Source organism: Erythrolamprus reginae, chromosome 2 (assembly GCF_031021105.1).
Source record: "Erythrolamprus reginae isolate rEryReg1 chromosome 2, rEryReg1.hap1, whole genome shotgun sequence".
NCBI lineage: Eukaryota > Metazoa > Chordata > Lepidosauria > Squamata > Dipsadidae > Erythrolamprus > Erythrolamprus reginae.
This window is the reverse complement of record NC_091951.1, coordinates 173297623-173361891: the sequence shown is the minus strand read 5'-3', so window position 1 is coordinate 173361891 and position 64269 is coordinate 173297623. Positions and strand designations below refer to the sequence as shown.

The 64269-nt window shown below is 43.5% G+C and overlaps 1 protein-coding gene across 7 annotated transcripts; it reads right to left on the bottom strand.

Moving 5' to 3' along the window:
- Positions 1-23309: 23309 nt before the first annotated feature.
- Positions 23310-60130, bottom strand: TRIM25 (tripartite motif containing 25). Of its 7 annotated transcripts, none has more exons than XM_070740463.1 (9): positions 59452-60130; positions 47184-47279; positions 45525-45758; positions 44641-44797; positions 40102-40164; positions 37226-37258; positions 36809-36835; positions 33894-34001; positions 23310-28657 (listed from the first exon to the last, which is right to left on the bottom strand). In XM_070740463.1, the coding sequence occupies exons 1-9, from the start codon at positions 60091-60093 to the stop codon at positions 28122-28124; spliced, it is 1896 nt and encodes a 631-aa protein (XP_070596564.1). In that variant the 5' UTR covers positions 60094-60130; the 3' UTR covers positions 23310-28121. The 7 variants fall into 7 exon arrangements, with proteins under 7 accessions (XP_070596564.1, XP_070596565.1, XP_070596568.1 ...); XM_070740464.1 differs by lacking the exon at positions 59452-60130 and adding an exon at positions 51330-52046; XM_070740467.1 differs by lacking the exon at positions 40102-40164.
- Positions 60131-64269: the final 4139 nt, after the last annotated feature.

The window sequence follows — 64269 nt, the reverse complement described above, 5'->3', positions numbered from 1 at the left end:
GGTAAGCATGCTTAAATTAATGTATACAGGTGCTGCTGTTTTAATGTAGGCACAAACTATCAGGAATTCTCTAGATCCTAACACCTGCACAGAACTAAAATTTCTGTTCATAAGGCACAGTCCTAGTAAATTATGCCACTGATCCAAACACTGATTTTCTTGACCTGTTAGGAAATTTTGCATGTTTGTGTGTGTGTGTGTGTGCCTCTCTCTCTCTTGAAATAACTCTTTTTGCTTGCTAGCCCTTTGGGTAGTATAAATCTATGTGTTTGAAATTATGATATAGCTTAAATTAAGGTCAATTCACTTATTTGATGGTAGGGAAGTATTTAAATGTTTTGATAAATCAGGCACGCTTAAATATTTTTGTGGGACTTACACCAATGCATGTACTGGTATGTTGAATCTGAGGGTCTTGGTTTCTTGTAGCTTAGTGAATGCAAGGGACAGGCATCTGTTAGAGGCAGCAAGAGCATAAGTGTGTTGAACCATTTAGTTAACTGTTGCAATTTTATTTTTTTCAGTTTTCTTGCTGTGTGATGATTATCATAGTATTTATTACAGTATTATGATTACTTTAATAGTTTACATGGACAAGTATATTATTCATAGGATATTTGTGCCCTTGTTTGTACAAGATTTATTTATTAATTCAATTTATATAGCTTCCCCCTCCATCTCACCCAAAGCGTAGTAACAGATATATTGAAAACGCATCTCTAGCACAAGATAATAGTAAAATACAAAGAGTTTATATAAGCAGTGCCACTAGGTGAAATGCCCTCCTGTACTTGAGAGCATTGCTGGTCAGATCAGCTGGTCTGCATTTTTCTTGCATTGCTTGTTCAGAATGCTCCGTCTTCTATAATATCCTCGCTGGGAGTGAGATGAAAAACGCCCTTGTTCCTTCTTATGCTTTATCAAAAGCTGTTATAATTGCCACACCATCCCTGCAGTCCTGTGGCATTTCAGGCAGGTAGTTGACAACTCGTTTGCACTTGCAACAGGTTGCTATGTCTCCTGAGATGGTGTGATTGTCAGCCACGGTGGTTAGAATACAGTACTGCAGGCTGCTTCTGCTGACTGCAATTTGGCACTTCGAATGTCACCAGGCTCAAGGTTGACTCAGCCTTCCAGCCTTCCGAGATCAGTAAAAGGACCCAGATTGCTGGGGGCGATATGCTGACTCTGTACGTCGCTTAGAGAGGGCTTTAAAGCACTGTGAAATGGTATCTAAGTCTAAGTGCTACTGATGTTTGCAATCTTTTCTTCCCAGTTTCCCCAGAAAGCTAGTGCAGAAGCCACCGGGTCTCTGTCACCTGCAAAAGGGATTCCCCTCCTTTCCTGGAGGTGAAGGGGAAATCCTGCATGGGCTGGAGAAACAAAGATCTTTGAGATGTTCTCCAGCGTAGCACGAGAGTCTCCCCTGCCCCCATGCACGCAGAAGGAAACTCCAGCACTGGAGTAGAGAAAAAAAAGCTTGTATTCTGAATATTCGATCATCTTTCGAACCTTTCTACCATTCAGAAACATCATATTTGTAGCTTTCCAAGCAGAAAAAAAAACCATGTTTCTGAAAGTAAAAAGAGGGTCTTTCTTGCCTTCAAAAACCTCACAAGATCTGGTGATTTTTCCCCTCTCACAATTGTTCTAAAAGCTAGTAGAGGCTCTTCTCCCTCATTTATTTATTATTTATTGGATTTGTATGCCGCCCCTCTCCGCAGACTCGGGGCGGCTAACAACAGCAGTAAAACAGTATATAACAAAATCCAATACTAAAAACAGTTAAAAACCCATTATATAAAAACCAATCATACATACAGACATACCATGCATAAAATTGTAAAGGCCTAGGGGAAAAGTGTATCTCAGTTCCCCCATGCTTGGCGGCAGAGGTGGGTTTTAAGCAGCTTACGAAAGGCAAGGAGGGTGGGGGCAATTCTAATCTCTGGGGGGAGTTGGTTCCAGAGGGTCGGGGCCGCCACAGAGAAGGCTCTTCCTCTGTGGATATAGCATCCATTAATGGTGGCTGAGTCTGAGCCTGTGAAAACTGTTCAGGGTCCATCCTTGTTGGTATGCCCGACAGTTTTTTCTCAGTCGCTCAATGTAGATGGTGGTGCCAAACCTTTCTACAGCTCTATTTTTGGTTACTATTCCATCTGAATAGCCTCATTGAGTTATTTCAGAATTAATTCTTGGACTCCAAATTGCATAGAATCTACAAACCGTGAGTTTTTGTTCTGATTAATTGAGGCAGATATTCGCCATTCAGAAACATCGTGTTATTAACTGTTTTTCTATTCCCCCCCCCCCCCCGGCCTTTATAATTATTCAGAACAAATCACATTTACAAGTGCAATGTTTCTGAAGACATTGCCTGACCCACAGTGGAGGAGAGCAGCCTTGCTAAGGGAGAGGAAAAATGCTGGGATCTTTGGGGAACGAAACTTCCTTTCTCTGGGCCAGCATGGTGGGTTCCTTTCACACACAGAGGGAGGTCTGAAGTGGGCTGGAGAAATGGAGCTTGAATCTTTGGAATCTCTGTGCATGACAGGCAACCATCTCAATCCATCCACTTAGACACCTATGCCATATCTGTCAGCATGCAAGCCGTTGCCCTAGCTCAGCTCCAGCAAGCATATGTGTGCCGACCAGCTGATTTTTGGCTCACATGGAGGCTCTGGGAGGGCATTTTCGGTGGAAGGGGAATGGGGGTAGGTGTTTTTGCCCTCCCCAGGCTCCCGGGAAACCTCTGGAGCCTGGGGAGGGTAAAAAAACAGGCCTACTGGGCCCACCAGAAGTTGGGAAATGGGCTGTTTCTGGCCTCCAGAGGGCCTCCAGGGGGGGCAGGGAAGGCAATTTTCACCCTCCCCAGGCATTGAATTATAGGTGTGGGCACTCACAGAGTTGCGATAATGTGCACACACACACCCAGGTTCGCCATCACTGACCTATGCGGTCGCTCAGCCGCTGCACTTAGAGGCCTGGGATTGTGGTATTTGAGCAAGGCAGTCACCTTAATTACTGTAATGACTTAACGACCAAAATTCTGGGCCCAATAGAAGTTGTAAGTCAAGGACGACTACTGTATATGAAAAAATATATGCATATGCACTTTATCAGCAATAGACCAAGAAACAAACTTCGAAGCATCTAGCTAGCTCTTGGATGTGATGCCAGACACCCAGATTTAAACCAATACAGTGGTACCTCTACCTAAGAACGTGTCTACTTACAAACTTTTCTACATAAGAACCGGGTGTTCAATTTTTTTTTGCCTCTTCTCAAGAACCATTTTCCACTTACAAACCTGAGCCTCCGAAACTGTAACTGGAAAAGGCAGGGAGAAGCCTCCTTGGGGCCTCCCTAGGAATCTCCTGGAAGGAAACAGGGCCAGAAAATGCAGGGAGAAGCCTCCGTGGGGCTTCCCTAGGAATCTCCTGGGAGGAAACAGGGCCGGAAAATGCAGGGAGAAGCCTCCTTGGGGCCTCTCTAGGAATCTCCTGGGAGGAAACAGGGCTGGAAAAGGCGGGGAGAAGCCTCCATGGGGCCTCTCTAGGAATCTTCTAGGAGGAAACAGGGCCTCCATCCTCCCTGTGGTTTCCTCAATCACACATATTATTTGCTTTTATATTGATTCCTATGAGAAAAATTCCTTCTTCTTACAAACTTTTCTACTTAAGAACCTGGTCACGGAACAAATTAAGTTCATAAGTAGAGATACCACTGTAGATGGTTTTTCTTTATCTGATTTGTTATATTGTTTTGCAATCATGTTTATTAACCTCTGTATTTTGATGTTGAGTGTCCTGTCATTTAAATGGATTTGAAAATAGGTTGACGGAACTCTGAAAGAGTTTTGTTGAATTACTTCTTGTTCCATTTCTACTTCTGTTACATAGAGTATTTATTTCTTAGAACTGTAAGAATCAACGTGTGTCCATAGCAGACACAATCAATTCCATGTAGTTATCAAGATAACGGACCAAATACAAATAAATTCTATGTAAGCAAATTGTACCACTTTGCTTCATGTTTTCCAGTAAAGAAGAAAAAAAGGCTGGTCATTGTGTCATTTAGAATCTGAAGTATGATCTTTTAAAAATCTGTAAATTGATTAGAGTTAACTAATGCTCTCTTTAGATGTTTTGGGGAAACGTAACAGACACGGAGTGCTTACAATATTTGCTGGATCCTTAAATAAACTTATGTTCTTCCACCAAGACACAGCCACAATAAACAGCTATGTGGATGGGTGTGCAGATTTTGCATTGTAGATTGTGATGGGAGTCTCAAAGACTGACAACAAGCAACTGTTTATCTCTGGTGGAATTGAAAGGGGCTGTGATACACATTCTTCAAGCATCTGGATAGCATGGTAGAAGCAACATCTTTTTCTGGAGCTTATAAGGTGTTGGATAATTCACTCTGTGTGTGAATTTGTTGCTCCGCTGTTGGGTGGTGCTCTTGAACTGTAAATAGAATATCATTTATGGAAAAGGCATTGCTGGGCATATCCTTGCAGAAGGTCTGCACATCGATGCAGACAAACCTTACCAGACTGAAGGTCATGGGCGATCCAGGATCAAGGTGTCAGTTCCCGATTTCCAATTCTTGAAGATATTTTCGCACAGCGAAACTAAGGTCGGAGACAGGATTAGGAACTGAGCCTGCTGTAGATAGTGGATGGTTGGAAGATGCAAGTGGTGGTAGAGGTGGTGGAGAACCTGAGGATGGAAAGGTCAGTGATGGAGGAGCCCGTTTGATGAGTTGGAAATGCTTCTTTGGGTTTCTGACAAGTGACCTGGAAGGTAGGAGCCAGTAGAGGAAAAAGCTCCTTGAGCATCCCAATGTGCCAAACATGGTCAGCATGGGATCCTAGGGCCTCATCATTTTCAAGGGACCAATGCAGGCCCTTAGATGGCAGGGCAGCTACCTGTTTGATGTTGAGTACTACCGGGTGCCAGTGGAACTTGTGCATGCTGAGGTTCTTCTGCGATGGAAACTAGGGCCTACAGTAAGAGTGTCAAACCCGATTTCATTGAGGGACGCATCAGAGTTATGTTTGATCTTGGGGAGGCGGAGTGGGCACAACCAGGGTGGAGGTGGCCAACTCAGTGTCATTCATGTCAGAGGCGCCTGTGATGGTCTGAGCTTTTGTACCAGCAAAAATGGGCTCCTGAGCTCCCATTTTCAGCTACCACAGACTCCTGCAACCCTCTGCCAATGAAAACGGAGCCCGGGAGGTTTCAGGAGGCTGTGGCAGCCGAAAATGGATCTCGGGAGTCCGTTTTTCATTGGCAGAAGTACCGCAAGCCAGGCCTTCACTATTTTCAGGGGGGGGGGGCGCAGACAAGATCTAAGCCCCTGGTGGGCCAGATCTGGCTCCCGGGCCTTGAGTTTGATAACCCTGGCCTACAAGGAACACAGGGACCGGACCTGAAAGTGGTGGGATTGGAAGTGCCTGTACAGTCTTTACTGCTGATGTCTTGGGGTCCAGAAAGACCAATACACTCCTTCGATCTTGTCATAATCAGCAGCTAACCCCTGCAAGTTGGTTAACCGAGCAGGGGAGGGGCCTGGGTCTTGGCTCAAGTACCAGGAATACAAAATCACTCCCGTGTTTTCTACTTTGGTCGCCATGACAAAGTGCCCAAGCCGCACAACTAAATCTTTAAGGGAATCGTAGTTACTCCCCCATGAGCCTTGGTCTCGCAGTCTGCTTTCCCCCATGGCAGTGATCCTTGGTCTTGTAGTCAATTGATTGGGGCAGTACATAAAGGTTGCTCATTATTTAAAGCAGGCATCTTTCTCTAGGTAGCATCTTTCTCTGCCCACAGTGTTAAGCAGAGATATGTTGTTGCACATTTGAACCGAAAGAAGGAATTAAGCCAGCCCTGATGTTCTTGTGCGGCATTCAATGTATTCCTTTCTCTTTTCTTCTATTTTTAACCTATGGAATAGAAATCTATACTGCTGCGGTGCATTCTTTATAATCTGATGTGCGTGACTGGTTTGCATGTTTAGTTTGCATTAAAAAAAATACTGATCATTAGCTTAAAGACAAATATGGACAATCAACCCCAAAACGTATAGATGGAAGTGACTGTAGCATACAAGGAATGACTTGCCCTTGAAGTGCTTCAAAGCCTGTTTTCTATGTGGATTAATTGGGAGCTAAGAGACACTTAGCATTGTCTCTGCGGTCTCTACCGTTCTCAATATCTTTCTTTGTGTGGAATAGGCAGTTGTGTGTCCCATTAGTATTGTGTTTCTAAGTCTAAGGTAGGATGTTGGAATTAGCCAGCATTTTCTAAGGAGGCGTCGCATGTTCTTCATGCTCAGCCATTGTGCTGAAGCAAAAGGAAGGATAGCCATATTGGATATGCAGTAAGGGAATATTTTCCTTGGCTGTGGGTGACTACCTTATTGAACTGCATCCAAAACAAGTGAAGGCAAGCTACTGGTCCCCCCAAAATAGTAACGTACAGTGCCTTGCAGCCCAAACAACAAAGCTCAATGGCAACTGGTGATGAACAGTAGCTAAAAAGACATCCAGGTTTCCCTTCCCAGTCTATGATTGACTTATATTTTGCTGATTTAGAGGAGTTACCTTCCCTTGAGTATTCCAGTGGAAACACAGAAGATAAATCAAATAAAGAAATAAAAGCAAGGAAATAAAAGATGTAGAGAGAACATAAAGCCATACTCCCAGTGGCTTTTTCCAGTTTCATTTCCTTCTATAAGTCCATCCATCAATGATGGCACTTCTGATGTTTTGACAATGAATAGCTTATTGTCCCTATTATGCATGAGACATTATTAGAGATATCTAATAATGGCTTATTTTAGGGGTGATTTCTAAGACTTACACAGCTGCTGCTATAGAAGCAAGGCTGATTGGTTAATTATGACTGTGTTTAAGTTGGTGGAGAAATATTTTTGGTGTCAAGTTTCATGTAGATGACCACCTCTGATTAGATACCTGAATGTCACAGTGGTGATCTTTTTTAAAAAAAAAAAATTTATTTTTTGAGCTGCCATCGTTGTGAAATTAGGGGACGGTTTATAATGAAGGGACCAACAGACCTACACAATTCTACCATTTATAAGTATACCTCACTTTGGTCTAGCCTGTGGATCTTTTTGTTTCTAGTTTACATAGCTTTCCTTTAGTGGAAATCTCTACTACTGTTTCTATCAGGGTTAATCTGCAGTCATCTGCTTTATTAATTTTGTATTTCTATTTAAAATGAAAGAAACCGAAAGCCATTCCAGAATCCTTTTTAAGCCATTTGAAAATATTCTTGCACATATTTCCCTCTAGGTATCTCCATTTGGGGATTCAGCACGTGCGAGAAAAAATATGTTTGATCATTCTGTAGATAAACAAACCGGGGTCCTGAGCTTTCACCCCCCAGCTGCTATTCAGTGATATTATATAACATTTATTCTGTAAGTGAAGTTAACTGAATGTTTGATTTTCCCAATGGATGTACTGTTCAAGTACATTTTTCTTCTCTGATATTGAGAAAATGGCTTTGGTCTGCATTTCCATTTGCTCCAAAGGGGGAATGCTGCCAGTTCAGTTGTGCCTGTCAATCATCGGAGAATAGAAGACTGACGGCAGAAACGAATTGGGCACAAAGGCAGTTCGAGGCTTCGCCCACCCACCTGGATGCCAGCATTTGGGTTCTTTTATCCTTTGAATATGCACAGAGTGTAAAATAATCCAAATGATGGCATCCTGGCATCCCTTTGAGTCTGGCTCTCTGATGACCAGCAGGCCCAACCAAATCGGGAGCATTTTGCTCTAACTTCATATGTTTGAATACTGACACAAGAACTGCTTTTAACAAAACCCTCCAGAACACCTGAGAGTACTTGCACAAACCCTTGACTCTCTTGTTGTCACGTCAGGGAAACTTTTACATTTTTTTCCAAATAATTTTATATTGCTTTTCAGTATTAAAAGCAGCTACTTCTAAAAAAGCTAACTTTTTTTTTTAATTACAAATAAGCTATGATTAGGAATACCTGTAGGATAGTTTTCCCAGCTATTTGTATTTATCTGCCCTGGTTCTGGTATATGTTTGGCAGCTGTAGAAGTGAAGAAACAAAACTTAAATGTAGAGAGAATTACTTTGCGCATAGGTTCCGTTGCAAACAAGACTATATTTTGCTTTTGTCATTACATGGCATTTCTCCCCCTATTTTATTTCCATCATAGAATAGTGAAAACATGGTAGCACTTATTTTAAAGGTGTGTCTTCAAGAACATCTGCTTCCTACTTTCTAAACACTGTTTTTAAGAAATACTATTTTCATACCTTTGAGGCATCCACAAATGTTCCCTGATATGTCTGTCAATAAATCATGTATTTCTCTATGTAAATTTAAACTGAAGAAAATCTGTGTGTGTTTCTGAAGCCATGTTCTACTCTTTCACATGCCATTTTGAATGCCTATTTCCATGAGCTATAATAAAGTAACTTTGGCACCTAATTTTTGTATCCCTTTATTTTTAGTTAACATGCCAGTAACTGACACAACACTTCGTTAAAGCAGCCTGCGGCAATGTTCTTTGGACTGGGTATAATGAAATTGTGGTACAAGTCAGCAAGGGGTCATCAGGCTGAAGAAGGCTGATTTATTGGGTAAACAATTAAAATGAAGAAAGACGAAACAGAAACACAAAATATTTTCAATGGAGCAATAGAGAGAATTGTTTAAAAAGAAAGTTATTATTTGAAATCAGACATACGTCCAGTTTTTTATATTTAAAAGCAGAAATAGAAAAATATTCCAGGGAAGGATGTAGGAATATATTAAGGAATGTATTAAGGATAAAGGGAAGGGAAGGGAAAGGATTTTAAGAATTAAGATTTAATTGGATTTGTATGCCGCCCCTCTCCGAGGACTCGGGACGGCTCACAGCATGTACAGAAAAACAAGAAACAGTAATAACAATCCAATTAATACATTAAAAAACAATCTTTAAAATTCTAATTAAAAAACTAACAATACTATTCATTCAACAATCAAACTAAAACATTCATTGGTCGGGAGGGAAGATCTGAGGAACACTAGGCCTGTGCGGCAAAGATGAGTTTTTAAACTCTTTTGGAATGCGAGGAGGGTGGAGGCAGTACTAATCTCTGGGGGCAGCTGATTCCAGAGGACCAGAGCCCCCACAGAGAAGGCTCTTCCCCTAGGATCTGCCAGCCGACATTGTTTGGTTGACAGGACCCTAAGGAAACCAACTCTGTGGGACCTCACCGATCGCTGGGATTCGTGCAGCAGAAGGCGGTCTCGGAGATAGTCTGGTCCTATGCCATGTAGGGCTTTATAGGTCATAACCAACACTTTGAATTGTGTCTGGAAACAGTATCAGTAGCCAATGCAGTCCACAGAGTGGTCACAAGATATGGGCATGTCTTGGAAGGCCCCAAACTGCTTGCACGGCTGCACTTTGGACAATTTGAAGTTTCCAAACACTCTTTAAAGTTAGTCCCATGTAGAGAGCATTGCAGTAGTCGAACCTCGAGGTGATAAGGGCATGAGTGACCGTGAGCAAAGACTCTCTGTCCAAGTAGGGCCGCAACTGGTGCACCAGGCGGGCCCGGGCAAACACCCCCCTCGCCACAGCCAAAAGATGGTGTTCTAATGTTAGCTGTGGGTCGAGGAGGACGCCCAAGTTGCGAACCCTCTCTGAGAGGGTCAATAATTCCCCCCCCCGGGTGATGGACGGACAGATGGACACGTCCTTGGGAGGCAGTACCCACAGCCACCCCGTCTTGTCTGGATTGAGTCTGAGCCTGTTGACACCCATCCAGACCCTGACAGCCTCCAGACACCGGCACATTTCTTCCACTGGCAGGAAGGGAAAGGGAAGGGAAAAGATGGCAAACTCTGTAGAAAGACATTTCAAAGTAATATCTTATGCACAATGCTTTTTAAATATAGGCAGACTCTAATTTGAATGGTGAGTCGTTGGCTACTTAGGGCAGGCTTACTGAGAATTAACTGCCTGGATTTAATGGTGCGTGTTCTGAAGATATGCACATGGGCTTGAAATATGTTGTACTTTTGAAGGAAAGGGTTTCCGATGCTCCTTGCCAACTTGTGAAGGCATGCAGCCCTCCTTCAGTGGGTCGCCCTCTAGGGAGGCACAGCATGCCATGATTGCCACATCAGAATGAAGTGACAGAGAAAGTTTTCTCGATGAGGCGACCTCGAATGAATCAAGATCTCTCCTTTTTATTGTGTTTCACTTCTCTGACACGTGGTACAGAATAACCAATTCGCAAACGCCACATACATTAAGCCATCCTCCAACTACTATTCACTCTTGCACCATATAAGGCAAGTTTCTCCTGACTTCCCTATAGATAATTAACAGAAGCTACATTCTTTGTCTTTTCCCTGGATTGTGTGTTTGCAAAGGAATGACAGTAATGCATACCGTATATTTCCTTATATGGAAGTCAGCTATAGGTTTTCTTCATATTGCATACCAAGTTAAATGACATGGTCACAGATTCTGCAGCTTGCTTACTCAGCCTGGACTTTGCTGCCTTTCCATAGAGGAAGAATTAAGGTTTTATTCAGCACACAATTGGGCCTAAAACATCACTCTACAGTAATATTTTATTCCCAAATTTCAGTGCCTATAAACCTATGATTACAACAAACTTGCCACAAGGAAATCTGTTTAAGTAAATACATACCGTATCCCTGAAACTATGACCCGACATGGGACAAGTTAGTTGGTATGTTTGAAACCTCACCTGAAGATTGGCTTAGACTTGTTCTTTAAGAAATGGAGGGATGGCTAGGCAGGGCTTCTCTGCGGTAACCCCGAACTTTGGATCATACGGTCTCTAGGAGATATATTGGCCATTTTCTCTCCTTCCATCTTGCAAGGCAATTGTATGTCTTAAATTGTCAATCTGTTCACTTTCAAATGAAGTCAGGCGGTCACGCTTTGATGTTCTACGGGCTTGATTTTGAAAAATATCCCTCTAGGCGTGTTCTCCTTGACCACCTTCTGGAACAGAGTGAAAGGACAAAGGGAACTGTGGATGTAAAGAAGGCCAGAGATCAAGTGCCTCGATACTTTCAGATAGCAGCTGATGGGCTGGTTTCAGCATCGTAGTATCAACTTCCTCCTAATCCTTTCCTTCCGGTTTCCCTGGCTTTGTACAAAAGAGTTGCTGGAAGATTTCATCTCTCAATGTTGTGTTTATAATCAGAAAGTTAGACTATATATATGTATATATGTATATATGTATATATGTACAGTGTTCCCTCGATTTTCGCGGGAGATGCGTTCCGAGGCCGCCCGCGAAAGTCGAATTTCCGCGAAGTAGAGATGCGGAAGTAAATACACTATTTTTGGCTATGAACAGTATCACAAGCCTTCCCTTAACACTTTAAACCCCTAAATTGCAATTTCCCATTCCCTTAGCAACCATTTAGATTATTACTCACCATGTTTCTTTATTAAAGTTTATTAAAAAAATATTTATTAAAGGTGGACGAAAGTTTGGTGATGACATATGACGTCATCGGGCGGGAAAAACCGTGGTATAGGGGGGGAAACCGCAAAGTATTTTTTAATTAATATTTTTGAGAAACCGTGGTATTGACTTTTCGCGAAGTTCGAACCCGCGAAAATCGAGGGAACACTGTATATATGTATGTATGTATGTATGTATGTATGTATGTATGTATGTATTTATTTATTTATTTATTTATTTATTTATTTATTGGATTTGTATGCCGCCCCTCTCCGCAGACTCGGGGCGGCTAACAGCAGTAATAAAACAGCATATAATAATAATCCAATACTAAAAACAGTTAAAAACCCATTATTATAAAAACCAAACATACATACAGATATTCCATGCATAAAATTGTAAAGGCCTAGGGGGAAAGAGTATCTCAGTTCCCCCATGCCTGGCGGCAGAGGTGGGTTTTAAGCAGCTTACGAAAGGCAAGGAGGGTGGGGGCAATTCTAATCTCTGGGGGGAGTTGGTTCCAGAGGGCCAGGGCCGCCACAGAAAAGGCTCTTCCCCTGAGTCCCGCCAAGCGACATTGTTTAGTTGACGGGACCCGGAGAAGACCCATTTTGTGGGACCTAACTGGTCGCTGGGATTCATGCAGCAGAAGGCGGTCCCTGAGATATAGCTTTCGCTTGCCTAGTGAAGCTGGGCCAAATACATTCAGACAATGTTTGGCTTATAGAGGTGTCAGAAATGTCTCACCCCAACTGTGGAGATCATTAAGCTGCCAAAATTAACACAAGAACTTCTGAGAGTTGCCCCCTTTTTAGCAAAGCAACTGCAGAATTATTTTCAGCAACTAGGTACAATTTCTATCCTAGAGAAGCACGGTTTTGATCCCTTTGCTCTGGGCATTGCATTGTGTTTGGCTGTACAAAAGAGCAATGTTATTTCTTGTCCATCCTTACGAGCTGTGATGGCGTACTGGTTAGAAGGCAGTATTGCAGGCTAATTCTGCTGACTGCCGACCACTAGCAGTTCAGCAGTTCGAGGCTCACCAGCTCAAGGTTGACTCCACCTTCCGTCTTTCCAAGGTTGGTAAAATGATGAACCGTATTGTTGGGGGCAATAGGCTGACTCTGTAAACCTCTTAGAGAGGACTGTAAAGCACTGCGAAGTGGAATATAACTCTAAGTGCAATTGCTTTTGCTTTGTGGATGGCATATATAAACAGCTTCATTTAGATGCAATTAATCAAAGGAAAGCATTAAAACTACATTAAAGCAATAGTACTGTTATATAACAAGTTAATAGAAGTTTGAGGTCAATCAGTACATGCAAAAGCATTTAACATTCAGCATGTAGTAATTACACTTTGCCTCTGATTTATTTTGATGATATGATATGATGACTCACCTTAAAGAACAGCATATTAAATGTTGGGGGGTTTTTACAGCCAAAATGAACTGAAACAAGGCAAGTTTAAAATCCAGCAGAGAACATTTTCACTCAAAGTGAATTTTGTGTAGCCTGGATCTAGTTCCTACTTTTACACCTGACCTTATGGTCGCATATTATAAGCAATATGTGCCCTAAAAGCAAAATAACCCCACCCCCCAATATTCAGATTTGGAAAGGAAGTTATCCCTACCAAAACGGATTAACTGCTTTGGAAGGCATTGCTCACATAAGGCTGGTAAATGTTCAGGGACTTGAGAAAACAAAACTTGCAGCCTTCTGCCAAGCATTGAGTTTACAAATGTTTTCCATGCATGCATCTTTCAGGAGTTAGTGTATTTGTGTTGTCGTTCAAGGCAATTTTTGTTTTTCTATACACTTCCTGCATCTGTTATAAAAGAAGTTAAAACATCTGCTCCCACATCACCCCCATGGGGATTTCTGCACTGACTGTTGTTTTGTTTTGCACTACATTTGCTCTTCATTCTTAGGCTGAAATCACATGGGGATTTTGCTGAAAAATTTGATTTTCCGATCCTCCAGAAACATTCCTGAAACATTTAAGCTCAGGGGTTTTAGAAAAGAGTTTTCTGATGGAAATAAAAGGTGCAGGAGCTCAAAAGCACTCAGAAGCACTTCTTTGTAGTTTTGTTTCAAGGCCCTACATCACAACCTGAGAATGTATGACTTGCCACTATTTCAGAATACAGTGGTACCTCATCTTACAAACGCCTCTTCTAACAAACTTTTCAAGATACGAACCCGGTGTTTAAGATTTTTTTGCCTCTTCTTCCAAACTATTTTCACCTTACGAACCCAAGCAGCTGCTGCTGGGATGAAGGGGTTTCTTTTTTCCCCCTTTTTTGAAGAAAGAAAAGGGAGGGGCAGCTTGGAGGAGTAAAGATTTTGCATGCTTGCAAAGGCACTGAAACGGTGTCTTTTTAAGAAAGAAAAGGGAGAGGCAGCTTGGAGGAGTAAAGATTTTGCATGCTTGCAAAGGCACTGAAACGATGTCTTTTTAAGAAAGAAAAGGGAGGGGCAACTTGGAGGAGTAAAGATTTTGCATGCTTGCAAAGGCACTGAAACGGTGTCTTTTGAAGAAAGAAAAGGGAGGGGCAGCTTGGAGGAGTAAAGATTTTGCATGCTTGCAAAGGCACTGAAACTGTCTTTTGAAGAAAGAAAAGGGAGGGGCAGCTTGGAGGAGTAAAGATTTTGCATGCTTGCAAAGGCACTGAAACGGTGTCTTTTGAAGAAAGAAAAGGGAGGGGCGCCCCCCTTGCCTTTCTTCCTTCCCACTCACCCTTTAGCCTAGCCTTGCTTCTTCCACCCGCCCCCTTTAGCTGCTCCTCCCTGCCCTCTGTTCACCTCCCTTCTAAAGTTTGGGATTTTCCTGAAGGATTTGCACACATTATTTGCTTTTTACATTGATTCCTATGGGAAACATTGTTTCATCTTACGAACTTTGCACCTTACGAACCTCCTCCTGGAACCAATTAAGTTCGTATGATGAGGTACCACTGCATAATTCCAAGCAAAGTCATGGAATGTCCAAGATTTTTTCCCCCTCAGATTGCTAAGGTATGTTTATTTTCCTCTTTCTTATTTTCTATTTGTTTTGTTTTCAATTTCAATTGCCTCAAGCAAATTGTCCAATAACCAGCAAGTCTGTAGTCCAATGTAATCTTATATTTGAAGACCGTTATTTTGTAATAGGATATTTTTTAAAAATAAACTTTGATTTGTATTATTTCACATGGTGGATCTTGAGTACAACCCCATTTAATGGAAAAAGCATTGACAGCAGACAGCCAAAGGACTTCCTAGGAGTTGAAGAGTTTCCTTTTGAGCAGCCCCTGCTACCACTCAGTGCAGCCATGGAAAAGGCGAGAACCTTCTATTGGACACAAAGTCCCAGATGGCCTTGAAGCCTGCTGCCCCAGAGCCTTGTGTGGTGAATGGTAACACAAGAGTTGAGCATGTGCCACCCACCAATGCATAAAGTTGCTGTTGGCCCCCATGTGCAAAATCCTGGTTACTGGAATTGGGCATGTCTAGTCTTATGAAAAGAAGGACTAGGGATGACATGATAGCAGTGTTCCAATATCTCAGGTAAGAAGGAAGTGCCACAAGGAAAACGGAGTCAAACTATTCTCCAAAACACCTGAGGGCAGGATAAAAAGTAATGGATGGAAACTTGTTCTGTCGGGCTCTCTGGTAGACTCCTCCCAAAAATTCACAGGGACAAATTTCAGACACACACACGTTTGAAAATTCAAAACAATGTTCTTTATAATGAAAATTCACTTAAACTAAGCTCTCTTTTGGTATAGCAAAGAGCACTGGTCTCCAACCAAACTGGTAATTTGTACAAGTCCCTTATCAGTTCTGTGATACTTATCTTGCAGCTGTGAGGCAATTCACAGTCCTTCTTCTTTCACAAAGTGAAACACACTTTGCTCTGGTTTAGTTTCAAAGCAGGGAAAAATCAGCACACAAAAAGTCAAAGTCAGTAAAGCAGTCACGAAACACAATGATCAGATAATCCTCCACAATGGCCAAACCCACAGGCTGCTATTTACAGCAGCCTCACTAATTACCACAGACCCACCCAACCACAGGTGGCCTCATTTTCTTTGATAATAATCTCTCAGTTGTTGTTGCCTATGCATCGCTCTCCGCATGCGTGGCTGTATCATTAACTCTTGTTCTGAATCCAAGGAGGAGCTAGATAATTGATCTCCTTCTGAGCTGTCTGCCACACTCTCCTCCTCCCTGTCACTCATGTCTTCTTGGTCAGAGGAGCCTTCATCAGCAGATTCCACCGGGGGCAAAACAAGCCTGCAGCATGTGGATGTCTCCCCCACATCCACAGTCCTTGGGGCAGGAGCTGGGCCAGAGCTAACCACAACAGAAACTAATCAAGGAGAGAAGCAACCTAGATTTAATGAGAAATTTCCTGACAGAACAATTAATCAGTTGCCTCCAGAAGTTGTGGGTGCTCCAACACTGGAAGTTTTTAAGAAGAGATTGGACAACAATTTGTCTGAAATGATGTAGGGTTTCCTGCCTGAGCAGGAAGTTGGATTAGAAGACCTCTGTTCTGCCCAGCCAGGTCAATTGTCAGTAATTAATCCCAAATTAAACCTCACATAAGCAACCCTAAAAAAAGTCTCTTTATAAAGTAACATGCCATAAAACACATGAGTTCATAGGAATGCGAGGCTGGCTGCCAATTCAGCTGCTATCGGCAAAGTCCGAGATGCCAGCCAAGATAGGATCATAAATTCTCAGTCATTATGTCTTGGCTTTGACAATTTATTCACTCAGGTCAGATATAGGTTTTTCTAGCTCCCGTCAAAAGCAGGTCTCAGAATCCAGGAAGATTAGGAGAGGCTTTCAGCTTCTAGTCTTTGTTCTCCATTTTTTGGAATGTTGTCTTTCCATGCCCCCTTTCCCACCAGCCTCTGTTTATATACTGCTAAGGAGTGATCAAATGACCCATAGAGATATTCAATGCCTAGACCCTCGTCTATGTTCTGCCGGGGTGTCTCAACCGCCTGTAATTACAGGGTAATTAGTCCAGGAAGACACACACCATACGATAAAAGGAAAACCCACAAAAAATTATAAACAGAAAAACAGAAACAGCTCCCTTTTTAAATGTCAAAGGCAGTTTCTGGTACACACAAGGCACAGGTTAAATGGAGTCCAATTGCTCACCCAATAACTGGGAAATTGAGTCCAATTCTAAAGTCCAGAGAGTCCACACACACAATCCTGAACAGCAAAAACCACGATCTTGACGAAACAATGAATCTGATAAACTGCCATGAGGCTAAAACACCAGGCTGCACTTTTATCTGCAGCACTAATTACAGCAGCCCCACCCAACCAGAGGTGGCCTCATTTTCTCTTGTAATAATCCTTCAGCTGTTGTCTCCTATGCATCACTCTGCGCATGCGTGGATGTGTCATTAATTCTTGTTCAGAATCCAGGGATGATACAGATGATTAATCTCCTCCTGGGCTGTCTGCCAAACTCCCCTCTTCCCTGTCACTCACGCTTCTTTGGTCAGAGGAGACTTCGTCGGCAGATTCTACTGGGAGCAAAACAGGCCTGCGGCATGTGGATGTCTCCCCCACCTCCACCTCCACATTCCTTGGGGCAGGAGCTGGGCCAGAGCTAACCACAACAGTCTATAGAGATCCTCAACATCCTCCATCGTCATCTGATTCCGACACTACCATAGCTGGAGGTTCTACAGTCTCTGGTGGTACCCTAGTTTCTCCAGGTTCTAACTCCCCCTCACTCTCAGACTTAGCTGGCAAGAATAGTGACCTAGGATACCCAGACGGACCCAGCTCATCCTCCTCAAATTCCATGAACAGCTGAGCCGCATGTGGCCCACTCACAACAACCTCCAAGGTCCCTTCTAATTCTGTTTATTCCATTCTTATTCCTATTCCTATCCTATATTCCACAGAGTTGAGCCTGTGTCACCCCCAATGCATAAAGTTGCTGTTGGCCTCCGGGTGCAAAATCCTGATTCCACACTCCCACAAGGTCCCAAAGGAGCCTTGCTCCTTCAGACCAATCCCTTATATCCTTCATTGAAGCTGAGGTGTACAAATGTACAGGTAAATTAACAGTTAAACAAGATAAATGCCATAAAACTTAGTAGCAATGATTCTGGCCAGTATGCAAAGTTAAAAACAAACGATTTGAGCGATCTAGGAGGTTGTCCTGAAGTGTACATATGTTCCATGTGCCAATGGTGAGCGGTGTCACCTTAGGTTTTCTTTTAGGTTTTGTTATTCGGCTGCATGAAATGGGATCCCTTCCAACCGCTGCAAGCTGGACAGGGCTCTATAAAGCAACAATGTTTAGGGCACCCTTTCTAGCCCCTTCCTCTTACCATGTGTTGTGGTTGGCTCTGGCCCAGCTCCTGCCCCAAGGAATGTGGAGGTGGATGCAGGGGAAACATCATCATGTCATAGGCCTGTTTTATTTATTTATTTATTTATTTTTTATTATTTAGATTTGTATGCCGCCCCTCTCCGCAGACTCTGTTTTATTGCCGACAGAGGCAGGTAGTGCAGTTTCCTCGGATGAAGAAGAAGGTGGGGGTGACCTGGAAGAGGGAGGCTTGGCACACAGCCCAGGAAGCCAATCTCCATTATCTTTGGTTGATTCGGATGTGGAAGTCTTGGACCCACACAGGCGCAGAGTTATGCATAGAAGAGACCAATTGAGGACATGTTACAGGAGATAAGAGAGTCCACCTGTGTTTGGCTGGGGCTCTAGTAATTAAATAGCAATGTGTTGGTTTGGCCATTGTGGAAGATTATCTGATCACAGTTCTTCAGGACCGTGCTTTGCTGTTTTCCGGACTTTGTTGATTTTTCACACCTTTGAAACCAAAGCAGAGCAAAGTGTGTGTGTTTCACTTCATGAAAGAAGAAGGGCTGCTAGCTAAGTACTTAAGGACTGATTAAGGGAATTGTACAGCCTACAAGGTTGTTTTGGGAGGAGTGCTCTTTGCAATACAAAAAGGGTGCTTTGTTTCTTTTGAATTTTGTGATAAAGAACATTGTTTTTGAATTTTCAAACGTGTGTCTGAAATTTGTACCCTTGAATTTTCGGGAGGCTCATACCAGAGAGCCCGGCAGAACACTATGGGGGTAAGCAACGGGGTCGAGAGGGCTTCTCAGTCACTCAGGTAGACGCTGAATTCAGCTGTTGCTTTGTCAGCAGGAACACGACCATTAGACCTGAGTCGTCTGTATGCAGGTCTGCAGCTACAGCTCCCAGTGTTTCCACACTTGCTGATTTGTCACTCACCCATCACCACAGGACTTTTCATGGGAATTGGGGGGGGATGTCAAGACTTGCCCGTGAATTGAATTAAAATGAGGGAGAGATGCGCATAGTCAACCTTACTTTGTCTTCTCAGATTCCATCTTGCTCCAATAGTAGGACAAGAGTCAGGGCAGTTGGAGATGAGCTGGGTGCAGTGGTTGACCAGGGCATCTTTCATGTTTTGCTGTGCTCTTAGTGTATCACATCGCTTGCAGAGACCACCTTCATGACGGTTGTCCTATACTAGTAAGTTTCATCCATTCAGTCCGCCCTAATCTGTCTTCACATGCTCAGGATAAGCAAGTTCCTATCTCACTGAAGGTCAATGACCCAATGGCTATTCTCAACCTGGTTTGGCCAGCCTGTCGAAGCTGTTGCCCAGGGTGTGGCCGCTGCCTATGCTACAGCTACTGGGAGCCACAGGTGAGAGCTGAGTGACAGGTGAAAACCAAAGGTGAATAAGCTACTTTAAAAGCTGCTCTAAATGAGCTGCCGTAAAAGGACACGACATGCCCCTACATCAGAGGTGCTATCCCTCCCTGAACACCCGATACATCCCATACACCCCATCCATAATGGTCTCTTCACCCTATTCCAGTGGTTCTCAACCTAGGGGTCGGGACTCTTTTGGGGGTCAAATGACCGTTTCACAGGGGTCGCCTAAGACCAAGGGAAAATACAAATTTCCCATGGTGTTAGGAACTAAAGCTTCTATTCTGGCAGCTTGGAATATATTTTTTCCCAAGCTTTTGAAAATAATATCTTTATTAAATATATGCGTTAAAAATGAAACAGAGATAAATATAATACAAGACATTTCTACTTTCTTCCACAGTGCTTGACACATTATATACAGTGGGATATTTATTAAATGACTTATTTATTAAATACATCTTACATTTTCTTTTTTTTAAAATACACCCCAAAAGGGGAAAAGCATGCTCATCTCAATTGTCAGAAATTATTAATTCAAGGAATTGGAGACCAACAACTCCCAGGGAGTATCAGGTTGGGCAGGTTAAGCTAGGACTGTAACCATCTTTATTCTTAGACTAAAGACACTAGAACAGTGGTTCTCAACTTGGGGCTCAGGACTCCTCCTTTGGGAGGGTCAAATGACCATTTCACAGGGGTTACCCAAGACCATGGGAAAAAATAAATTTCCCATGGAGTTAGGAACTAAAGCTTCTATTCTGGCGCCTTGGAACGTATTTTTACAATCCGACTAATCAGGCATTTACAGTGGGTGGATCGCTCTAACCTTCCTGCCAATCAGCTTAAAGCTCTGTTGGGAGAATTGGCACTAGACTTATGGTTGGGGGTCACCACAACATGAGGAACTGTATTAAGGGGTTGTGGCATTAGAAAGGTTGAGAACCACTGCCTTATTTCTTAAGAAATGGGGAGGAAATTCTGCTTTACACTCAGAAGAGAGTTGTTCCTCAACAGAATATTCTAACTTGCTTTGTTACACTTTTCTGAACGCAAGATATTCTGATCGCCAGTACACTGACATTTCTCTGCTAAAGTTGCTTGATCATTTCCTTTCTTCTCTTGCTTTCCTGCAGAGGTCATCATGTTTTTTGGTGGGGACTGAAATGAGGGTAAATTTAACTGCTGCAACTGCTGATAGTGGGAAGCATGTGATTTATGAGAAGTCAATATTTGCTCCAAGAAATGAAAGTATCTGTGTACTAGAACTTGCTTCTGTTCATTTTATTACATGCAATTAAGAATGGAAATACTGTACATAGAAAAGCAACCAAGATAATAAGGGATCTGGAAGCTAAATCACACGAGGACTGGTTGAAAGAATTATGTATGTCTAGCCTAGCAAAAATAAGATTAGGGGTGACATGATAGTGTAGAAAGCTAGCAGCCACCCCTCTCCTAGAAGAAATATTTTGAGAAATATTAAACTGGAAAAATGTCTCTGGATGAGAAATGGAGGAACATGCTCTTGGAAAGCAGCCCCCATCTATCTATCTATCTATCTATCTATCTATCTATCTATCTATCTATCTATCTATCTATCTATCTATCTATCTATCTATCTATCTATCTATCTATCTAACTAACTAACTAACTAATTTCCTCCCTCCCTCCCTTTTGTATATGCTTTATTTACAGTTTTTCTTTAACAACCAACATTTTCTAGTGCAGTGTTTTTCAACCAGTGTGCCGCGGCACACTAGTGTGCCGCGAGACATGATCAGGTGTGCCGCGAAGCTCAGAGAGAGAAAGAAAGAGAGAAAGAAAGAAAGAGAGAAAGAAAGAGAGAGAGAAAGAAAGAGAGAAAGAAAGAGAGAAAGAAAGAAAGAGAGCAAGAGAGAGAAAGAAATCAAGAGAGAGAAAGAAAAAGAGAGGGAGGGAAGGAGAGAGAGAGAAAGACGTAGAGGGAGGTAGGGAGGGAGAGAGAAAGAGCAAAAGAATGGAAGGAAGGAAGAGAAAGAAAGAGGGATGGAGAGAGAGAGAAAGAAAGATGAAGGGAGAGAAAGAGGGAGGGAGAGAGAGAGAAATAGAGCAAAAGGGAGGAAGAGAGAGAGAGATAATTTTTTTGTCTAAACTTTTTTTAGCCGCCCCTCCTGCTCAATGTGCCCCAGGGTTTCGTAAATGTAAAAAATGTGCCGCGGCTCAAGAAAGGTTGAAAATCACTGTTCTAGTGGACAGTGTAATGACTGAGTTGACATATTTTTCACACAATGCTTACAGTATTAATGCAATTATGTATACAGAATTTGTGCCTTTTTGACTTCCGTGTTCGTTTTGAGAAAACTTTCAGTGACTCTACTTTGTTTTGTTTTGTTTGGCTTGGATTTTTCAAGGATTAATTTCTAGGAACTTTGCAAATTCTTGGAGGCTCAGTAAGATACTGTAACCAGACTTCTTTGTTCTTCCTTATCTTTGTTCGCTTTGAACTATTTGTAAATTAAAGTGTCCCTTTTGTTTTATGCTCCTAAGAAGCTATTAGGAGACTCTACATTTAATTTGTACGTTTGTGTATTGCGTAATTATTTGGGGCTTCAGTGCTGGGACAGAAAAATACACTTGGACTTTGGTCTGACCTAATCTGATTTTGTCTTCCTGAATCCTCGCTCCAGGACTAAGCGGATTATGCCATCCCAGGCCCTACAATGCTAGATCTCTCCCTCTGTAATGCAAATGTTCCCACCAAACTTTTAAAAAGACAATCCATGGCAGGAACTCAGGGTTTAAAAAGAACAAAAACCTAGCTGGGATTACTAGATTAACATTTTAGAAATGTACGGTTATCTGCTTAAATAGCATGCATCCCCTGACCCCTTTGTGCCGTTTGTCTATCGTATTCAAAGATGACCTAGACATCTTCAGGGGAATTGGGGGAGATGTCAAGGCTTGCGCATGAATTGGATTCAAGTGAGGGAGAGGTGCACATAGTCAGCCTCACTCTCTTCTCAGATTCCATCTTGCTCCAATAGCAGGACAAGTCAAGACAGTTGGGGGCAGTGGTTGACCAGGGCATCTTTAAAACCAAAAAAATCACAAAAAATCACCAAAATCTTGCGTGCATGCGTGTCCTCTTGTGAGATTTGGCTTCTTGCGAAGCCAAATCTCACTCCATGTGCGCCTACCCACCAGTCACCCATAACTGCACACGCAGCTCCATTTTCACTACCAGTGCGGTGTCCTCCCACCACCCGTTCTGGTAGGATGCCGACATCCCAATTCTTTGAAAAGGAACAGCTACTCCGGTGAACTCAGAACAGAGGTGGGTTCCTCCTGATTCGGACCAGTGCCCTCAAAACGGTAGCAACCATTAGAAACCAGGTAGATCAGGGGTATCAAATACAAAGCCCATGGGCCAGATCCAGCCTGCGATGTGGTCAAATCAGGCCAGTGTGGCTTCGAACTAGTGTACCCAATGTGAAGAGGAAACATGCCAGCAGTTTGGGGAGTGGCGTTAAGCTGGCTATGCCCACTCAGTTTGTCACGCCCAATGACTGGTGCTAAGATGGCCACACCCACCCAACTGGCCACACACCCCAACACACACACACACCCTAAAGTCAACTGCAGTCCCGATTCGGTCCTCAATGAAATTGAGTTTGACGCCCTTGTGCTAGATGATTTTGAAAGACCAAGATGGTTTCCAAATAGGCAGAAAAGATTGGGAATCTGTTTTTGAAGAGTTTAAACATCTTTGAACAATTCAATGTAGGTTGGATGGAGATTTTTGCTTCCAAGTCGTGTTTTTGCTTCTGTGTTTTACTTGAATCCTACAAAAGTTTGTCTGTGGGAAACTACCAGTTTTGGAAGTGTTTCCTTGCTTGGAATGAAAGCTTTAGCTCCTATATTGCTGCGACATGTTTATTTTCATCTGCACTTTACTGGTTTCAATTCCTTTCAACTTCACAAATACATTTTGGAATGTCTGCTTCGTTCGTGGAATCCTTTCTATGCAGATGCAAGAGGTTAGAGTTTAGCCCAAAGACCACTCCATGATAAACCATGATAAACTTTATTAATGTCAATTTAACAAGTACTGATTCATTAAAAGACCAGGCAATGAGGTTCATCACATTATCTTTTTACAATTAGAAATAGCAATATCATTTAGACTTATACCGCTTCACAATGATTTACAGCGCTCTCTAAGCGGTTTACAGAGTAAGCATATTGCCCCCAACAATCTGGGCCCAAATTTTACTGACCTCAGAAGGATGGAAGGCTGAGTCAACTTTGAGCCTACTGAGATTCGATCTGCCAACCTACTGGTAGCCGGTGATCAGCAGAAGTAGCTTGCAGTACTGCACTCTAACCACTGCACCATAGGCTCTCATTAGGGAGTTAGGGGGAGTCTTCAGCAGAAATCATAACAGCTTCACTATCTTGAGATTCTGAGGCCAATTTGTTAATGCAAACAAGAATTTTTTTTCCTTACACTTCAAAATAAAAACACAAACGGCCTCACAAATCTGTATGTTATTGTCAAGATAACACACCATAATATAGCAAGCTGAACAACTTTTCTGCAAAGGTCCCATAGAGTTTCCCCAAAATTTTATTATTGCCAAAATTGCTTGTGATGCATCTTCTGTATCTCCAAAAAGCTTAGCAAAAAATATTAAGCCACAGGCTACATATTGAGAGTCAATGATGTAATAATATAAATACGGCCACTGGAGATACAGAATCAAAAAGCACACAATATCAAAGCAAAAGCATGAGATTCAGTTGCCTTCTGTTAAAAAACATGGGGAAAATAATATGCTTCACTATGCTTCGATCCTACCCACTGACATTATCTCAAGAGCTGACTTGCCATAAGATAAAACATTATTTGGGGCTGATCTGAAAGAAGCCTGGTATCGTAATACTGTATAAGAAAAACAAAGGCTAAGAATTAACTTTTAGCCAAAGGACAATATAATGCCAGGATAAATATTTTAAACGAAAAAAATGAACTATGTAAAGATTCTTATAGAGTCCCAGAGATAGTTCAAGATGATTAGATAATTATTAAGACCTCAATATTAATTAGATATTAATATTAATCACCTACTGTAACCCCGACCTAAAGGCATTTAGATACCAGCAAAGATAAAACAGTGAATGCTATCCATTCGGAATTTGGATATCAAGAGGCTGGATATACACTGCCTTAGGGTTTATGGATTTTTTAAAAAATTACAAGCACATGACTAACTCATGTTGATTTGCTAAAATAATGCTTCATTGATACTTCCTATGGGAGCACACATGCTCTCAAGAACAACACAAAAGGCAGGAAGCTCATTTTCCTGAAGGGAAACATGCAACTATGCAAGACTGAGGGACAAACTTAATGCACACACCCCTTCAAGAAATGTGTTACACTGCAGAAGAAACCACAGGTTGTCACCCCAATTTTGTTCATCTTCTTACAGTCATCTCAATTATCTTCTGTTCTTATTTTTTACTTCAAACCTTGTATCACAACTTAGCCTTTCCCCCCCCCCCCATATAACCTTAAGGAATGGATAATATTCATCCATTTTATTCTTTTCAGTTGTCCATTCCACTTCAGTAACTTCCAAAGCACCTTAATGCCTCTGTAATTTAACTTTTAAAACGTTTCTCAAAATCAAGTAATATGGCATAAAAGACATATTGGGTCCTTTACTCCCATCATAAACCTACAGCTGAATCAGAATGCTAGTCAGACTGCCCTTTTATCTCAAATTATGTCCTGCAGAAATCTATATTTGCCAAAACTGTAGTTTATTTACATATGGATACTTCCTTTTACTTTTTTAGCAGAAATACTTCTAAAAGCTGACAGCTCCATAAGCCACTACATTTGTGTTACAGATTCTTCTAATGCCAGTTAAAATAGCTCTAATGAAAGAGGAAGCTTACCAAAGTGCTCAATGTCTTAGATATGCAATTCTCATAACCATGAGCCACCAGGTGCCTCCCCTGCCCCAAGGTGAACATTATCAGAAGTCTTAAGACTGCGTTTCCTAAACCATTCACTCCCAATTTCTGTGGATCTTCCCAGCCTACCTGTTCACTTTTTAAAAAGGAAACAGAAGATATGCTGAATTTGAAATGCCAGCTGGGAAGCGTGCAGAAATTAAAGATGGCACCCTGAATGGTTTTGCATACTTCAACTGTCCTTTAAATGATCTTCAACCCTTGGTTCCACTGCCAAATGTGATCAAAGGCTATGCTCAGTGAATAGCATGTAGGAAATTAGAGTAATCCAATTACCTCAAGCAGTGGAAAGTGGAATAAAATCTAAAAGATTAGATATAGACATTATACCTAATCTTCCACTAGAACATCATTGTGAAGGTAACATAATTGTGAAGGTATGTAGCCCTTCGAGGAACAGAAACAGGAATCTAATCATCTTAATCAACCTTAATCAAAGAACTATATTCAACATGGATAGATGGTTTAAGAAGATGATGATCTTTTCAAACCACTTCCTTTCAGCAAGCATGGCCAAGGATATTCATGGCCTAACTTGCCCGAAGAACACTGTTCAAAGCTATTGGACAACTATTGGGAAACATGTAATTAAGTAGGTAGCTTAAGTACATACAATTCTGAAGAACTAAGCTGAGCAAATAGGGATTTATCAGATGGCACAAAATGGCCTTTCCGACATATTCAGAGCACCTGAAGAGAAGGTACGGAGGAAAAGACATATCCATGGAACAGGGTCTTAAAAAGGAGCTCCAGGAATGAAAATACTGTCTTTGTATTATCACTTTTCCTCCAAACAACACTAGCAAAGTACCATTTTCCCTTCTCTCTATGGTGTTTGGTAGAAGAATGAAAAAGACTCATCATCTCACAACACAACCTTGTTTTCAGTCATCTGAAAAACAAGACTTTTAGAGCTCACTGTTCATACAGCCAAATGTAGTGGCAAATTCTATGCAGGTTAAGGGAACAACCCCATGGAAAGCAAGGAGTGCTCACCCCAGAGAGAAGCTAATCAAAGCTGTGAACAGTGCAGCCCCCGCAGAAGTTGACAAATGGGTCACTGAAAATGCATAAGTTTTATTTTCTGCATTTCTTATTCTATAGCAGGAGCAGAAGACAAAATGAAGGAAGCTTCTGTTCCAAGAAGACCTTTATACATATCCCATATGGTTTAGACCAGCGTTTCCCAACAGGTGTGCCGCGGCACACTACAGGTGTGCCGCAAAGCTCCCCGCCCGATCTGCCCCCTCTCCTCCGCCGCCGCCTGCCTTGGGGCGCGACTTCTCTCGTGGCGGCTGCAGCGGGACAAAAGCGCTCCCAGCCCTCTCTCGCAGCCCCCTGGCTGGGAGCGCTTTCACTGCGAGAGAGGGCTTTCTCCATCCGTTTCGGGAATGCCCGCCCCGCCCCTCTCTCGCGCGCACCGCTCCCCTTTTCTCTCAGCCCTCCCTGGCTTCGCTTCTCAATCCCTCCCTCCTTCCGTCTTTCCTTCCCCTCAGCCGTTCTGTCTGGGGGTCTCCCGCGCTTCCCTTCCCCGCCTCCCAGGCTTTGCCTTTGCCACCCCCACCCTTTTTTGGTTGACAAGGAGTCCTTTGCCGCATCCCGCAGTTCGCACTCGGCTCGAGGCCGCTTTCCCTGGCTGCGCTCGAAACCGACAGGGCGCTGCTCTTTCTCTCTCTCTCCCGTGAGGCGGGGGAAGGGGAAAAAAAGCAAAAAAAAACTTCTTGCAGCGTGCCCGCGCTTCTCCCTTCAGCAGTGAGGGAGGGAAGTCAGAGGGCGAGGGAGCGAGCGAGCGCTCTTGTCCTTGGTGCCCTCTGCAGCCTGCCTTCCTTCTTCTTTGCCGCCGCTGAGGGATGGAGAGAAAGATAGAAAGGAAAGAGGGAAGGAGAGATAGAAAGGAAAGTGGGAGGGAGGAAAGAGGGAGGGAGAGATAGAAAGAAAAGAGATAGAAAGGAAAGAGGGAGTGAGGAAAGAGGGAGGGATAGAAAGGAAAGAGGGAGGGAGGAAAGAGGGAGGGAGAGATAGAAAGAAAAGAGATAGAAAGGAAAGAGGGAGGGAGGGAGGAAAGAGGGAGGGAGGAAAGAGGGGGGGAGAGATAGAAAGGAAAGAGGGAGGAAGGGAGGAAAGAGGGAGGGAGGAAAGAGGGGGGGAGAGATAGAAAGGAAAGAGGGAGGGAGACAGAGAGAGAGAGAGAGACATAGCAAGAGAGAAAAAAGAAAAAGATAGCAAGAGAGAGAGAAAAAGATAGCAAGAGAGAGAGAGAGACAAAGAGATAGCAAGAGAGACAGAGAGAGACAGAGAGAGACAGAGAATGAAAGAGAGATAGCAAGAGAGGCAGAGAGAGAGCAAGGGACAGAGAAAGACATAGAGGGAGGGAAGGAGGGAGAGAGAAAGAGAGCAAAAAGAGAGGAAGAAAGAAAGAGGGAGGGAGAGAGAGAAAGAAGGGAAGGAAGGAAGAGAGAGAAAGAGGGAGGGAGAAATAGAGTGAAATGGAGGAAGAGATATTTTTTTTGTCCAAACTTTTCTTTAGCCCCCCCCCCCGCGCGCCCCGCGCGCCCCCCCCGTTCAGTGTTCCCCAGGATTTTGAAAATATGAATAATGTGCCGCGGCTCAAAAAAGGTTGGGAAACACTGCTCTAGGCAAGTTTTCCTAATGAGTTTGCCAAGGATCTCTGTTAGTGGACAGAAATATTGATCAAATAACCCCAGAATTTCCCCCCAAAACAAGCACAGAGTTTAAAATTGAAACATTTTTCATTCAAGAGGAAAACCTGTGGAAAGGCAACATCATAGCTTATGGGTGCATGTCTTCATGAGGGCACCAAAGCCACTCTGCACAGCCTGTTATGACTTCAGCTGGCAGGCTGAAATGGTGGCTCCATTAGAAAACACCCAGAATGCAGAATAGATAGCTTCCGTGAATTCTATTTTGAATTTATAGAGTGGGAAGCTTTTTTTCTCGGTAACACCAAAGAAAATAACAAAACCCCCATCATAATTCAGAAGAACACCAATCTTTGTTGCTTTGTTGCTGGGCAGAGATGTGTCTTTACCATTGTGCCAAGCTGAGACCTTATTGTTGACCCATTCAATGCACCAGGAGCTATTATTGCGTCCTAAGCGGCTTTCCGGGCCCCGTCTTGGGATGCTACCATAACAGATGCCGACAGCACAGAAGTTGTTGTTCGACAGGTCGACTTCCCAGTAATGGATTCCCTTCTTGAAACACTGGAAAGAAAGCACTTGGGAGAAGCTTAAGAAGCGGTGAGGGTGTTGTTGGTAATCCTGTACCATTTCCGTGACAGAAATCTTGGTAAATTTCTCCAGTAATAGGATATTCTTATGAGCACTGTGGTGATCCAGAGTAAATTGTGAAGCAACTAGGAATAAAAACAATCAGAAGAGAAATCAGAAAACAGTAAGAAACCTGGAAAAGAGTGGTAGTCATGAACACATCACCAAAGGAATTGCATAGCTCCTGTTAACATTTCAATTGCGCTGTTTGTACCACTTTTTCTGTTCTACAAAACCCAGGTCCAGTAGCAGAAGAGCAAGAGGGGAACATCCCTTAACTATACTAAGGTATATAAATTTAAAAAACAAATAACCTTCCCCACAAACATGAGACCCTATCTTATATTTCTTGAACCCTGAAATAAGCACTTGGCCTTATTGCTATGCAGTCAGAAGCCCAATTAGGCTTAAATTATACCCTCCCTTGTTTTAGGCTGTGCATAACGAATTTAATATAATCACATCTTATCCTAATTAAAAATATATATATGAAAAACATAGAATCCTTTCAAGACACTTTTCCCTCCTGATGTTAATACTATCAAATCCATATTATCAAGTAGATTACATATCCAGTTTTTTCCCTATATATAAGCCTGTTAATAAATTCAATAATTTTAATATAGTTAAACATTTAAGAATATAATGTCTCTTATCAAGTAATACAGTGGAACCCCGACATACGAGCAGCTCTACTTACGAGCTACTCGAGATACGAGCTGGGAGAGTAGAGAAATTTTTGTTCGACTCACGAGCTTCCATTCGGGATACGAGCCGAGAAGAGCCGGCCTGGCTTGCTTTGCTTCCGAGCTGATGCAGAGCCGAATAAAGCGTCACGCCCCTCTGATGCTTTCGGCGGCTTCCGAAGCGATGCTGAGCTCTTTTGCCGTCAAAAGCGTCAGGGGGGCGTGACGCTTTATTCGGCTCTGCATCAGCTCGGAAGCAAAGCAAGCCAGGCCGGCTCTTCTCAGTATCCAGCTCTTGGTGAGTCCTTGGCTTCTGCTGGGGGTGCAGAAGCGGGCGGGGGGGGGGCAAAAAAAAACGCCCGGACAAGCACTTGCTGCGAGAGGCGGGCGGGGGGGGGGGCGGCAAAAAAAAACACCCGGACAAGCACTTGCTGCGAGGCGGGCGGGGGGGGGGCAAAAAAAACCGCCCGGACAAGCACTTGCTGCGAGGCGGGTGGGGGGGGGTGGTGGCAAAAAAAACGCCCGGACAAGCACTTGCTGCGAGAGGTGGGGGGGGGGCGGCAAAAAAAACCGGGGCACTTTCGCTGCGAGTGGCGGGAAAAAATAAGCAAGAAAAAATAAGCGGCTTTTCCGCTGCCTCCTAAAGCGGGGAAGTTCGCCAGGAGGCAGCAGAAAAGCCGCGCGTGTCTTTTAAAACATCGGAGCCGGCATGGGGAGGCTCTCAATCAACCCCCGAGTCCAGGTTCGGGGCTCGGAGGCTGATTAAAAGCCTCCCCATGCCGGCTCCGATGTTTTAAAACACACGCGCGGCTTTTCCGCTGCCTCCTAAAGCGGGGAAGTTCGCCAGGAGGCAGCAGAAAAGCCACGCGTGTCTTTTAAAACATCGGAGCCGGCATGGGGAGGCTCTCAATCAACCCCCGAGTCCGGGTTCGGGGCTCGGAGGCTGATTAAAAGCCTCCCCATGCCGGCTCCGATGTTTTAAAACACACGTGCGGCTTTTCTGCTGCCTCCTGGCGAACTTCCCCGCTTCAGCCGACGTCTTTTCCCCTCAGCCCTCGGGCTTGCACGCATTAATCGGTTTTACATTGTTTCCTATGGGAAACAATGTTTCGACATACGAGCTGTTCGACGTGCGAGCCTCCTTCCGGAACCAATTAAACTCGTAAGTCGGGGTTCCACTGTAATAAGACTTTAAGAGAAACCCTTCCACCTCTCACAATACTAGACAACACAGTGTCAACAATAGAGATCTTCAAATTTCTAGGTTCTATCATATCTCAAGACCTAAAATGGTCACCTAACATCAAAAACATCATCAAAAAAGCACAACAAAGAATGTTCTTTCTGCGCCAGCTCAGGAAGCTCAAACTGCCCAAGGAGCTGCTGATTCAGTTCTACAGAGGAATCATTGAGTCTGTCATCTGCACCTCTATAACTGTCTGGTTTGGTGCTGCAACTCAACAGGACCGACACAGACTTCAGAGGATAATCAGAATTGCAGAAAAAAACAATTGCTGCCAATCTGCCTTCCATTGAGGACCTGTATACTGCACGAGTCAAAAAGAGGGCGGGTAAAATATTTACTGACTGCTCACATCCTGGACACAAATTGTTTCAACTCCTACCCTCAAAAAGTTGCTACAGAGCACTGCACACCAAGACAACTAGACACAAGAACAGTTTTTCCCCGAACGCCATCACTCTACTAAACAAATAATTCCCTCAACACTGTCAGACTTTCTACTAAATCTGCACTTCTATTCTACTAGTTTTTCTCATCATTCCTTTCACCCATTTCCTCCCATGTTGACTGTATGACTGTAACTTGTTGCTTATATCCTAAGATTTTTATTAATATTGCTTCTTCATTGCTTATTTGACCCCTATGACAATCATTAAGTGTTGTACCACATGATTCTTCACAAATGTATATTTTATTTTATGTACATTGAGAGCATATGCACCAAGACAAATTCCTTGTGTGTCCAATCACACTTGGCCAATAAAAAAAAATCTATTCTATTCTATTATCAAGTAATATGTCCATGATTCTAACAGCTATAACGATGACTAGAACAGATTCCTTTCTTCTAAAAATACCATATTTTCTTCTTCTTTGCTTAAGATGATACTGTAGAAATTAAATTTAATGTAAAATGTCCGTGTCCTGCTCCAGATCTTCTCCGTGCGTATCTCAAAACTATATGTTAACTTATTCTGTTAGAAAAGCTAGAAAAGTTAGAAAATGTTCTTGCTCAGTTGCTCTGCAGATCTTTCCCATTCCTCTCCGTGATGATGTTATTCAAATCTTCCCATTGTTATTCAAATCTTATTCAAATCTTCTCATTGCATTTACTTCCCGAATCCAAAATCACAATTCCAAGATGGAAAATCAGCTCCCAAAGCCACACGACAGCCACACAACAGCCCCAAGATGACACGTCATTTCCTCAAAGGCAAAAGGGACAAAACACCAAATCTGATCTGATCCAAACTCCATCTTTAACAGCCTTTAAAGCTCTTCAAAAGAACGTCAATTAGGCACTTTTGCTCATCCATGCTCCCGCTGTATGCCCCTATTCACGAGCAGCCGCTGTGATCTATTTCCGGCTTCTCTAGTCATGATCATAACTGATTTTCGAACAGATCCAATTAGCTTCCTTAGCACTCCAAACTCACCAGCACACCGCTTAGTTTCTTCACCATGCCAATGCTTGCTTTTTATTCCCTTTTCAGATGTTACTGGTCTTCTTCAATCGCCTGCATTGCGTTGTCTCCCGTGGCTGGTGCCAGCACAGACATGGCTGCCTGGCCGGCCTTGCACCACCGCTGGCATGAGACCAGGCCGGTTCACCTGGCAGGGGTTTGCCAACCGCCTACCAGGCCCCCAATAGCATCCCCTATGTCACCTCCCCTCCAGGGAGGATCAGAACCGAGACCCCCGGACGGTGGGGATTCGGAGCTACCCTCTAGAGCAGTGTTTCCCAACCTTTTTTGAGCCGCGGCACATTATTCATATTTTCAAAATCCTGGGGAACACTGAACGGGGTGGGGGGGTGGAGGGGGCTAAAGAAAAGTTTGGACAAAAAAATATCTCTTCCTCCATTTCGCTCTATTTCTCCCTCCCTCTTTCTCTCTCTTCCTTCCTTCCCTTCTTTCTCTCCATCCCTTTCTTTCTTCCTCTCTTTTTTGCTCTTTCTCTCTCCCTCCTTCCCTCCCTCTGTCTTTCTCTCTCCCTTGCTCTCTCTACCTCTCTTGCTATCTCTCTTTCATTCTCTTTCTCTTTCTGTCTCTCTTGCTATTTCTTTCTTTCTCTCTCTGTCTCTCTTTCTCTGTCTCTCTTTTTCTCTCTCTTGCTATCTCTCTCTCTCTTTCTCTGTCTCTCTTGCTATGTCTCTCTTGCTTTCTCTCTCTGCCTCTCTTGCTATGTCTCTCTTTCTCTGTCTTTCTCTCCCTGTCTCTCTTGCTGTCTCTTTCTCTCCCCCCCTCTCTCCCTCTCTCTTTCTCTCTCTCCCTCTCTTGCTATCTCTCTCCCTCTTTGTCTCCCTCTCTTGCTATCTCTTTCTCTCCCCCCTCTCTCCCTCTCTCTTTCTCTCTCTGTCTCTCTTGCTATGTCTCTCTTTCTCTCTGTCTCTCTTGCTTTGTCTCTCTTGCTTTCTCTCTCTGCCTCTCTTGCTATGTCTCTTTCTCTGCCTTTCTCTCTGTCTCTCTTGCTGTCTTTCTCTCCCCCCTCTCTCCCTCTCTTTTTCTCTCTCCCTCTCTTGCTATCTCTTTCTCTCTCTTTCTCTCCCTCTCTTGCTATCTCTTTCTCTCCCCCCCTCTCCCTCTCTCTCTCAGCAGCCGCAGCGGGTAGTAGCCCCCCTCTCCCCCCCCCTCTCTCTTTCTCGCCGCAGCGGGTAGTAGCCCCCCTCTCCCCCCTCTCTCCCTCTCTCTTTCTCGCCGCAGCGGGTAGTAGCCGTGGGGCAGCGGCAAGGTCATCAGCTGTGAGGTGGAGCTCTGGAACGGAGGCACAGATGGCGTCTAGCCGCCGTCAGTGCCTCTGTTCCGGAGCTCCGCCTCACAGCTGACCACTCTGCCGCTGCCCCACGGCTACTACCCGCTGCGGCGAGAAAGAGAGGGAGAGAGGGGGGCTACTACCCGCTGCGGCTGCCGCTGCTGCCGCCATCACCCTCCTGCTGCGCGCCACCCTTCCACTGCCGCTACCCTCCCACCAGGCCCCAAAGCTCACCTGCTGCAGCCACCAGGGAAGCTCCAGCCGGGCGGGGCGCTGCAGTTGCCGGAAAACCTGGAAGGCGCTAAGAAGGAAGTTCAGCTTCCGTTCTCACAACTTTTTGCTCTTCGCAAAAAGTTTCGAGACCAGAAGCTGAGCTGCTTTCTTCGCGGCACACCTGACCATGTCTCGCAGCACACCAGTGTGCCGCGGCACACCGGTTGGGAAACACTGCTCTAGAGACTGGGGGCAGCTCCGTGTTGCCGTGGCCATTGACCCTGCTCCTCTCCTAGATCATTTTATATGCTCTATTTTAAGCTGGGTAGTTTTGTTTTAGTAGCATTTTCTCAGAACGTATCTTAATCATAATTATTAATATTACTGTTCCATCATTTCCAAAATTTACATCACACTATAGTTACTTACATTTCAGAAGTTCCTCCCTTGGTTTTGTTAAAAAGCTATCTAAAGTTGTTGTTTCATTCTTTGTCTCAGCTTTGCTGCAGCTTTGCACTCTTCGCTTGGGACTTTCCGCTATAGTTACCAAACAAGATAAAAAGATATACCTTTACAAACTCATTAAATCTTATTATGCATATTACATTGAAAAGAGAAGACTGTCAAGTTTTATACTATAAAACAGGCAAAAATTCGTACTATCTAGACAGGGTATAAACTCCACTTTGTTCCCTAGTTTGCAAAAAAAAACAACCACGGTCAAAGAGCACCAAGGCCCCCATGGTTCAGAACGAGCTGTCCTCCATTTGGTCCTCTATTGCCATGTAAACTGGTGGAATAGTTTCTAATTCAAGCACCAAGGATCCCACGGTTTAATCCTGAGCTACAAATATCCTCCTCTGTTGGTATTCAGAACCAGTCGCTGAATATAATCTACACTCCAGCTCCTTTCAGATCTGGTGGTCAATAGCATTTCAGGAATGGAAGTATGCTCCCTTCTGCTTCCATTTACTCTGCATGTTATCATGCCCACAAAGTTGTGGTAAGAGATTTTGCATTTACCCATCAGACAATCCAAGATTTCCAAGAGCTGGCAGTAGAGGACAGCATTAGTATTGTGAGATGTACAAGACTCTAGCTTTCTAAAGCTCAGAACTCTAAATTATAGATTTCTAGAGCTTAGAACTGTGATGGCGAACCTATGACATGCATGCCGCAGATGGCACAAGGAGCCATATCGGAGGGCACGCAAGGAATTGCTGAATGTCAGATCCAGCGTGTGCTAGCTGATTTTCAGCCTTGGGGAAGGCCATTTTGCCCTCTGGAGGCTTCAGGAAGCTTCCCTGAAGGCTCTGAAGTGCAAAAAACTGCACAATGGGCAAAACGGAAGCCTGTTTTTCCAAACTTCTGGTTTGCCCTTTTGCCCGTTTTCTCACCGTCCCAGGATATAGGGAGGCTTGTGCGCATGCGCAGAGATGGGAGACAGGAGGTTGTGCGCATGTGCAGGGCAGCACAGGGTGTGTGAGTATGCATGGGAGGGGAGGGGATGTGGGCACATGCGTACGTGCTCGCACCCGCAAACACACCCTTTTGGCACACAAAGCAAAAAGGTTCGCCATCACTGGCCTAGGAGAATCCTGTTTAAAGGAAGGCAGAGGTAGAGCTGCAACAATCATTATTACAAGCCAGAACTATAGTGTATGAAAATTTCCTACTGAAAAGTAGCAAATATACACAATGGTCCTAACTGAAGTCACTTTTGCCTATTGTTCGTGATAACACCGCTAATCTGCCTTTCCAATAAGAATGCTTTTCTAAAAGACTTCTTTTTAAAAGACTTTTTCTGATGAGCTCAACAATTCCATCTAACATCAATTCAACTAAGTCTGTGAACATAAGCTTTGTTGGCTTTAACATTCTCCTGGGAAGCTTACAAGTAAGCATGTACCATTATTATGAGTAACTATTCAGCATTAATCTCACTAGAACTCATTAGCCACTGTGGTGATACAGTGGTTAGAATGCAGTATATTGCAGGCTAATTCTGCTGACTGCCAGCAGTTCGATCCTGACTGGCTCAAGGTTATAAAAGTCAGTGCTTCTCAACCTGGGGATTGGGACCCCTTTGGGAGGTCGAATGACCATTCACAGGGGTCACCTAAGACCATAGGAAAAGAAAAATCCCCCTGTTGTTAGGAACTAAAGCTTCTATTCTGGCGCCTTGGAACATATTTTTACAATCCGACCAATCAGGCGTTTATACCGGGGATGTCCCCCTGACCTTCCTGCCAATCAGCTTAAAGCTCTGTTGAGAATTGGCGCTAGACTTATGGTTGAGGGTCACAACATGAGGAACTGTATTAAGGCGTCACAGCATTAGAAAGGTTGAGAACCGCTGTTATAAGTCAAAGTGCTACTGTTGGATCTTTTGTCCTGCGGAATGAAAGAGATTGAGGGGGAGTACAAAAATATAGCATTTTCTCTAGAAATTGGGATAACCTTTACAAAAAAAGCAATAACTTGAAGAACAGGTGGTGAGATAAATATTCATTGGCGGTCTTTACACCAAGGCCACTAATAAATATTTGTGATTTTAAGAAGGTGTACATAACCATTACTCCCTTAAACAGTTAAAATGCTGTTTTGAGATGTGCTACATTTCTAAAAGCTGAGAATCCAAATGTATCAGACTAAAACTTGCTACTGAAAATATGTGGAGTACATTAAATTGATAGACACAACTGAAAGTGTAGAGGCAGCAAACAACCATTATCTAATTGTAGAAAGAAAAAGTATCTGCATACGATTCAAGCCACAGGTGCAATTTTCTCATGACCAGATCACAGCACAATTACAGTGTTCCCTCGACTTTTGCGGGGGATGTGTTCTGAAACCGTCCGCGAAAATTGAATTTCCGCAAAGTAGAGATGGGGAAGTAAATACACTATTTTTGGCTATGAACAGTATCACAAGCCTTCCCTTAACACTTTAAACCCCTAAATTACAATTTCCCATTCCCTTAGCAACCATTTAAATTATTACTCACCATGTTTATTTATTAAAGTTTATTAAAAAAAATATTTATTAAAGGCGGACAAAAGTTTGGCGATGACATATGACGTCATCAGGCGGGAAAAACCATGGTACAGGGGGAAAAACCGCAAAGTATTTTTTAATTAATATTTTTGAAAAACCATGGTATAGACTTTTCGCAAAATTCGAACCCACGAAAATCGAGGGAACACTGTACTGCTACTCCATGCCAACAAATGCCCTATTGAACTTTCTGAAATTTCAGCAAAGGCAGCTATTCCTCAAATTTTAATCAGTGGAGTTCATTGGCAGGTGGAAAATCACAGGAGTGGTTAAAAGACTGAACTTACCACGCTTGGCAGGCCGACCTCTCTGCCCTGAAAAGAAAAAAGATGTGTCCAATTTAGTTATTTTTGAATAAGACAAACAACTCTCTCATATGGGAGAGAGCAAGAGATCCTCTGGATAGCTATTAGAATTAGTTGAAGTTTTTAAAAGCGTTACTAATTTGACTTGATTATCCCAATAATTTCTTTTAGCTCTGTGGAAATTACCGCTACCACACCAGTAAATTTACATAAATTTAAACATGATTACTAAAACAAAAAAAATCAAATGCTGTATAAACAAATTGATTATTTGGAATGCGTAGATAGTAGAAAGCTAGGATCCAATAATATGCTAGGACTTTTGGAAAAATAGAAGCCAGAATCAAGTCAAAAGTCAGTCCAAGAGATTTTGCAAGCAAGGCGGGAAAAAGTAATTACCTTCAGTTATACCAGTGGCATCTACATTGTTCCCTTGGGAAAGAAGAATGCCAGTCAATTTTGGCACATTTGCCACAAGTGCAAGTTTTAATCCAACATAATTTTTAGTTTTCCATGCAACTAGGATTTCTACTGTAATCTTGAGACTTGTGAGCTAACACAATTATTACCAGCATCCCAAAGACTTGATAAGAAATGAATTACAATATATTACAGAGTGCAGAGTGGTGTTAACAGAAAATATTGTATGAAAAAAAAATTAGGTGAAGAAATCTTCGAGATCAGACAAATTGCATATTAGGGAACACTAGCTGCAAATCATGGAGAAGAACAGAGAAAACAAAACAAAATTGTTAAATATTTGTATGAATTAAGAGGAAGAAATGTAAGTAAAATGAATGGAATGTATTATTGGGATATAAATTGATATAACTAATTAAGTTTAAAATTAGTAAATATTTACATGATATTAGAAGAAAGATTGACTACAACTAAAGTAAATGCTACAGGGTTACAAATGTATGTAATTTAAATGATAATTTATTGGATTTGGATTAAATTTAGAATGAGTGAAAAATAAAGGGGACACTCAAATAACACATCCTAGATCTGAATGAAATATTCTCATTGAATACTTTGTTCTGTATAAAGTTGAATGTGCTGACAACATGTGAAATTGATTGTCAATCAGTGTTGCTTCCTAAGCAGACAGTTTGAGTTCACAGAAGTTTGATTTACTTGCAGCTATATTGTGTTGTTTAAGTGTTCCCTTTACAGTGATCTCTCGGTTAGCGCGGGGGTTACGTTCCAAGACCTCCCGCGCTAACCGATTTCCGCGTTATATTGGATGCGGAAGTAAAACCACCATCTGCGCATGTGCGCCATTTTTTTCATGGCCGCACATGCGCAGATGGTGGAGTTTGCGTGTGGGCGGCGGGGAAGACCAAGGGAAGATTCCTTCAGCCGCCCAACAGCTGATCTGCTCCGCAGCGCGGAAGCAGCGAGGAGCCGAAGATGGGGTAAAGGCAAAGGGGAAACCCCATCTTCGGCTCCTCACTGCTGCCGCGCTGCGGAGTGGATCAGGTGTTGGGCGGCTGAAGGAACCTTCCCTTGGTCTTCCCGCTTGCCGCTTGCCAGTCCACACATGCCCCCCTGGATGAGCCGGCCACAGGGGCGAGGGGTGGGGATGAAGGGGCAGGACTTCCCGGGCGGAAGGCGTGCTCGGCTCTGCCGCTCCAGCCCCTTTCGGCAGAGCCTCCCCGGCCAAGCGGCAGCCTTCCACCGGGAGGATCAGCATTCCGTCAGTCGTAGCGCTGGCTGTCAACTTTTCTTTTTAGCACTGGGGAGGCAAGTCAGCTCCTGCCCAGTTTTAAAAAGAAAAGTTGACAGCCAGCGATTGTTCTGCTGCCGCCAGCATGGCCTGGCTGGCAGCGGAAGATGTAACGGAGCCCACGGGGGATTCGCCTTCCTCCCACCCGCAGCCGAGACTGATTGTGGGCTCCTTCGCAACCTCGGAGAGCTTCCGGGGCATGAAAGCTCACGAAAACCAGGAAGCTCTCCGAGGTTGCGAGGGAGCCCACGATCAGTCGGCTGCCGGCGGGAGGAAAGCGAATGCCACGGGGCTGGGCTCGGCTCCCCCCCTCGGCTCCCCCCCTTACCAGCCCCGCCGCGGAAGGCTCCATTCTGTTCCCTGCCGGCCCGATTGAGCGGCCGGCGGTCTCCATTCAGGGAACAGAATTAAAAAAAATTTATTTTTTAATATTTTATTTTTTTAAATAATATTTTTTGAAAAACCGCGTTGCAGCGTTTCGCGCTAATCGAGAACGCGCAAGTCGAGGGACCACTGTATTTATTTTTTAGTAGTATATATATTGTACCACCAAGAGGAAGATGAAAGTAAATGGAATTATGGTGAATTTTGGAATCTGTTCCCTATTAGATAAGCTACTAAATAGAAATTATATATAAAGAATTTATACTTTGATGTTGAATATTAAATATAAATAAATGTGGAATTATTATTGGATAAGGGTTTTAAGTTATTAGGAAAGTAAATAAGGATGAGAAGGCAGCATTACGGCTTAGATTTAAGAAGTTAAAGATATATTATTTAGCACTTGAAGGAAAATTAGCAGTAAATTTAATTGGAAGGTAATTGGTTTATCTGGATAACAAAATTAGAAAAGGAGGCAGCAAGAGCTAAGCAATATATACTGATGGGTAAGAATTAATAGAATGGATATGTGATTTTTTTAAAAAAATGTATTCAAGAAGATATATGTTTGAGCTGTATTGAAGGTACATGATGTTGTAAGCATGTTTTTATTGTGGAGAAAAAATAAAAAACTTTTTTTTGGGGAAAAAGGCAAGACATTTGCTAAGTGACTTTTGCCCCATTTTACAATATTTCTTGCCACAGTTGTTAAGTGAATCCCTATAGTTGCTTCAGTTGTTAACCGGGTTGTAAAGGGAATCTGGCTTCCCCATTGATTTTGCTTGTCAGAAAGTTGCAAAAGGTGGTCACATGATCTTGGGATACAGCAACAGTCATAAATATGAACCAGCTGCCAAGCATCTGAATTCTGCTCACATGATCATAGGGAGGCTGAAAAAATTGTAACTCTGAAAAACAGCCATAAGTCACTTTTTTCAGTGCCGTTGTAACTCTGAGCAGTCACTAAATGAACACTATATTGTGAGGACTAACCGTATTGGCTCCTGTAAAGAGAGTTGTACTCAAACTGCCTTTACAGGGGGCCAAAACAGGTAGTATTCAACTTACAACACACTCTCTCTGCGTCTCTCTCTCTCTCTCTCACTCTCTCTCTGTCTCATTCTCTCTGTCTCTGTCTCTCTCTGTGTGTATTCTTACTTACTAGATCTATATTCTCTTGGTTGTAATGTGGGAGGTTTTGATTCGGGTTTCCACTGTGGCCCGTCTGAAGGAAAAAGATAAACAAAGTGAATATAACTAAACCAAAGAAATCATGGTCCTGCATTTAGCATAGAATTGTCCCATTTCAACAGATTTACAGGTAACCTTTGAGATTCTTCTGACTTATCTGGGACAACAGAATTCCTTTTATGCACATAGGAAACAAAGCCCCCAAAAGGGCTCCCCTCCCTCTGAGCAACAGGGACTGAATGATGACTTCTGTCAGTTCCCTCCTTCCTCCAATATCCCTCATGCAATCCCAGAAAGCATCTAGATTCTTCTGGAACAAAATTTTCAACTCATACTTTCACTCCACCCATGACTGTCTCTAGCTATAGTCAATCATCTGCATCATCCTTAGATGACATTTGTTTATGGAGATTATCTCAGTCATCCAGGCCATGGTTGTCCCAAAGGGGATTTTTCCAAAACTGGTTTTTCCTTGAGGATGTCTTGCTTCTCATCTAAGAAGTTTCCTCAGTCAGAACTGAAGAAGCTTCTTGGACGAGAGGCGAAACGTCTTCAAGGCAAAAGAAAGTCTTTTTAAAAAGCACCTTTCAGATGGCTGACATTTCTTTCATTTCTTTTCTCAGGAAAAACACTCATTTAATGGAATTAAGATCTCATCCTGAGGCTCATTTGTTTATTCCTGTCAGAAACATCACAATTAAAATAAGGCGTACTCTATGATATAAAATACAGTGGTACCTCAAGATACGAACCCCTCGTCTTACGAACAACTCGTGATACGAACCCGGGGTTCAGCAAAATTTTGCCTCTTCTTACGAACTTTTTTCGAGTTACGAACCTGCGTTCGGAGACTGCTGGGAAGCCGCGCGGCTGTTTTAAAAGGTAACAGCCAGGTGGCGGGGCTTCCCAGAAGCCTCCCGAACGCCGGTTCGTAACTCGAACAAAGTTCGTAAGAAGAGGCAAAATTTTGCTGAACCCCAGGTTCGGTTCGGGAGGTTGCTGGCAAGCCCCCCAGGCCGGCTGCGACCTTTTAAAACACCCGCGCCGCTTCGCAGCTGTCTCCCGGAGCCGAACGCGGAAGTTCGGCTTTAACGTTCGGCTTCGGGAGACAGCTACGAAGCGGCGCGGGTGTTTTAAAAGGTCGCAGCCGGCCTGGGGGGCTTGCCAGCACCCCCCCGAACCCCGAACCCCGACGTTCGGCAAAAGTTCGGGGTTCGGGGGGGTGCTGGCAAGCCCCCCAGGCCGGCTGCAACCTTTTAAAACACCCGCGCCGCTTCGCAGCTGTCTCCTGAAGCCGAACGCGGAAGCCGAACGGCAAAGCCTAACTTCCGCGTTCGGCTTCAGGAGACAGCTGCGAAGCGGCGCGGGTGTTTTAAAAGGTCGCAGCCAGCCTGGGGGGCTTGCGAGCACCCCCCCCGAACCCGGAGGTTCGGCAAAAGTTCGGGGTTCGTGCTGGCAAGCCCCCCAGGCCAGCTGCGACCTTTTAAAAGAGCCGCGCCGCTTCGCTGCTGTCTCCTGAAGCCGAACGGCAAAGCCGAACTTCCGCGTTCGGCTTCAGGAGACAGCTGCGAAGCGGCGCGGGTGTTTTAAAATGTCGCAGCCGGCCTGGGGGGCTTGCCAACACCCCCCCGAACCCGGGTTCGGGGGGGTGCTGGGAAGCCCCCCAGGCCGGCTGTCACCTTTTAAAACAGCCGGAAAGCCGTTTTTTTGCCGGGGGGGGGGGGGTTTGGTTGCACAGATTAATTGACTTTACATTGTTTCCTATGGGAAACAATGTTTCGTCTTACGAACTTTTCGTCTTACGAACCTCCTCCTTGCACCAATTAAGTTCATATCATGAGGTATTACTGTATAAAGTACAAGATTAGAATATGTACAAGTTAAACAGATTTCTCCCATTAACTGGCAACATTATTCTGAAGCTTAGGGTGGTGCACACAGCAGACCCATCTCCAAATTTTATCTCTACTACTATAGCAATAGCATTTACACTTATATACCACTTCATAGTGCTTTTACAGCCCCCTCTTGCATTATCATCCTATTGCCCCCAACAATCTTGGTCCTCATTTTACCCATCTGGGAAAGATGGAAGGCTGAGTCAACCTTGAACCGGTGGTGAGATTTGAACTGCTGAGCTACAGCTAACAGTTAGCTGAAGGAGCCTGCAATGCTGCACTCTAACCACTGCACCACCCCGGCTCAGTACTATTCCTACTCCTCTTGGTACCCCAAAGGGGAAAGGAGGATTTAATCGCACTATTGGGCTGGATGGTCCTCTAGCTTGGGACAAATGGACAAAACTAACATTTTCACAGTATCTAACGTTACATGGGAGCCCCAGAGCCACATTCATTGATCACTTTTAAGACGATACGAAGGATGTATTTTTCAGAACTACTCTGCACCATATTTGTGTGCTCACCCCACACTCTCCTTCTCCCCATGTAACATTTTTCACACTTATGCCCAATGCAGCATGTAATTTACATTCGGATGATTGGTTCATAACTGGTTCATATTTATGACCTGTATACTGCACGAGTCAAAAAGAGGGTGGGGGAAATATTTACTGACCCCCCGCATCCTGGACATAAACTGTTTCAACTCCTACCCTCAAAATGTCACCAAGACAACTAGACACAAGAACAGTTTTTTCCCGAACGCCATCACTCTGCTAAACAAATAATTCTCTCAACACTGTCAGACTTTCTACTAAGTCTGCACTTCTATTTCTACTAGATTTTTTCTCATCATTCCTATCATCCTTTTCCTCCCACTTACGGACTGTATGACTGTAACATGTTGCTTGTATCCTAAGATTTTTATTAATATTGATTGTTTCTTCATTGCTTATTTCACACCTATGACAATCATTAAGTGTTGTACCACATGATTCTCGACAAATGTATCTTTTTCTTTTATGTATGCTGAGAGCTTATGCACCAAGACAAATTCCTTGTGCGTCCAATCACACTTGGCAATAAAATTCTATTCTATTGTATTCTATGACGGTTGCAGTGTCCCAGGGAACCACCTTTTGTGGCCTTCTGACGAGCAAAGTCAATGGGGAAGCCAGATTCACTTAATAACCGTGTTACTAATTTAACAACTGCAGTGATTCCATTTCACAAATGTGGCAAGGAAAGTCGTATAATGGGACAAAATCCATTTAACTAATTTCTCACTTAGCAATAATTCTGTTGCTAAGATTCCACGAATTATGGTCGTAGATTGAGGACTACCTGTAGAGTTAAATACTATAGGACAGGAGTGTCAAACTCGTGGCGTCACATTGTCATCAAAATTTCTGTTGCTGAGTGAGACTTATTTTAAGTGTGTTTTGCCCCATTTTATTACCTTTCTTGCCAGGTTAAGTAAGTCGCTGCAGCTGTTAAGTTAGTAACATGGTCTTTAAGTGAATCAGGCTTTCCCATTGTCTTTGCTCATCAGAAAGCCACAAAAGGTGGTCCCTGGGATCTTCCCCAGAAAATTACAAAAGGGGATCACGTGACCCCGGGAACACTGTAATCATTATAAATATAAGCCAGTAGCCAAGGTTTTAATTTTTTTAGTATTGGATTATTGTTATACACTGTCTTGTTGTTGCTGTTAGCTGCCCCGAGTCTCCGGAGAGGGGCAGCATAAAAATCCAATAAATAAATAAATAAATAAAATCTGAATTTTGATCATTTAACCATGGAGATGCTGCAACAAGCATGTGAAAAATTATCGTAAGTCCCTTTTTTCAATGCCGTTGTAACTCTGAATGGTGTGAACTGCTGTAAGCCAAGGGCTACCTGTACCATCCCGCAAACCTTATTAACTAAAGGCAGTTAGTTTTTATCACTTCCATAGGTTAACAGTACAATTAGAATACAGTAATCCCTCACTACTTCACGGTTCATTTTTTGTGGATTCGCTACTTCACGGGTTTTCAAAGAGGGCTTAAATCCATTGAAAATTTTAAATCCATTAAAAATTCATAAAATTCTACAGAACTACTGTACTCTGTTAAAGAAACTGGTAGGATATCACATGTAGTTCCAGCCGAGAAACATTATAGAATGACGGTTTAATGCAAAGGGTGGGTTTTAAAAGTCCAAATACTTGTTAAATACATAAAAAATATCTTTCCTCTACTTCACGTAAATTCATTTTTCACAGGTGGTCTTGGAACACATGCCCCGTGAAAAACGAGGGATTACTGTAATATACTGCTCAAAAAAATAAAGGGAACACTTAAACAACACAATATAACTCCAAGTAAATCAAATTTCTGTGAAATCAAACTGTCCACTTAGGAAGCAACACTGATTGACAGTCAATTTCACATGCCGTTGTGCACATTCAACTTTGTACAGAATAAAGTATTCAATGAGAATATTTCATTCATTCCAATCTAGGATGTGTTCTTTTGAGTGTTCCCTTTATTTTTTGAGCAGTGTATATATAAACCATGTGATTTTTTTTTTAAAGTCCCAGTAAACCAATGAACAAATAAAAGCACCTTTTTTATTCTCTTCCTGAGTTATGCCCAAAAATCGTTTGTTAAGGTGTTTAAGGTTACAGGCTTTCTGATGAACAGCGCCTAGCAGGTTTTGATCCAACTCTATTTTGGGAACAAATACATCGTTGAAGGATATCTTTTGCAGTTTTGTTGATTTCTGGAAAAAAGCATTAAGATTTTATGGTCATTCCAAAGCAACAAAGAGTTCTACTTTCTTCTACAGTGCTTGACACATTATACAGTGGAGTATTTATTAAATAACTTATTTATTAAATATATCTTACATCTTTAAACACAGCCCAAGAGGGTGAAAGGCATGCTCCTCTGTTACCAGAATTTATTAATTCAAGGAATTGAAGACCAACAAATATCCAGGGAGCATCAGGTTGGGCAGGTTAAGCTAGAACTATAACCATCATTATTCTTAGTCTAAAGACACTAGTCCAGTGGTTCTCAATCTGGGGGGGTCAGGACCCCTTTGGGGGTCAAACGACCATTTCACAGGGTCGCCTAAGACCATGGGGAAAAAGAAATTTCCCATGGTGTTAGGAAGTAAAGCTTCTATTCTGATGCCTTGGAACATATTTTTACAATCTGACCAATCAGGTGTTTACAGTGGGTGTGTCCCTCTGACCTTCCTGCCAATCAGCTTAAATCTCTGTTGGGAGAATTGGTGCTAGACTTATGGTTGGGGATCACTGCCACATGAGGAACTGTATTAAGGGGTCACGGCATTAAAAGGTTAAGAACTACTGCACATCTGGGAAACTCTTTGAATTCTCAACAGGGAATTCCAGGACAAGCAGCTCAGAAAAGATTTCACTGTAGAAATTAGGGAGTCCTTTAATCAGTGTTCAGAAGAGTTTCTCCCGACTGAAAATTACCTTTAAAAATGTGATGTCATCCATCTCTGCCAAGGTCATTTCAATTTCATCTCGCTCCCTCTGGATTTCGTTCTTCTTCTTACCCAGGATGTTATGGACGTATTCAAATTTATCCAGGCATTTTTTTTCTTCCGCTTTGATTTTCTGCCAAGAATTCTTTTCTTCTTCATGAATTAAAGCTACTATTTCTAGGAATTCTAATTTCAGCAAATCCAGCTTCTGACTAGTGGTACCCTGAAAGGACAATATCATCAAAATAAAGAATGATTTGGAAATGAAGCAATGCAACATATAGGATTCCTGCTCAGGCAGGGGGTTGGACTTGATGACCTGCAAAGTCCCTTTCAACTCTAATAAATGAATGAATGAATGAATGAATGAATGAATGAATGAATGAATGAATAAATATAAAAAAATAAAACAGAGCCGCGGTGGCGCAGCAGGTAGAGTGCGCTACTGCAGGCCACTGAAGCTGACTGTAGATCTGTAGGTCAGATTCAAATCTCATCACCGGCTCAAGGTCGACTCAGCCTTCCATCCTTCCGAGGTGGGTAAAATAAGAACCCGGATTGCGGGGGCAATATGCTGGCTCTGTTAAAAAGTGCTATTGCTAACATGTTGTAAGCCGCCCTCAGTCTAAGGAGAAGGGCGGCATAAAAATAAAATAAAATAAAATAAATAAATATTACCCTTAAGACTATCCTTACTGCTGAGGTCAGTAAGGGGCGTGCATAATTGCACCAGCGTGCCTACCGCCCCTTGTCCTAATGTTTCTCTCCTACTAGTATCATGTATATAAACATTGTTATATTTTTGTATACTACTAAAAAGTACTTGACAAAATAAATAAATAAAAATAAATAAACTTATTAAGGAGGCTGGAAAATGGAGAAAAAGTTGGGAGACCTCTGGAGAAAGAAATGATGGACTGAATATGGAGCTGACAACCACAAGAATGAACAGCTGGTGAACAGCTGCCTAGAGTCACTTGTCAGTGATATGGGCAGCATCTAAATATAACAAATAAAAGTAAAATAGACCAACTCTATGAACCTCTCCAGACAAACAGAGGATGGGGAGATTGCCCAATATTGCTTCCGTTACTCCTTGTGAGGAGACCACAAGTCAGCCGTCTTCTATAGGTTTTGAGCACAGGGCAATGAGGAGATGGCCACCTTGTTCAAACTATAGTTGGCATCTTTAAAAGGATACCAAGTTCATACACAGGTAATCCTCGAGTTACAAACGTAATGGAGCCTGCCGATTACATTCACAATGCGAGGATTTGTTAGTTGGATCATGTTAAATGAATGTGATCCCTCCCTGCTTTACCCAATGAATTTGATAATTGAATGTGCAGGACGTTAAGTGCAGATAGGGGTCTTCTCAGGGTAGGGAAGATCAGGAAAGGCCTAGTACGGTGATGGCGAACCTATGGCATGGTGGCAGCAGAAGGCAATCTTTGAAATACCCAAGCCCTTTGACACACACATACACACCCTCTCTCTCTCTCTCTCTCTCTCACACACACACACACACACAAACTCACTTAACACAACGCATCACTCCAAGGTGGACCTCTATATACTGAAACCGGGCTGCCCCCCTTACACTTGCACAGAGAAGTGAACTTCAATTAAAAGAATTTCTTCCCCTTACAGTGAGTTGCTTCCTCTGCACTCGTACTTGTTCCAAGGCCTTTGCAGTCTTGTCATTCAAGGCACCAAGTTCTGTTAATCTATTCTTCAACTTTGCCTGTTAAGAGAAGGGGGGGGAAAACCCTACTTTAGATTAAAAACAACATTCGGAACCCAGTATGCCAGCTACCAAAAAACCCCATAACAATAGCTTTACTTCAGGATTCTGATTAAAAGGAACGCATCCTCAGTCATATCTTTGAAAAATTATTTTTTTTAAAAAACTGTCCAAATTGCCACATCCAAAGACCCTCCTTAATCGAGCAGCTGCCCGCCCTCCACATGGGCCTTTGCTGCACATGGGCACTCATTTGAGGAGGGTCTCCCCACCCGCACCACATCCAGTCAGGGAGTCACAAGAGGGAGAGGAGAGTTGCCCAAAGAGAAGCCTCAGCTGGGAGTGGCAATCACAGAAGGCTGGCGGCTGCTCGCTTAAGGAAAGTCTTTAGAGGCGGCTTCTCTCCTCCCCTAAGGATCTGGCCATTGCCTTGCGGTGTCCCATCCCCTCCCCCCTCCTCTTCAGACGAGTGGGGAGGGTGTGAACTCTAGGCCAAAGTGACAGGAAATGAAGGCTGCCTTTCGAGCAAATGTGGTGTGAAGGCAGCTAGAGGACCGCTTCCCTCCTGTTCTAAGAATCCAGCCATCACCTTGCAGTGCCCTTACCCACCCGCATGAGAGGAGGAGGGGGAGGAGGGTCACCGTATAGAAGACAGCCTTCGCTCCCAGTTTCTTTGGGCTGGAACTTACCGGCGGGCGGGGAAGAGACAGGATGGGACATAGCAAGGCAGTGGCCAGATCCTTACAGCAGGAGAGAAGCCGCATTAGCAACTGCTCGCCCTCCACCTGTGCCTTTACTGCACTTTGACGCTCCCTTGAGGATCTCCCTGTGCACAGGCACCACATAGGCCACAGCCAGCCAGCCAGCCAGGGATTCACAAGAGGGGGGAGAAGGGTCACCCAAAGGGAAGCCTCTGCTGAGGATGGCTATGTTCCTCAACCAGCGCCGCTTCTCCATTCCCACAGTTGCCCCTACCTTCTCTGGGCGGGTGAAGGAGGGGAGGATGAGGACAGCCAGTGATGGGACAGGGAGCCACAGCAGGGGGCCCAATGAGCCACATGTGGCTCTGGAGCCGTATAGGCTCTTCTGCATGAGCAGGGGATTGGACTAGAAGACTTCCAAGGGGTCCCTTCCAACTATTATTCTGTTATCTTTATCAATTCAAGAAACATTTAGCCATAGAAGCTGCAGCAAAAGCATTTACTCTCAACTTATAAGAAACACTGCACTAAATTGCTTCTCAAGCTAACATACACTATCAGAAACATAGCCACTTTCTTCCCCTCTAGGATATTTCATAACTGGCTGAAAAGGTCAAAGGCTACATTTTCTATATAGAGATGGAGTTTTTGTCACATTCATCTTTTCCATAAGATTCCTGCAGCTGAGTAAAAAACACAGGCTTCCTCTACACCCAGGGTGTTTTTTTTCAAACTTAAAAACAGTTTTTACATTCACTTTGAAACATTCTGTGTTGATTTAAAGTTACTGAGAAGTTTTGTGAACACCCTGGGACAAAAGGCCAATAAACAAATAAATATGCAAAAAAGGGCTTAAAAAGTCTCACAACAAAATATAAGCATTAACAACTTCCATGAAATCGAACACATCTAAGATCTGCTTGGAAAAAAGATAATGGCCAGAAGGACTTGCTACAACAGACTAAAATAGCTATACTGATAATAATTTAAAAGTCAAAAAAGTTTTCTAAAACAGAGAATCAGCTCCCAGTGATAACAGGCTTGGTACAACCTGTTTGGCACAACCTGCTTATTATAGAAAATACTTTAAAGGTATCACAAAAGTAATGTAATTTAAATGATTGTATAATTTTGTGTGGTTTTATTTACAGTATTTACTTTTGCAATTGATAATGGGAAAATCAAAGGGAGCCAGAGTAACTTAGCTGGTGTGGTTGTCTTTGCATTTGGTGCTCTCTTGTAAATTACTATAAAATACTGTACATAGATTCTGTCCTCCATTGCAAACTAAGCCTATGTGTTCTTATCCTGTTGACATTTGTCAGCTATGGAGGAAGGCTCTTTCTGCCTCAAGCAGTCAATGCAGGTTTCAGCAAGCCTTCTTACCCTGGTCTCTTGGATGTACATCCTTGCTGCCAATGGCTACCAGGTACATGGTTAAATGCAAGATAGCTCTCCATAGACCTCCGCCACATCAATATATAGAATATATTGGAACACATATCCTAACCAGAGTTTTCCTAAACAGTAATGGTTGAGTGGACACATAATGCACAAGATCAAATAAGCCATCTTTGGCTTTGGATAACTTGCAAAGGCCAGTCTAGTGTAGTAGTTAAGTTGGTCGCATCCTCTTTGGAGGTCAAAGGTAGCTTATATGATGGTGTTAGGAACTGAGACATTGCTCCTCTATCCATCTCCAGGTGGATCCACCCACATGCAAATAGATTACTACCAAAATATATATATATCTGTATCATGGCAACTTCTGAGCATGCGCAGAAGCAGAATTTCTGGCAATTTACATGCGTTGGGATCTTGTTTTCAACTTTTCAGCACTGTGCATTTATGCACATGCAAAGTGCACGCATGTTCACAAGGTGCAGCCAAGCAACACGGAACAAAGCGAAATGTCAATGAAGTAAATTAGAACCCACCTCTGAGTTTCCTAATTTTATTATTTTATGGTTGGGGATCACCACAACATGAAGAACTATATTAAAGGGTCGAGGCTTTGGGAAGGTTGAGAACTACTGAGTTAAGGCATCGGGAGGTGGTGAATTCTAGTCTGCCCTTTGTTGGAATAGCCACTTCTTTATGGACTTAGGAAAAGGTGTTATGTCTGTTTAAATGCTTGCCTTTTCTAGCTAAATCCCTCACACCTGTGATTACTATATTTAAGTACAGTTTGCTTTCTCCACTTTGCTGCTTCTTTCTCCTTTATTCTCCCTCTTACTGCATACAGGTGATGGCACATTAGGTGCCCACTTGTATAGAATGTTTTATTGTTAGAAAAGGAATCCTTTATTTTCTTTGCAGGTCACTTTCCTGTTGATCCAGAAAGGTAATGTGTATTTTATGGGTTTGCCTTTGATTAAACCTGTTCCTTTAACTTTTTTATTGAGAGTTTGAATTCTTAAGGAAAATAGTTGGGTGACCTCAGTCCAGTTACTCACTCTCAGCCCTAGAAAGGAGGCAAGAGCAAAGCACCTCCCACCCAAAAAAACCCACCCTCTTTCCCAAGCTGTCCAGATAACTTTCCAGAATCAAAACTATTTCTCACAGATGGAAAAAAAATTATGTGTCATGGAATAAGCTGCAGGATGGAGCCCATTCCTTGGAGAACTTCTCTGAAGACATTCTGGTAGAGAGACATTCCCTGAGAACAGGCTCCAACATGAGTCCGGAAGCTCAGAATGTCTAGTCCCAGTGACCAACCCAAATTGGATTTAGATCAGGGACGGGCAATTAATTTTCCCAAGGGGCCACATGTGAAACTGGGGCTGTTGTGGAGGGTTGCACCAATAGAGGTGGCACCTTGGGCTAGTCAAGGACAGCTAAAGGGCCAAATGTGGTCCATTGGCCACTGAATGCCCAAGTTTGCTTTAGCTTCATACCCCACTTGTTCTTCAAGGCCCTCCCTTCTCCATTTTTCTTCCCCAGCAAGGACCCTGTGGGGCAGATGTTGCTGAGAACAAATCAGTAGCTGAAAGTCATGCTAGAACACTTTCAAGGCTGAGATCAAAGTCCTAAAGGTGTTTGTTGTTATTTTTTTAAAGGTAACTGAACTGAACAGTCACCTATTGGGAAAGCACTTTTGGGCCAACCATGACCTGCATAACTCAAGGTTGACTCAGCCTTCCATCCTTCTGAGGTGGGTAAAATGAGGACCCAGATTGTTGGGGGCAAGAGGCTGATTCTGTAAACCACTTAGGGCTGTAAAGCTCTATGAAGTGGCATATAAGTCTAAATGCTCTTGCTACAACTAGTATCTCCACAGACATTTGGCTTAAGTCAATTTGCCCCTCGGCCTCTCCACTCACAGCACAACCACCCATTCCTTTCTCACCTTTTTCAATGTCTTGGCGTCTTTTAGAGCGAGACTGGAGCAGGTCTTGTGAGAAAGCAGACAAAAATAGCAGATGGAGACGCCATGGTCCTGGCAGAAGAACTCGAGGAGCTTGCAATGGGCCTGACACGTCATCTGCTCAAGTTTATCCACGGGCGGAACCAACTGGTGGTTCTTAAACGCTGGGCTCTCCAAGTGGGGCCGCAGGTGTTCCTGGCAGAAGGAGGCCATGCAGGTGAGGCAGGTCTTGGCCGCTTCCATAGTCAGGCAGTTGTCGCAACCCACTAGCAAGGGAGACTTCGACTGGGTCGGGCTGCTGTCCGCCTTCTTCTTCTCCTCCTCCTCCTCGGACGTCCCTTTGAAGACGACATCTTGGCTGGCCTGGAACTGCTCCACCACCTTGCAGAGGACCGTGTTTTTCTTCAGCTCGGGGCGGGTTTCGAAAGAAGCTCTGCACTGGGGGCAGTTGAAGGTTACTCCCCCTTCCATCCAGGTCATCTCCAGGCAAAACTGGCAAAAATTGTGACCGCAGGGCGTCGTGACCGGCGTCTCAAAAACGCACAGGCAAATGGAGCAAGTCAGCTCCTCTTCCATAGAAGCCCCGTCCACCAACTTAGCCATGACTGCGTCGCCGGACCGAAAGTCACCGCTTTATATATACACACAGGCGCGCGCAAGCGAGAAAGGAAACCGAAACCTACTGGACGGGGCGTTTACTTTACAGTAGTCCATTTCCTAGGAATGACGTAAGCCGGCGGGTGGGGACGCTTGTGCCCCTGGCAACGAGCCGCCGGCTAAGTCTTTGTGGAGACCTAAAGGAGGTTCTCGCAATTGCCCGAATGCGATCTAAATCACACCGGCAAGGGCGGGAGGTGTGTGTGTGCGCGCGCGCGCGCGCTTTGCTTTCGGGTTTCGTTTCCCGATCCTCGTCCTTACTAATCCCGTCCCCTCCGTTTACTGCTTGCCTAGAAGCAAGCCGTACTGCACGGTATCGCTGATTTCTCTAAGCCCCCTCCCCCAAAGAAGCCCCCAGGAAAGAGTCTCGTCCTTTTTAAAAAATTAGGCAAGCCATAAAGAGCGTTCGACGGCGTTGGCCCGAAATCGGTGGCGGCCGCCCCTTCCTTCTCCTCTCAGAATAGGGGTGGGCAAAGTTGGCTCCTGTGGACTTCAACTCCCAGAATTCCTAAGGCAATCATGGTAGCTCAGGAATTCTGGGAGTTGAAGTCCATATGTCATAGAAGAGCTAACTTTGCCTACCTCTGCCCCAGAAGTGCATAGAAAGGACACTCGGGCCTCGAAGGGGGATGTTTTATTGAATTGAATTTCTTAGATTTGTATGCGGCCCCTCTCCGAAGACTCGGGGCGGCTCACAACAAGACAGTAATACAATACAACGCAATACAATACAATACAAATTATTTATAAATAATAAAAATAACAACAACAGAGTTAGAAGGGATCTTGGAGGTCTTCTAGTCCAACCCCCTGCTTTGCCAGGAAACCCTACACTACTTCAGACAGATGGTTATGCAACATCTTCTTGAAAACTTCCAGCGTTGGGGCATTCACTACTTCTGGGGGCAAGCTGTTCCACTGATTAACTGTTACAACTGTCAGGAAATTTCTCCTTAGTTCTAAGTTGCTTCTCTCCTTGTTCAACTTCCACCCATTGCTTCTGGTCCTACCCTCAGGCATAGTTCCCTCTAAGCTGAGCAGTGAGCAATCGCTCACTTAAAAATCATCATCAACTCAGAGTTTTCCAAACCTGCCCAGAAGCCGAGAGGGAAAGAGTGAGAGGGAAGGAGAGAGAGAGGAAGAGAGAGAAACAGATAGAAAAAAGAGAGGAAGGAAAAGAAAAAGAATGGGAGTAAGGAAGAGAGAAAGAAAATCAAAATCTAGTTTGAAACTAGCTCAACTATTTAAGTGGCATTTTGATATTGATAGAGTTGCCCTATTATGAGCTCAGTGTTATAGACACACAGTACTGTATAGTATTTTATTTTGAAATTCTCTGAGGCAAAACAGGGTGGGTTTTTTATTTGTTTGTTTATTTATTTATTTATTATTTCTATGCCGTCCAGTCCCGAAGGGACTGCCGCTCAGACACTATACTTTTCCGCCCACCCCCCCAAAAAATTAGAGGGAACACTGCCCTCAGGTGCTTTGGAGAACAGGTTGACTCCTTCTTCTTTGTGGCAACCCCTGAGATATTGGAACACTGCTATCATATCTTCCCTGGTCCATCTTTTCCATAATTTATTTTCTCCACAGTTTCCATCTATACAATACGTGATGATGTTCGTTCATTATTTTTCGAAGAGGACCTTGGTATCTAAATGTAGTTCATAAATTATCTAAATGTAATTCATAAAATCACCTACCACAATGTTCTACCAGTCGATGAATACTCCAGCTTCACCCGCAACAACCCACGAGCACACCATCGATTCAAACTCAATGTAAACCGCTCAAAACTCGACTGCAGAAAATACGACTTCGACAACAGAGTGATCACTGCCTGGAATGCACTGCCTGACTGTGATCTTTCCCAAACCCCAAAAACTTTAACCTCCTTTAAAAAACTTTAAGTCTACAGTCTAAAAAACTTTAAGTCTACAGTCGACCTCTCCCCATTCCTAAGAGGTCTGTAAGGGGCGTGCATAAGCGCACCATATCATCCCTGTCCTATTGTCCTCATTTATCTGTATTTACTTTATGTTTATACCAATATCTTATGTTTTGATTGTTATACCTTATGTAGTATATGTTTTGACAAATAACTAAAATAAAAATTTGGGGAAGGAATGTCAAGACTTGTGCGTGAATTGAATTAAAGTGATTAAATGTGTATCAGTAGCATCCACATTTCCCAATCAATCAAAACTCAAAGTTAAATAGCCTATTTTTACACCTAATCTTGCTGTTATTTATCGATCTGTTTCTTTCTTTTCTCCACAATCCATTCCCTCTCCTTCTCTATCTTCTTCCTCCTTCTATCCCTCTTCCTACCTACCTCTCTTCCTTCCCTTCTCTTCCCTCCTTCCTTTCTACTTCTTTCACCTATTCCCTTCTCTGAATGGTTTTAATTCTAATACATATTACATTTAACAGACTGATAACATTTTCCCACGCTTCTTTAAATTGTTGGTATCACTTTTAAACTTCTTATTGTTTAACATAACTATATTGTTAAGTCTTTATTTTAGGTATATGTTAATCTAATACTACCTCCTTAATCTAGACTCAGGCTGAGTAGCTAGGCGAACGGTGCTGCTAGAAGCATAAATGCTGCCAGTGCTGCTTCCACCCATGCCTTCTGTTTGCATCTCAGGGGGGAAATGGCCACGTGAGGCTGGAGGGGAGCCAGGCAGGAGAGAGGGAAGCTCGTCCGAGACCAGGAAGGAGGAAAGAGGAAAAAAGCAAGGAGCACAGACGCAAGCGCGCCAAGACCAGTAATCCAGGAAGTGATAGCCACCGATCACCTGGAGCTGTGCACGCATCTTCATTTCCACCGGTGGAACTACGTTCCACTCCATCCTGCCTGCTGCCCACCCGATTCCCAGCAAAAATCATCGATTTTTTGCTTTTGCGCATGTGTAGAAGCAAAAATACCAGAGAAAATAGCTCCAATCTCACAAGATTTGGTTTGCTACCCATGCGCAGAAGCCAAATCTCATGCTGGGCAAATGTGCGCATGTGTCGGGAGTGTGCACGTTCATGCCAGCCACCGGGGACTGTCCGGTTAGTGCTGTAAATAGCTGCCCAATACTGCCCAATACTGGGCGTGGCAATCGCAGAAGGTTGGGGGCTGCTCGCTTAAGGAAAGTCTTTAGAGGCAGCTTCTCTCCTCCCCTAAGGATCCGGCCATTGCCTTGCGGTGTCCCATCCCCTCCCCCCTCCCCACAGCTATTTGGAGGAGTGGGGAGGGTGTGAACTCTAGCCCAAAGTGACAGGAAGTGAAGGCTGCCTTTCGAGCAAATGTGGTGTGAAGGCAGCTAGAGGACCGCTTCCCTCCTGTTCTAATAATCCGGCCATCACCTTGCCGTGCCCCCACCCATCCCGCATGAGAGGAGAAAGAGGGGGAGGAAGGTCACTGTAGAGAAGACAGCCTTCGCTTCCTGTTGCTTCGGACTACTTACGCCCACCCCACTCAGCCAAATAGCTGCGGCGGGCAGGGAAGAGACAGGATGGGACATAGCAAGGCAATGGCCAGATGCTTACAGCAGGAGAGAAGTCGCATTAGCAACTGCTTGCCCTCCACTTGTGCCTTTACTGCACTTTGGCACTCCCTTGAGGATCTCCCAGTGCATAGGCACCCCATAGGCCACAGCCAGCCGGGGAGTCGCAAGAGGGGGGAGAAGGGTCACCCAAAGGGAAGCCTCTGCTGGGGATGGCTATGTTCCTCAACCAGTGCCGCTTCTCCATTCCCACAGTTGCCCGTACCTTTTCTGGCCGGGTGAAGGAGGGGAGGGTGAGGACAGCCAGTGATGGGACAGGGAGCCACAGCAGGGGGCCCAATGAGCCACATGTGGCTCTGGAGCCGCAGGTTGCCGACCCCTGGTATAGGCTCTTCTGCATGAGCAGGGGATTGAACTAGAAGACCTCCAAGGGGTCCCTTCCAACTATTATTCTGTTATCTTTATCAATTCAAGAAACATTTAGCCATAGAAGCTGCAGCAAAAGCATTTACTCTCAACTTATAAGAAACACTGCACTAAATTGCTTCTCTGGCTGACATACACGTATCAGAAACATAGCCACTTTCTTCCCCTCTAGGATATTTCATAACTGGCTGAAAAGGTCAAAGGCTACATTTTTTATACAGAGATGGAGTTTTTGTCACACTCATCTTTTCCATAAGATTCCTGCAGCTGAGTAAAAAACACAGGCTTCCTCTACACCCAGGTTTTTTTCCCCAAACTTAAAAACAGTTTTTACATTCACTTTGAAACATTCTGTGTTGATTTAAAGTTACTGAGAAGTTTTGTGAACACCCTGGGACAAAAGGCCAATAAACAAATAAATATGCAAAAAAGGGCTAAACAAGTCTCACAACAAAATATAAGCATTAACAACTTCCATTAAATAGAACACACCTGAGATCTGCATTGGAAAAAAAATAATGGCCAGAAGGACTTGCTACAACAGACTAAAATAGCTATACTGATAATAATTTAAAAGTCAAAAAGGTTTTCTAAAACAGAGAATCAGCTCCCAGTGATAACAGGCTTGGTACAACCTGTTTATTATAGAAAATACTTTAAAGGTATCACAAAAGTAATGTAATTTAAATGATTGTATATTTTGTGTGGTTTGGATGCTTGGCTGCATAGCTAGAGGTATAACAAGCAGGAAGAGGGAGATTATGATCCCGCTATATAGAATGCTGGCGAGACCACATTTGGAATACTGTGTTCAGTTCTGGAGACCTCACCTACAAAAAGATATTGACAAAATTGAAGGGGTCCAAAGAGGGCTACAAGAATGGTGGAAGGTCTTAAGCATAAAATGTATCAGGAAAGACTTCATTAACTCAATCTGTATAGTCTGGAGGACAGAAGGAAAAGGGGGGACATGATCGAAACATTTAAATATATTAAAGGGTTAAATAAGGTCCAGGAGGGAAGTGTTTTTTAATAGGAAAGTGAACACAAGAACAAGGGGACACAATCTGAAGTTAGTTGGGGGAAAGATCAAAAGCAACATGAGAAAATACAGTATTATTTTACTGAAAGAGTAGTAGATCCTTGGAACAAACTTCCAGCAGACATGGTAGATAAATCCACAGTAACTGAATTTAAACATGCCTGGGATAAACATATATCCATCCTAAGATAAAATACAGAAAATAGTATAAGGGCAGACTAGATGGACCAGGAGGTCTTTTTCTGCCGTCAGACTTCTATGTTTCTATGTTTTATTTATTTACTTTTGCAATTGATAATAGGAAAACCAAAGGGAGCCAGACTAACTTAGCTGGTGTGGTTGTCTTTGCATTTGGTGCTCTCTTGTAAATTATTATAAAATACTGTACATAGATTCTGTCCTCCATTGCAAACTAACCTTATGTGTTCTTATCCTGTTGACATTTGTCAGCTATGGAGGAAGGCTCTTTCTGCCTCAAGCAATAAATGCAGGTTTCAGCAAGCCTTCTTATCCTTGTCTCTTGGATGTACATCATTGCTGCCAATGGCTACCAGGTACATAGTTAAATGCAAGATAGCTCTCCATAGACCTCCGCCACATCAATATATAGAATATAGTGGAACACATATCCTAACCAGAGTTTTACTAAACAGTAATGGTTGTGTGGACACATAATGCACAAGATCAAATAAACCATCTTTGGCTTTGGATAACTTGCATGGGCCAGTCTAGTGTAGTAGTTTAGTGGGTGGCAACCTCTTTGGAGGTCAAAGGTAGCTTATATGATGGTGTTAGGAACTGAGACATTGCTCCTCTATCCATCTCCAGGTGGATCCACCCACATGCAAATAGATTACTACCAAAAATATATATATCTGTATCATGGCAACTTCTGAGCATGCACAGAAGCAGAATTTCTGGCAATTTACATGCGTTGGGATCTTGTTTTCAACTTTTCAGCACTGTGCATTTATGCGCATGCAAAGTGCACGCATGTTCACAAGGTGCAGCCAAGCAACACGGAACAAAGCGAAATGTAAATGAAGTAAATTAGAACCTACCTCTGAGTTTCCTAATTTTATTATTTTATGGTTGGGGATCACCACAACATGAAGAACTATATTAAAGGGTCGAGGCTTTGGGAAGGTTGAGAACTACTGAGTTAAGGCATCAGGAGGTGGCGAATTCTAGTCTGCCCTTTGTTGGAATAGCCACTTCTGTATCCACTCAGGAAAAGGTGTTATGTTTGTTTAAATGCTTGCCTTTTCTAGCTAAATCCCTCACACCTGTGATTACTATATTTAAGTACAGTTTGCTGTCTCCACTTTGTTGCTTCTTTCTCCTTTCTTCTCCCTCTTACTGCATACAGGTGATGGCACATTAGGTGCCCACTTGTATAGAATGTTTTATTGTTAGAAAAGGAATCCTTTATTTTCTTTGCAGGTCACTTTCCTGTTGATCCAGAAAGGTAATGTGTATTTTATGGGTTTGCCTTTGATTAAACCTGTCCTTTTAACTTTTTTATTGAGGTTTGAATTCTTAAGGAAAATAGCTGGGTGACCTCAGTCCAGTTACTCTCAGCCTTAGAAAGGAGGCAAGAGCAAAGCACCCCCCCCCCCCAAAAAAAAAAAACCCTTTCCCAAGCTGTCCAGATAACTTCCCGGAATCAAAACTATTTCTCACAGATGAAGAAAAAATTACGTGTCACAGAATAAGCTGCAGGATGGAGCCCATTCCTTGGAGAACTTCTCTGAAGACATTCTGGTAGAGACACATTCCCTGAGAACAGGCTCCAACATGAGTCCGAAAGCTCAGAAGATTAAACCTCTGGTCCCAGTGACCAACCCAAATTGGATTTAGATCAGGGACGGGCAATTAATTTTCCCAAGGGGCCACATGTGAAACTGGGGCTGTTGTGGAGGGTTGCACCAATAGAGGTGGCACCTTGGGCTAGTCAAGGACAGCTAAAGGGCCAAATGTGGTCCATTGGCCACTGAATGCCCAAGTTTGCTTTAGCTTCATACCCCACTTGTTCTTCAAGGCCCTCCCTTCTCCATTTTTCTTCCCCAGCAAGGACCCTGTGGGGCAGATGTTGCTGAGAACAAATCAGTAGCTGAAAGTCATGCTAGAACACTTTCAAGGCTGAGATCAAAGTCCTAAAGGTGTTTGTTGTTATTTTTTTAAAGGTAACTGAACTGAACAGTCACCTATTGGGAAAGCACTTTTGGGCCAACCATGACCTGCATAACTCAAGGTTGACTCAGCCTTCCATCCTTCTGAGGTGGGTAAAATGAGGACCCAGATTGTTGGGGGCAAGAGGCTGATTCTGTAAACCACTTAGGGCTGTAAAGCTCTATGAAGTGGCATATAAGTCTAAATGCTCTTGCTACAACTAGTATCTCCACAGACATTTGGCTTAAGTCAATTTGCCCCTCGGCCTCTCCACTCATAGCACAACCACCCATTTCTTTCTCACCTCTTTCAATGTCTTGTCCTCTTTTAGACTGAGAGTGGAGCAAGTCTTGTGCGAAAACATACAAAAACAGCAGATGGAGACCCCATGGTCCTGGCAGAAGAACTCCAGGAGCTTGCAATGGGCCTGACACGTCATCTGCTCAAGTTTATCCACGGGCGGAACCAACTGGTGGTTCTTAAACGCTGGGCTCTCCAAGTGGGGCCGCAGGTGTTCCTGGCAGAAGGAGGCCATGCAGGTGAGGCAGGTCTTGGCCGCTTCCATAGTCAGGCAGTTGTCGCAACCCACTAGCAAGGGAGACTTTGACTGGGTCGGGCTGCTGTCCGCCTTCTTCTTCTCCTCCTCCTCCTCCTCCTCGGACGTCCCTTTGAAGACTACATCTTGGCTGGCCTGTAACTGCTCCACCACGTTGCAGAGGACCGTGTTTTTCTTCAGCTCGGGGCGGGTTTCGAAAGAAGTTCTGCACTGGGGGCAGTTGAAGGTTTCTCCCGCATCCATCCTGGACCAGGTCATCTCCAGGCAAGGCAGGCAAAAATTGTGACCGCAGGGCGTCGTGACCGGCGTCTCGAAAACGCACAGGCAGATGGAGCAAGTCAAGTCCTCTTCCAGCCCGAACATAGAGACCACGTCCTCCAACTTAGCCATGGCTGCGTCGCCGGAGCGAAAGTCACCGCTTTACACACACACACACACACACACACACACACACACACACACATACATACAAACACACACACACAGACACACAAACACACATAGGCGCGGGCAAGCGAGAAAGGAAACCGAAACCTTCTGGATGGGGCGTTTAGTTTAGTCCATTTCCTAGGATTGACGTGAGCCGGCGGGGGGGGGGGGGGGCTGGTGCCCCTGACAACGAGCCGCCGGCTAAGCCTTTGTGGAGACCTAAAGGAGGTTCTCGCAATTGCCCGAATGCGATCTAAATCACACCAGCAAGGACGGGAGGTGTGCGTGTGTGCGCGCGCTTGCCTTGCTTGCTTTCGGGTTTCGTTTCCCGATACTCGCCCTTACTGATCCCGTCCCCTCTGTTTACTGCTTGCCTAGAAGCAAGCCGTACCGCACGGTATCGCTGACTTCGCTAATCCCCCTCCCCCAAAACAGCCCCCAGGAAAGAGCCTCGTCCTTTTAAAAAAATTAGGCAAGCCATAGAGAGCGTTCGACGGCGTTGGCCCGAAATCGGTGGCGGCCGCCCCTTCCTTCTCCCCTCAGAACGGGTGCGCAAAGTTGGCTCGTGTGGACTTCAACTCCCAGAATTCCTAAGGCAATCATGGTAGCTCAAGAATTCTGGGAGTTGAAGTCCATATGTCATAGAAGAGCTAACTTTGCCTACCTCTGCCCCAGAAGTGCATAGAAAGGACACTCGGGCCTCGAAGGGGATGTTTTATTGAATTGAATTCATTAGATTTGTATGCGGCCCCTCTCCGAAGACTCGGGGCGGCTCACAACAAGACAGTAATACAATACAATACAACACAATACAATACAATACAAATTATTTATAAATAATATAAATAGGTAGAAGGTATCTTGGAGGTCTTCTAGTCCAACCCCCTGCTTTGCCAGGAAACCCTACACTACTTCAGACAGATGGTTATGCAACATCTTCTTGAAAACTTCCAGCGTTGGGGCATTCACTACTTCTGGGGGCAAGCTGTTCCACTGATTAACTGTTACAACTGTCAGGAAATTTCTCCTTAGTTCTAAGTTGCTTCTCTCCTTGTTCAACTTCCACCCATTGCTTCTGGTCCTACCCTCAGGTACTTTGGAGAACAAGTTGACTCCTTCTTCTTTGTCGCAACCCCTGAGATATTGGAACACTGCTATCATATCTTCCCTGGTCCGTCTTTTCTATAATTTATTTTCTCCACAGTTTCCAGCTATACAATACGTGATGATGATGTTCGTTCATTATTTTTCGAAGAGGACCTTGGTATCTAAATGTAGTCCATAAAATCACTTACCACAATGTTCTACCAGTCGATGAATACTTCAGCTTCATCCGCAACAACACACGAGCACACCATCGATTCAAACTCAATGTAAACCGCTCAAAACTCGACTGCAGAATATACGACTTTGACAACAGAGTGATCACTGCCTGGAATGCACTGCCTGACTGTGATTTCTTCCCCAAACCCCAAAAACTTTAACCTCCTTTAAAAAACTTTAAGTCTACAGTCTAAAAAACTTTAAGTCTACAGTCGACCTCTCCCCATTCCTAAGAAGTCTGTAAGGGGCGTGCAGAAGCACAGCATATCATCCCTGTCCTATTGTCCTCATTTATCTGTATTTACTTTATGTTTATACCAATATCTTATGTTTTGATTGTTATACCTTATGTAGTATATGTTTTGACAAATAACTAAAATAAAAATTGGGAGGAATGTCAAGACGTGTGCGTGAATTGAATTAAAGTGATTAAATGTGTATCAGTAGCATACACATTTCCCAATCAATCAAAATTCAAAGTTAAATAGCCTATTTTTCCACCTAATCTTGCTGTTATTTATCAATCTGTTTCTTTCTTTTCTCCACAATCCATTCCCTCTCCTTCTCTATCTCCTTCCTCCTTCTATCCCTCTTCTTACCTACCTCTCCTCCTACCTACCTCTCCTCCTTCCCTTCCCTTCCCTCCTTCCTTTCTACTTCTTTCACCTATTCCCTTCTCTGAATGGTTTTAATTCTAATACATATTACATTTAACAGACTGATAACATTTTCCCACGCTTCTTTAAATTGTTGGTATCACTTTTAAACTTTTTATTGTTTAACATAACTATATTGTTAAGTCTTTATTTTAGGTAAATGTTGTTAATCTAATACTACCTCCTTAATCTAATTCTGTCATCTGGGTTACCTCAATTTCTTTTCCATTTTCTTTTCTTTTTTTAATCATGATACTTTAATCTGTATCTATATTCCTTTTCTATCCATTCATAAAATTATCACAGTGGTTCTTAACTTTTTTGAATGAATCACTCCCTTGAGTTGTCATGGCCTTCCTCCCCCAACATAACCTCTCAATCACAACATAGGAAATAATTGTTCAATTTATGCAAACACTTTTTTTTGGTTTTCTTTAAAATTGTCATCAGGACATATTTATTTCCAGTCTTTTCCCCATATCTCAACTGTGAAAAATGTTGGTGCCATTTCTCACTTGATTCCCAACTTCGTGATACATGTATTTCATTATCTTATTTAAATGAGCAGATTACTCCCTTAGCCTTAACAAAATTGATTTTATCTCCTTGCAGCTTTATATCCACTTCATTCAGCTTGTCAAAAGCATCAGCGAGATAAGCTACATACAGACCTCAACATTTAATAAAACTGCTTAGACTTGGGTCAATGGATTTGGCAACTGTTGTCAAAAGGTTTGTGGAGTCGCCGCAAACATTTTCCTTTTGAAAGCCACCTTACTTTGGTGTGCAAAAGGAGAGTGTTCAAACTCCTTGTCATTTTCTTCACAAAGCTTGTGAAAAAGTCAGTTGTTCAAGGCTACGTTATTTCCTGGTTAAATCAATCAGCCAACACCTTGAGCTTATATTAATCAGGGTGGCCTGATCCCTGCCTGTTAGGTGGCAGATGTAGATGAGAACTGTAGAAAAGCCAAGAGATGACGACACACGGGATGGCTATTTATCTTGGCAACCTGTACGGAAAACCATGTGGCTGGTGTGTTCTGGCTTCATTTATGGGCTCTGGTGCCTACGTGGAAGTAGAATGCTGATTAGGCTTGACTTTGACCCGATATTCTATTCTAGGTCATGTTATGTGTAGGAACCCGCACACAACTCCAAAAGAAAAGATGCTGCATGTGCGAAATCAAGATGAGCTCTCTGTGTGTGTCTCTGTCTCTGCCTATTTGTCTCGCTCTAATTGGCTGAAGGTACTTTGTATCAGGAGGGTGCATTCTTGCCCAGTGAACTTGAACAATCCTGCTTAAAGAGTTGCTGTCGTCCAGGGGTTAACAAAGCAGTTAAAGAGGCCGAGGTTCTGACTCAGAATAAGGGAACTTCCCATATACAGTGATACCTCGTCTTACAAACGCCTCGTCATACAAACTTTTCAAGATACAAACCCTGGATTTAAGATTTTTTTGCCTCTTCTTACAAACTATTTTCACCTTACAAACCCACCACCACCACTGGGATGCCCCGCCTCCGGACTTCCGTTGCCAGCGAAGCACCCGTTTTTGCACTGCTGGGATATCACTGAGGCTCCCCTCCATGGGAAACACCACCTCCGGACTTCCATGTTTTTGTGATGCTGCAGGGGAATCCCAGCAGGGGAATCCCAGAATCGCAAAAATGAGCACTTTGCTGGCAACAGAAGTCTGGAGGTGGGGTTTCCCATGGAGGGGAGCCTCAGGAGAATCCCAGCAATGCAAAAACGGGTGCTTCGGCTGGCAAAAGGGGTGGATTTTGGGCTTGCACGCATTAATCGCTTTTCCATTGATTCCTATGGGAAACATTGTTTCGTCTTACAAACTTTTCACCTTAAGAACCTCGTCTTGGAACCAATTAAGTTTGTAAGACAAGGTATCACTGTACTTATTTTTCCTGTTTCAAGGGTACTTGCTGATGGTAAGAAATCAGCAGCTTTAGCTCTGATACAGCAGATAATCTGGCCCCCATTCAGTCAGGAGGGAAACATTCATTCATTCCACCGGATGGAAATGGCATTGGTTCCTTGTTTGGGTGATCTCTGGCAGGATCAGGTTGAAGATAGTGCCTCTATTCTAACTCTACCTGACCTCTCAACACCTTTTGGTATCATCAACTATGGTATCCTTCTGGA

Bases quoted from the DNA above. Each gene is read 5' to 3' on its own strand.
- TRIM25 (XM_070740463.1), bottom strand. From the start codon at position 60,093: ATGGCTAAGTTGGAGGACGTGGTCTCTATGTTCGGGCTGGAAGAGGAC. The intron at 40,165-44,640 runs GTGCTTTTATTT...TTTTTCCTTCAG, and splicing joins TCAGGAAGAGAATAAAAAAG to ACGGGCCACAGTGGAAACCC. The intron at 36,836-37,225 runs GTAATTACTTTT...TTTTCTTTTCAG, and splicing joins TGCCACTGGTATAACTGAAG to GGCAGAGAGGTCGGCCTGCC.